Here is a 72,089-nt window from a genome sequence, read left to right on the forward strand (position 1 = left end):
AAATTACTTTCCCAGTTTTGTCAACAATGTCACATACATTTGCATTGAAGACAACTCGATGACCTTTGTCACAAATTTGAATAATAGAAAGAAGATTAGCAGTCATACCTTTTAGGTACACTACATCATGGATTTCTGGAACACCGGGTAGTTTGATCGTTCCCTTCTTATTGATGTAGCAGCAACTCCCATCTCCAAATTTTACAGGACCTCCTTCATAGTCAATAGACGAAACGAACCATGTGAGATCACCTGTCATGTGTCTACTACATCCACTATCAAGAAACCATTGAAAAGGAGACGTAGATCTTAAAGCAAAGGAACCCATACTATTAGTACTTCTCTGTTTAGAGTTTCCTGATAGTTTTGTATGTCCTTTCAGAGTATCAAAACGTTGTTTAGTTTTCTTATAAAGATTACATGCAACATTCAGACTCTTTTAATATGACATACAAACTTGTTGAAAACGATTGGAAGAATCACAACAATAAACGGGCCACTGCTTTGAAGTTTGTCTGAGTGGTTCCTAGTCACCTCAGTTTTTTCATCAAACGGTCGTTGATTACTATCTGATTTACGACTATTCTTTAAAGGGGAAACACTGGAGTTACTCAGATTCACCAAGGGACAATTACCAGATATCAAATCCTTAAGAATTGCAATTTTTGCAACAAGACCAGAGTTGATCCGGATTTATTCATCCAACCCCTTTTGAAGAGTAACCAGTTTATCAGACCTTTTTCTACGGTTGTTTTTAAAACTTGGTGAAGCGTGAATTGAGACTTTATGGTCCACATAGTCAGATCGCTACAAACACAGACTTTTGAGGTCTTACACGTATTTTCCTGCTCTGATACCAATTGAAAAAGCTGGGGTCTAACAACACCACCCAATATTTCGATTAGCAATCTGTATGCTCGAAAACACTTACTAGAGAATCAACTAGACAGTCATACTCAATCTAGATAAAAGTATCTCAAGGAGTTAATATCTCTCTCTTGTTTTGATTCACTCATGCTAATAGAAATCAGCGAGTCTATAATCAAACACAAGGAATAACTTGGACGGTACCAAAGACCAATGTCCAAGGATCAATCAATATTAATCAAAAACCAAAGATCAGATTTCCAATTGATTGATTCAAACGCACAACCTGTATTATTTAAATTATATAAACAAATATAATGCGGAAATAGAAATAACACAGACACCAGAATTTTGTTAATGAGGAAACCGCAAATGCAGAAAACCCCAGGACCTAGTCCAGATTGAATACACACTGTATTAAGAATCTAACTTCATATTGGACTATAGTTGAACCCCAATCAGTCTCCCACTGATCCAAGGTACAATTGTACTCCCTACTCCTCTGATCCCAGCAGTATACTTTGCACTTGATTCCCTTAGCTGATCTCGCCCACAACTAAGAGTTGCTACGACCCAAAATCACAGGCTTTAACAATAAACAAATCTGTCTCACACAGACAAGTCTATCAAAGGATCAATCTGTCTCCCACAGAAAAACCATAAAAGTTTTTGTTCCGTATTTTGATAATAATCAAGGTGAACAGGAACCAATTGATAATCCGGTCTTATATTCCCGAAGAACAGCCTAGATTAATCAATCACCTCACAACAATCTTAATCGTATGGTAGTGATACAAGATGTCGTGGAATCACAAACCCGATTTTGAACCCGGTCTTACAAACCCGATTTTGAACTATTTCTCCATTTTCTCCTTGTAAACACCTTTTTGAGCAATGAAAAATTCCTTTGAGTGTGTTTTCACCATGCGGAGCTAGACCCCATCACTGGGACAACGGAGAAAGCAACTTTTCATGATTTTGGTAAATGAATTAATTCTTTTATTGACTTTTTTCATAGATTTAATTGTTTTATGATTTCTATTAATTATTTGTTATTTTGTTAGATGTCGCATGCTTAGTTCTAAATACTTTAGATGCGTCATGCTTTTAACTTACAAATAATATTTTACGAAATTTATTTTTGGCAAAGAACTAGAGTCACAACTTCTTTTGTTTGAGCTATATTGTCTAGAGTTAATGACTGAACCATAACAATATGAAAAGTAGCGGAATCCCGCGTCTCAGTGTCTCTTCATCTTGTGACAAATTGTGTATATATATTTTTCCTTATTTTCTTTATTAAGTCTTAAAACAAATTCTCAACAAATCTGAGTGAACGAATCATCTTACTACAACTCAATTGAAAATCACATCTATTCAACTTACTTTGACTCGGATCGATTTCAGAGGGGTTTGCTTAAATTGTAACGAAGTCCCTTTCGAAAGAATAGAAGCTGGTCTAGAAACAATCTAAGTGGAGCCATCATGCTTTTTGTTTGCTAGATAAAATAGGCTTGTTGTGGTCGAGTCAGCCTTCTTTGTGTTTGTTTAGAATTCCCTTGCGGTTAGGATGTCGAACTGGTATTATAATAGCCAATACAATGAGTATCCGACTGAGCAGCTTGGACATTATCCTTTTTATGACCATAGTGTGAATAGTGATTGGGAACGCGAAACTTTTGAAGGTTATGGTCCATACCATTATGAGCCCAATTACTATCCATATACCCACAGGTCATACGAGCAAAATAATCCTTCTATTTCTCTAGAAGAGTCTCTCAAGAGTTTCAATGAGTCAACACAGAAGTTATTTATGAAAGAGACTTATAATATTCTTCTCCCAGAAGAGTCCGTAGAGCGGTCAACTAAGATATCTCTAGAAGAGACCCTCAAGCAATTTACTGAGAGTACAAATATGATTGTGGAAAAACTTGCTCAGGATAGTCTTAATTTCCAGTGTAGTTTTCCCAATACCACCCTCGAAAATAAGAATAGTTTTTATTCACATAATCAAGATGGCGAGGTTAGAATTGGCAACACTACTTGTTTTGATAAGGTTCGATCATTTTCATGTTATTATAGTGATGATTATGACGAGGATAGTATTGATGAAGAACATGAAATATGTAGGCATAGTGATCAGGAATTTGTTACTCCGATTGAGCTTTGTAATGATAGTGTTGTTTCTAGTACAAATCCAAATAATTTTAATAATTATTCACCTATTCAAAAGGATGAGGATTTGACTAGAGATACCACCATTTTAGACGATGTAGTTCATGATCCTTTAGCCTGCAGTATGTTGGATAATTCATTATTTGATGTGCCTATCAGTGAATCAAAGGAAGTAACCATGATTAACACCTTAGTTAATGAGCCTTTATATGAAACTTTCTCTGATAATCCTTTATATGATTGTGATGATGGTTTAGAGTAAAGTGTTTACGCTGAGAATATTGTTTTAGAGTATAGCGATTTAGAAACACTAATCTTAGAAGACCATAAACTCGTAGAGATGAGCGAGGATGAACCAGACTTAGAAGAATCAATTGACCATTTTCAGGAATCTGATGACCTAGAAATTAGGGAAGTTATGACTAGTCTTTCTAGAGACACAGAAAACTCTAAGTTTGGGGGTAATTCTCCGTGTGCTTTAACTATTAGAAAGTTCCCTCGTGTAGGACTTGACATTTGTGCCTCAACCATCTTACAAGATTATCTTCATACACATTTTACCGAACCTAATGATGTCCAGAAAGAAGCTCAGTTGTTAGAAACCCATCCTCTGGTTGATGTGGTTTACCCAGGCGATAATACCCAAATTGACTTTGTTTTCCCGCCAAAAAATTTTCTTCCAATTGTGGGAACTTATGATTTTCAGATGTGTCGGTTATTAAGTTTTGAGACTGAACCTAATTACTTTAGGAGAATAGGGTCGACACATTTTCTTAAGGAAGACCACCTCTTTCATTGTGGTTAGCTGTGTGAGTCGAATCCGATTGACTTAGAGGATCCCCAGTTATTCAGGCTTTTGTTATGCGCTTCTAAGTTCTTACTTGAGTATTTCCAGACTCTTCAGCCTGATATTCAGAATGCCTTTGAGGAAATCCAACCAATGAAAGCTTTTTATCTAGACCCTGTTATAGAACCTGAACCTGAACCACATCTAGATGTAGTTGTCTTAAACAGGAAACTAGACAAGGGTGTGCTTTATTTACTAATTTTGTTGGGATGTTGCGGATTCCTTTTACTTGTGATGGCCCTATTTGGTTTTGGTGATACACAGTTATTCCGGCTATTACTTTATGATTCTAAGAGGTGACTAATTCCTTTTGATGTCTGGCTGAAGACTTTAAACTTAGCACTTCTTGGGAGGTAACCCATGCTCATGCAACACGGTAATATCTTTCCTTAACTCTTTTGCTTCAAGTGGTAACAATTTCTCCTTGTTCATGCTTTTAATTTTATCTTTAGAACATTGAGGACAATGTTAGACTTAAGTTTGGGGGTATGGGAGAAACTTTTTAGTTGCAGTATAAATAAAATCCAGAGCCTAGAAATTTATTCCTATTAAGGATAGCACTAACCTATATAAGTGGATGGAAACATCTTGGTTGTAGGAGTTGAGGAACCAATCTGATTAGATGGAAACATCTAAAGAGTCTATTCATAAAAGCACAGAGCTCAGATGTTAGAATTAAAAAAAAATGGTAGTTTCGCCATATCTCGTTGAATCCTAATCCTTCTGTTTTTATTTTTTTTAAGTGATTTGGTGGGGCACACGATTCAAGTTGTTACCGTTGCTAGGGTGAAATAGGGTGATTGAAAAAAAAAAATTAAGACCAGGCCATCAGACCAACCGGAATAAATTCAATAAAGTCGACCACTGGTTCCCTTGTATATGCCAGTTGTGTTGACCTAGAGTTAGGTTTATCGACCACTGGTCCCCTTGTATATGCCAGTTGTGTTGATATTAGTCAGACCAGTATCTCAGTCCATTAGGATAGGTCCATCTTGAAGAGGCCTTCAGACAGATATGGGAAACACCGTTCACTTTAAACCATCTTTTTATTTATCCATCTTCTTAATCTTTCCATGTGATTGGTTGACTCCGGTTATGATGTCCAGAAACTATCTGAGTAGAGCTCTGTCACTTTATATGAATTTTAGTATGCTTGAGTGCAAACTCGTGTACAACAATTGGAATTTCGCATCAGGGTACTTCCTCCTGTTCAGTGATTGCATGCCAACCAAGGAGATTCTTTAGTGCCTTCCAAGGTTTTGCGTAGATAGCTAGGGTATGGAGTAATGGTTTTGTGGGTACACAGACTGGGTTCACGGACTTGGGTCACACAAGTAGTTTGTCAACTCCAGCAGAAATTCGCGGGTTTGAGAACTTCGGCAGTTCGCGGACTTGACACTTGTCATACTTCCGGTTCTAAGAAGTTGAATCGAAGCTATCCTTAAAGGGTGAAGATTGAAGATTGAAGACTACAAGAAGACATCAACAATAAAGGTATGTGATTGATTTCATTTGGATTCTTGTTCAATTCTACCTTTCTAATCTATCAAGATAAATGCTCACTCCATGGAACAATTCCAATGACGGTAAATGTACATTTATGTATATATACTTGAGGTTATTTGATTCATGACCTTGGAGACAAGAACCTTTATCCTTATAAAGAATCTCATGTTATAGTGAATGAGCTTATGAATCCAACGAGCCAAGAATCACTCAATTCCGAGTTATAACGATGAAGTTATGAGTGATTTATTAAAGTAACAATTATAAGTGTTGTTGTGATTGTTACAGTTCGTTAGTAGGAAACAATCCATGGGATGTTTGCAACAGTTCACGGACTTGGGCCCAATTACGTGACTAAAAGGCATTTTTGGTCAAATTGGTGATGCTTCCTTATGTAGGCAAGATGGCTATTGGTACAAACATTTTTGATTGCCATATTAAAGTGTTTGTGATTCCTTCCTAATTTAATTTGTGATTTATTCACAAAAATACAATTTGCTAAATTAATTATTTATTTAATTATTTTGGCAAGAGTTGTAAGTTAGGAAAGACTCCCTTATTTAGGAGAGTCTTGAAAAAGGAAAATAGCTTTGCTTAGCTTCCAAGCTATTGTTCATTATAAATAAGGAGTTCGTGAGTTTACACGTTTTTTATCCCTTTGGAAAATTGGCATAAGCTCTGCAGGTTGTTTTCCACGTCTTACGTTCTTCGTGAACGAGAGTGAGATAAAAGTCTTTGTATTAGGGATCACAAAGCCAAGTTGGATTTAATCTTCGTGATTGATCATACAACTTGTAATCTAGGTTTTTCACCTCTTGTCTATTCTAAGGTTTTCTCTTCTGATATAAAACCATTCAAGAGTTGTTGATCATAAACCCTAGGTTTTGATAGATTTCAGTTTCCGATCGTATACCAACACTTGTTAGTCGAAATCGGAGACTAGAAAGAAAAACTTCTATTGAGACATCTCGTAAAAATCCTTGAGAAGTTTGAAACAATATATCTCTAGATTTATTCTAGTTGTTCTTGTTGTAGAATTATTAGGGTTTTCTTAACTTGGAAATTGATCTTTGGAATCACCCAAGTTTACTTACGGAAATCAGGTTCACGGATTCCTTGTGTGTACGCATACTGATTGTAAGTTAAAACCCTAATCTACAAGTTTGTTTTGATATTACTTTTACCTAGTAATTGTTTGTATCAAAATAAACACAAAGTTTCCAAAACCTTGATTTACATCTAAAGGGAAATCAAACCGGTGTTTTGTGCAAACAAAATATCGAATCGTATCAATCGTGGTGGTGTATCTTCTAAAGAGAACCTTGGGTTATGCTAGAAGATTTGTGTGAAGAATTTCTAAAGAGAATCGGTATTCTGCTAGGAGTTCTACAAGTGCTGAAGAAGGTATTACATCTAGTCCGAATAGGTAGTAGAAAATTGGTGTAACAACTTATTATCAGTGTGTGTTTATTCTGGACTAGGTCTCGGGGTTTTTCTGCATTTGCGGTTTCCTCGTTAATAAAATTCTGGTGTCTGTGTTATTTCTTTTCCGCATTATATTTTATTTATATAATAGAAATATCACAGGTTGTACGTTAAGATCAATCAGTTCTTGTATCCGGCCTTAGGGTTGTTGAGTGAATAAATTGACACTTGAACATTGGTCTTTGGTACCGTTCAAGTTAATCCTCTTATATTCAATCGGGCTCGCAAATCCCTATTTGCTGATTGCGGATTGAATCAAGAGATAGAGATATAAAACTCTTTGATATACTTTTTATAGATTGAGTCTAACTGTCTAGTTGATTCTCTTGAAAGTATATTGAAGTTTGTCTTTTCAGATTGCCAAACGAAATATTGGGTGGTGTTGTTAGACCCCCGCTTTTTCACTTTCGTCACTAGGTAAAGATAAACTTGGTTGAAGCGAAAAGCTTACCAACACATATTTCGAGATATAGATAGGCGACGTATACTCGGCTCGAAATACCAAATGTGTATGATCTAGTCTATATATATATATATAGCATACGACTTTTGTCTTAAGGAGTAGGAGATAGCATAGATAGACTATTGAGTGACAGATAAGTTCAAGTCTCTACATACCTTTTTGTCGAGAAGTTCCACCGGTTCCTTGAGTAGATCTTCTACTTGTATGATGAATCGCCATGAAGTCTTTGAGATCAACTACACTTACTATCCTAGTCTGAGACTTAGCTATAAGAGACTAGAAATCAAGAATTATAGTTTTGATCACTAACATTGAAAAACATGCTTGAGATAGCAACGCATGCGAGTTTGACCGAGCAGTGCTCTAACATAAAGGAAAAGGAAGGGAAAGACGACCAAAATAAATTGTCAAGCAGCCATTACACGGTTTTGGGCAAGCGCCCTGAAGTGCAGCCTGCTTTAACAAAGAAACGACCTCTCAATCATAGAGTAATTAGATCCAGGAAAGAAGTTTCGCCATCTGTAATTCTTCGGATTTTGAAGAATCCCTTCAAGGAATCAGGAAGCAGCAAGCTAGCGCAAGTGGTAGTCCTGGATTGCAACCACTTCTACAGACGTATCCAATCATGTTACACGAGCTATTAATTGGAGAAAGAGCCTCCACACCTAACAAATACGACTCTTTGAATTCTCGTTTCGGGAGCACAACATATGTGATTTACAAGAGTAATACCAAAAGGAAGTTACAGGTTCGTGTCCGTATCCTTAATTTTCATCATTACATCCTCTACTTCAAGTTGTTGTTATTAGGGTTACACATAATAGATATCATCATGGAAGCGGTATCCAGTCACATGAAAAGAAAACACATCACTGCTTATGTGTGTCGCGTTCCCATCGGCTGCACGCCTCGATAGAAGGAGGATTCTATTATAACCCTACCGGAGAGTGCTACATCTGGAGTCTCAAGATAACACAAGTAAAGAACTATTATTCGATAAAGTTCAAGCTCCAGTCACGTAAACATAAACCACTGAGTACGCAAAAAAAAAAAATAATTTTACAAGCCACGAAGAGATGCTCATCTACGAAAGAAAGTAACAAGTGGGAAATCTAATTATCAGCGAGATCAACAGCGCCTTCACCGGAGCCGTTGTTGGAGGATGCTTCAACATCTTCTTCACAAGCCGCTACCACATCCTCTCCAGGAGCTGCCTCGACTTCCCTTTCAGAAGTTGTGCCAACATACCCTTCGGGAATTGTTTCGAAATCCTCTCCAGAGGTCACTTCAGCATCTTCTATGGAAGATGAACCAACATTCCCTTCGAGAACCGCTCCAACATCCTTTTCAGAAACTGTTTCAGCGGCCTTTTGAAGATATTCTTTGGGATCGAGCTCATCCACATCAAAATCAAGGATTATCACGCCATTGTGAACATGATATTCATGTTTTTCCAAGAATTCATGTTCTCCCAGGAGCTGCTCATGGTCTACCTTTCGTCGTTTTAACCGAGATGCAAATCTTTCAGCTCTAGCACTCATTGGCTGGGATGCTTCGTCACGCCTCCACTTCTCCTCCATAGTAACTGAAGCCAGAAAATCTTGCACACGCTCTCGGACGATGCGTAAATGCACGGGGGACATACCCTGTGTGGCACGACCGGCTTCACGAAACAGGAATCTATTTTGGCCAACACCTCCTCGAATGCGGTAAGTCTGGGTTTGTCGACTTCAAAACTCTTCTCTGGAGAATTAAAAGAATAATCATCACTAGTGTTTCCCATCATATACTGCAAAGAGACGTTATGGTTCTATCAACAATCAATGTGACAAAAAAAAATCAATCAGAATCAAATCAAATCATATGAGAATATGGACCAATACCTGTAATTAAGAAGAATATAGTGTTTGTACCTAGAAATATTTCCAGGAACTAAACACGATAATTTTGATGATTGATGTATAATTGGGTTAAGTTACTAATGAAGAAAAATAAAGAAGACAGATTTAACGTGGTTCGGCGATTGATGCCTACATCCACGGATGAAATCCCCTTAGGGAGAGATATTTTATTGATAAGAATTACAATGGATTTCTTTTTCGTATTCGCTTCCCCTTTTCCTTCTACCAGGGTGTCCCTATTTATACAACTGAATAATTAATTTCAAGATAAACTTAAATGGCATTAATCTCCCCGCATGCCTCCTGGAATTAAATGTGCATGAAGCTGCCTGCATGCCTCCTTGAATTAACTCTGCATGAAACTTCCTACATGCCTATTGAGTTGCCCTGCATGCCTCCTGACATTAATCTTCCCTGCATGCATCCTTGTATTTATTTGCGGGTCTCCCGTGTATTTTGTACATGGTACAAACATCGCCCCCTCTTAACCTCCAACTTGTTGGGGGTTAAGAAATTTTTTTTTCCTTCGCGTCGATCGTCGATGACGTAACTCGCCAGTCGCCCCCAAGCGTGAGTAGAGACATTACAAAGCCCCCCCCCCCCCCCAACTGTGATAACCTGCAATAAAATTTGCTCACATGCTAGGCGAGACTTTTTGCCACGTGGTGGACTTGTGATGCTCGATAGCTAGTCGAGTCTTGAGTATAATGTACTGTGGGCTTGCGGCTGGGTCAAGGATTTTTGCTCGCAACGTAACAAGGATAGCGCTTGCTGCTCGGTCAGGCTGGTTGTTGCTTGTGTTAAGTATGAATCTTTGGACCAATAACGGGCATTGGGATCATGGTTTAGACGAGACTTTATGCTTGCCAAGCTGTAAGTCTTTCATACTCGCGTGCAAGACGAGATTTTATGGTTGCGATAAAAGCAAGAATTATGTGCTCACGTGCAAGGTGAGGCTATAGGTGCTTGCGAAGTGATTCAAGGCTAAATATTGAAGGGTCTATGCAATCCTCATCTCGAACTCGATCATGTCGCTATCCACGAACTCGATCATGTCGTTATCCACGAACCTCGAACTCGATCATGTTGCTACCCCAAGTGCATATAAAAGTTTCTCGAACACATAAATTTTTTCTTCCATGATGTAGGGAATTGAAAAAAGGTTCTAACGAGGCAAACATCACTCAATTCGGACTTCAAACGAAGAAGTTATTGACGAAACAAGATTTGGATGAAGCGGGTGCATTTCTGTAACATTTATAACTGTTATTGTTCTATGGATTTCGCAATACTTGCTGCTACTGTTTTGGCCACGCTTTCTTCAACTGTTTCGCAACAGTTTCTTTAACCTTCATAACGGTTTCTTCAACGTCGCAACGGTTTCTTCAACCTTTGTAACAGTTTCTTCAACCTCGCAACGGTTTCTTCAACCTTTGTAACGGTTTCTTCAACCTCGCAACGTTTTCTTCAACCCTAATTTTTTTTTCTTTTTCTGCTGATTTTTACATGGAAATTCGTGGCATGATTTCTGATCTTTTGACGCACCTATCTCAATGATAAAACACGATTGTTTTACACGAATCCCCTAAGTCGGCGCCAATGTTTGTACCCAGAAATATTTCCAGGCACTAAACACGATGATTTTGATGATTGATGTGTAATTGGGTTAAGTTACTAATGAAGAAAAATAAAGAAGACAAATTTAACGTGGTTCGGCGATTGATGCCTACATCCACGGATGAAATCCCCTTAGGGAGAGATATTTTATTGATAAGAATGACAATGGATTTCTTTTCTGTATTCGCTTCCCCCTTTTCCTTCTACCAAGGTGTCCCTATTTATACAACTGAATAATTAATTTCAAGATAAACTTAAATGGTATTAATCTCCCCGCATGCCTCCTGGAATTAAATGTGCATGAAACTTCCTGCATGCCTCCTTGAATTAACTCTAGATGAAACTTCCTACATGCCTATTGACTTGTCCTGCATGCCTCCTGGAATTAATCTGCCATGCATGCCTCTTTGTACTGATTTGCGGTTCTCCCGTGTATTTTATACACGGTACAAACATATAGCTCTGTGATGATATGAAAAGAAAGGCTCAAGTGTTTCCTTTTATCTCACAAGTCAGCTAGATCCCGGGAAGAAGAGGAGTCTTTACCTGTTGTGAATAAAGGCTTCAGATGCAGAATGATGATCGCATGGATACTTATCTATCTGGAAACAATTGACGTATGCTAGAAGAAAACATGTCTTGCTCAAGGGTCGAGTCGACTTCTATCCTGGTAATGTACGCCAAACTCCTCATGAATTTTCTTGACTGTCACCATCTAGTGCTTACCCCGCAATATCGTCACTATTACGTGCTAAGCAGGGGACTTAATGTTGATGGTGGTTTTTAGTTCAAGGGTAAAATTGTAAAATCCTGAATAAGCTGTCATCCTGCAAAGGAACAAAAGCCATTTGAAGTAATGAGTGCATAAACGTCTTCGCTCACAAATGTATATATATATATATATATATATATATATAATTCTTTCAGAATGGTGCATATAACAACGATCCCAAATATTATATGAATTTTATTTTCCACCATCATTATTCACTAATGCATTTCCTTCCTAGTATTTTACTATGCTATGTTCCCAACCGAACTCTCAAAATTGGCATGACATAACGATTTATGTTCACTTGTAGCGGAGTAGCACGAATCTCCCGAAGTGTCAGTATTGAGGTCTGCATGAAAGCACTCACACAGGCTGCACCACTCTCTGATAAAGAGATTTTCATGTCAACGCGCTTTTGAATTAAAAGTTAGCACGATCGACGTGCTCAAATTCCCTAAGGAAAACCTAGACTATCCATGTTAGTCTTAAAGAGCAATCACGGCCACACGATTTGGACAGATAATTCAACAAGCTTAGCCTCTTCCCAATGGAACCAGGCGATCTCCATGATGTCCACCGGCGGGACCACTAGCATCTCTGCTGATCGGAATCCCTTTAATTCACCCGCAACACCCCTGATCGTCAACCAGAACTAGGGTGACCGCGCTATTGAAAGAGGAGCTCAAACGAGCTAAGACCGACCATAACGGTCTCAAATTCATCACATCCGCCCAACTTAGCTAGCCTAGTTGGACGGTTTAGATCTTCCTTCGAACGATCAAAGAAGTGTTGGTGTATTCACCGGCGTCCCAACTCCATTCCTAGTTAATCGACCTGCCCATGGCAGACCAAGAGCGCGTCAAACCGATTGCTCAAAGTAGGGTGAACGCGTTGTTTCGGAAACCCTAAAGTTGCATTGCGGTAGCGCGCTTCTGTTGCAAATCGATCACGTCCGTCCATCTTTTCCATCCAAATTGAATGGCTTAGATCCACTTTTAGGTGGACCAATAGATGTCATCATGTTTACCGGAAGCTCTCCTTTGCATATGACCAATCGACCTGCTCAAACCAATGTCAAGTGCCTTGAATCGATTAGCCTAAATAGGGTTAGGCACACGACTTTTAAACCCTAAATTGAATCAACGACAGTATGCAACTGCCGCAAATCATCTCGTCCATCCAACTTCGCTAGCCTAGTGGATGGTCTAGATTTATTTTCAAGAGGCCAACAGGGTAATGATGTAATCACCGGCCACCCCTCCTCCACAGGGAACGATCGTCCAAGTCGTGGCTTGCTCATAGGATTCTTAAACGATCTCCCAAAGGTGTCCGGTCACGCTCTTTTTAAGACATTCAACTCGCGACTAATTTGGACGATCTCTAAAACAACGATGCTTCCTGCACATCGATTATTTTAGCAGCTTATTTAAAAGCGATGCTTCATGTGCATCAATTATAAACGATTCTTTATAAATATTGTTTCACAAATAATTTTATTATTTGACCAAAAAGCGTTATATGCTATTTTGAGTAGCGAGTCTCATGACTTGACACATTCAACAACCCTTTGTATATATTTTTCCTACAAAATACTCGAGACATGTCACAAAATGGGGGATGCTTACTAGGATATTGGTCTGGCGGTTTATAGCATGCGGCGTGCAACGCGCCCATTACGAGAAAGTGTCAGGAAAAGGCGGACGATTAAGTACAATAAGAGAGTAGTGGGTGAAAGGGTGATCGGTCTTCCCTCATAATGGAAACGTGATGATCACCACCTTTCGCACAACCCCACTTATCCACTAATTAACTTTCTCTACTTCCTACGAGATCAGGGTGCGCTCAATGACTTGTATAAATAGGTTTTCAACCTATTTCAACAAAAAACACAAGTGTTATCAACACAATTATCCAGAAAACACCAAGAACTGATAGTTTACATTCTGCAAGCCAGTTCCACATTCTGATACAAGTCATAAAACAAGTCATAAAACAACCACAACTTCATAATTCAACATCCTGATCTCAAACACCTTCTTCGCGTCCCTCCCTAAGATCAACCCTTCTCCTTCACTTTGTGACCGAATTGAATCTGGAACGGACATTTCTTGGTTTAGGCCAGAGTCTTACAAATTGATCTCCCGAATCTAAAAGTACTCCTGTGCAGTACATTTTTTTAGGGTTTAAATTCGTTTCTCATCAATACACACAAATTTACCAAAAACAGCAGAATCGGTTTTTACCCCAAAACAACAACGCCCCAGAAATTTTGTTAACGAGGAAACCACAATAGCAGAAAAACCGGGACCTCGTCCATATTGAGCACCAGACTATATTAAGCCGCTACAGACACTAGCCTACTATCAGACTTTGGACTAGAATGTAGTTGAGATCGAACCCACCCTCAAAGCGATTCAGTTACTGTCGCGCTCCTTACATCTCTTGAACCTCGCAAGGTTCTCCGCACTTGATTCCCTTAGTTGACGTCATTTACATCCTAAGAGTTATTTCAGCCGAAGTGAAGACTTGTAATACCAATATTCCCCTAACAGATATTCCTATTTGATTTCTGTTTAGAACAAAGATCAAGGCGCAGAAATTTATTTGCAATAGTCTAAGCTAGCAAACCTCACAAATCCAGAACTTACAACTCCATAAAAGCAGAGTAGATTCTTAACCACATCTCAAGAACAATACTCGAAAGATCAACTAGGATCAGTCTTTATAAATCTATCTTGAGGAATCACAAATTCTGAGACGAAGAGAACTTATGATTACTATTTATCTTGCCTGGAAGAGATTACAAGAACCTCGATAACAGAAAAGCAAGATTAGGAATCACGAACTATCAAGGTAAAGATAGTCGAACCTGGTTTCACGAATCCCCAAAGCGAAGTCTTTTAGTCGTAGACATAATAACGTTCCACATAGGAAGCCTAGGTCAATAGAGGACGACTATAGAATCAACTAGGGAACAAAGTGTCAAGGATTTATTTTCCCAATTGACATAGATGCTCTATTTATAGAATAAAAGACTATATACATATATATTCGGTTACGGAACCGTGTATAATGACTGCTCAGTTTGGCAAGTTATCCAAAGAACTGAAAGTTATTTGATGTTCATTTAAACACCTAAGAAATTATTCATGGTACAGACATATAAGTGTTTAAGTAATCAATGAAGTCTTAGAAGTGTTTAAGAGAGTTCTAACAATGCTAAATATATTAAAATAATAAGTCTTTAATTATCTGCTAAACATTGTCAGGATAGTTGGTAACGATTTTCCAACCGTAGGGCTTGTTCATGAGTCATGGTGCTACGTTTTGTGAACCGAGTTCGCCAACCCTACTAGACTATTGAACTCAGTTGACCACGGTTTGTGAACCGGGTTCACCAACTGCTAGCCTATTTATCCAACTTATAAAATTCAGTTCACCACGGTTTGCCAACCAGGTTCATGAACTGTTCCCAACTGAACTTGCGGTTTGCGAACTGGTTCGCCAATCTTCCTGTATTTTTGTATCTCAGATATCTATGGTTTGCGAACTGGTTCCCCAACCTATGCCGGGTAGAAATTTAATTAATTTCTCTCTTGTGATGTTTGAAACATTCCCAAGTGATATAATTATTTGCATGAACAGTTTTCAATTGATCCACAAATTAATTCATAGAACTAATATTGTTAATGACCTTTGAACATTTAATCGCTAAATCATATTTCGAGATTTTTCACAAGACAAGCTTGACTCGAAACTTCTTCTTTGTAATTCTACTATAAGTCATACGACATAGTCTCAATAGATAGAATGATGATATAGTGAGTAAAATAGAATGGTTCAGTCTTCACATACCTGATACAAAAGTTTTCCAAATGTCTTCGTCGTTCTTCAGTCTTCAAGGGTGATCTCTGATATTCAACTACAATTCTAACATATTCGAAACTTAACTTAATAGACTAGAAATCAAAATATAGTTTTGATCACCTAATTAATATTGATAACAAGCTTGATATAGCAAAACTTGTGGGTTCAATCGAGCAATGCTCTAACACTAAGTATGTTAAGTTACCATTTTACATATACATATTGCTCTATGGTTTCTTAATCAGGTTTTTCTAAGTCTAACGATAAAATCATAACTGAACCTACTCGTGTAGTTATCTTTTGTTTCTGCCTTTTAGTCATATTTGTGTATAGTTTCCTCAAAGTGAATTTAATCATATCCTTGCTCTAGTCCTATATACCCTGTTTGATTTGATCTTAATTTGACTCAATTACCTTCCTTACCTGCATACATATTCTCATTGTCTGGTTGTCCCTCCTGCATGTTTTTATCTTTCCCGACTCCAATGACAATTTTTACAATTTTCGTCCCTTCATTAGTTGTAATCTTCATAGTTTCCTTAGGTGTAATCTTCATAGTTTCCTTATAGGCATTTCTAGCCATTCATTGTTGGGCCCTGTATTGGCTTGTAGTTTTTTTTTTTTTTTCCCTTGGGCATTCTAACTTTGAAAATCTTACCCTGAAATGTCCAGGGCATTGGACCCCTCATTACTCGAGATCATTTAAATTACCTTTGCCAACACTATAAACCAAATATAGTATTTTTGTATGAGCCAAAGGCTCCTCTTTAGGACGGAGCTCTTGCTCAAAAAGCCTTACTTTCATGACGGCTTAAAATCTCGCCAGTGGGAATAACCCAGTGGTAGCAAATGTGATTGTAAAAATATGTTAACTAAATAAATATTTGATCCATCTACCTGCCAAAAAATCTGGCGAGATTGGGGTATACCGAGATTAATTGGGATATACTTGATGAGACAAAATCTGGATCATTTTGAAGAAGAATAAGACACCCCTTAACCATGTATTTTCTAAATGGCTAATATACCATTATTTAATTAACACTAAAAATCTGATTAGGTTAATTAATTGAGTTTAGATTAATTGATTGAGTAGATTAAAACTTCTCAAATTATAAATTTAAGTTATGAAATTTTATTTTTGATTGAACTTATGTGGGAAGATTTTCGATGAAAAAAATTTGTTTTGAGAATATTTTTTGCAACGGAAATGAAAGCACACTACCCAAACATTTCTAAAAAGGGGATTGCAAAGTTGTTGTATAAAATCATACTCAAAATTAAAAAAAAAAAAAAACAACGCTTTCAGTTATGAAAGTATGAAAAGTAGGCAAGGTCGACGAATGAAGAAGATGTCGACTAACTTTGGCCGACATGGTTCATTCTAAATAACAATGCCGACTATGTTATTTTTAACACACAGAAGACTGTTGTAAATGCTTCACTAGTCGGCATCTTATTTATTTCTTACCTTGCCGAATAACCTATAGTAATTATCTAATTAATTTTTCACCTTGCCGGATAACGTATACTCGGCACTGTTGTAATCTTACAACCTTGCCGACTTTTGGTTAAACAGAATCTAGAAAGCTGCAATTCACTTTATTCATGCAATTTTTGTTACTACATCGATTGAAACATAAAATCTAACTCCTTGTCGTAGGAATAACGGATGCACTTAGCACGTGCATCAAGCCTTTGAACCCCTTGGCGACCCTAGTGGACGAGTTATAGTCTCGTGAGGGTTTACATAGAGATCTACCCACAAAACCTACACAAAAACTTATAAAACCATCAATCTTCGTCGGAGGAATCCGAGTCTGATTCACCCTCCATCATCTCCGGGGCATACTCCGAAATTTTGGATGTGAAGTGATAGCTTGCATCAAATGCGAATGCTTCCACCTTTTCCTCCAAGTAGCGCGCTTTCATGACCTCAAGCTACAAAAACAAAACACAAACTTACTCTGTTAGCGGTGTTTAATAGGAAGATCAAACAACATGGATTACGTAAAATAAAACACAAAAATACTTATAAATAGTTCAATGGACAAGTTAAAGTGGCTAGCGTTAAAAACCCGATGTTGGATAGCTAAATAAGCAAGTATCGCATTTTTTATGACTAGGTGCTTATCATAGATTTGTTGAAAACTTCTTCCATTTGGATTCCCGAATTCTTGCCTATATTTGTTGTATACCTATGCCCAAAAGGTTTCGGCATCAACCCTTATGGAGGACTGATTTTTAATTCGAGTTTCGGCGTACCATGCTTTGGTAATGGATAGATCTTCATTTGAACCAGATGATGCCATTGTTGTATGTAGAGGTATTGGGAGATTTAGAACGAGTATATGATGATATGAGCTTTGGAGAGTATATGCAAATAGGTGTGTGTTGTTTTGTAAAGAGAACTAGTGTATTTATAGGATGGCACCCAAATCTGACCGTAGGGTAGTCAATCAACGCAGTTGTACTTGCAAAAATTTGAATTTTGAACTCGCCGGCTTAGTTTTTGTTTCCACAATATGGCAACTAACACAACGTCGGCAAGGTGGTAATTTTCTTACCCTGAAGGATAAAGCAATTTTCAGAGACAGGAAAGGTCATATTCTGCTGCACATGGTCGGCATGGTATTTGTTTAATATAATGCTGACTAGCACATAGTCAGCAGGGTCATAATTTTCTTACCCTGCCGACTTTATGATTTTTGTAACACAGGAGAAGGTCATTTTCTGCTGCATATAGTCGACACGATATTTGTTCATTAGAATGCCGACTGTTATACTGTCGGCAAGGTAGTAATTTTATTACCTTGCCGACCCTGGGGACTGCACCATTTCTGCTCTCATGGTCGGCAGTCTACCATTCACAACCTTGCCGCGCAGGTGACTCACAAGCTTAGTGTTCACTTTGATGTGGGGATTGGCTTTCACCAAAGAAGGGAGATGCTCATATATCCAAACCTATGCAAACACAAAGTTTAGTAAGAATCTTATCTTATAAGCATTTTGTAAATATAAATGATTTAGACAATTGAATTACCTGGAAGAGACATAGATTTCCATTAACTTTCTTAGTAAGTGCACTTCAAGCCTTTGTCAAATCTGCATTCAAGAAGTCGACCACCGCGGTACCCCAAGAATACTTATGCATCTCATGAAAGGTATGCAATATTTGAAGATACTTGGTGTCGACCAAGCTTCCGGAACTGTCGGGGAAGATACAGTTTCCCAAGATGTATAGAAAATATGTTGTTGCAGTAGCATTGATTTGCACCATGGACACACTTCCTTCGTCATCATAGATTTTCTGGGTCCTAGAATATGTGTCCCTCAACATCTTCAGACTTAACTTCCTTCTTATATAAAAATCCTTCTTCACAAACAAAGACTCCGACTACTTCTCATCCAAACCGAACAAGATCTTGGTCAATTTGAAGATATTCTCCCAAGAAATACCATTATCCTAGCCATCATTGATTGCTTTCCCCTCAACCTCGAGGCCTAGAATTTGATGAGCATCATCGGGAGTTACCTCCATCTCACCGAATGGGAATAACATTGTATCAGTCTCTCCGTAGAACCTCTCACAGAATGCAGATACAGTAACTTTGTCACACTCAACAATCGAACTCTCCACCACAGGACACAACCCGTATTTCTTGACAATCGCTTTCACCTCATCACATTCCTTATCAAGTGTCCATAACGTCATCATAGTGTTTGAAGCTTGGCGCCTTATAAGACGGATGGCATGCTTGTGATCCTAAGTACCAAAAACACAAAATTAAAACAAATACAAACACTTGAAGCAAATTTAAGATAGATATACTTAAATAAAAACAAAGTTTTATCGAGATTACTTACGATAGCACCATGGATTTCACGTGCCCATGAGTCTTTGTATCCAAAAAGAACATGTCCACCATCTTCTGGGATCCCTAGTAAAGGTTGACCTGGTTTCAGTTCCACCTTCAAGTAAGGGGGAAGCATGTGGGAATCAGTTAGTTTAGTGCAAATTACCTATGTCTTCTACACCTTCTTCTTATTCCCCTTCTTTATCCTCTTCCTCTTCAACAATTTCATCTTTTCTATCATTATCTTTATCTCCATCATTGTTATCACCATCACCATTACCTCCTCCAACAGGTGGCATGTCTTTATCATAATCATCATGCTCATCATCTCCTCCAGCAACCAGAGTTCTTTCAACACCATCATGATCATTACCTCTTCTACCAGATGGATTTGATTGGTCTTCATCTGGAGTTTCATCTGAATCACTTGGTTTCATTGGTGGTTGAGAATCATTCCGTTCACGGATCTTGAGCGCTCCCGGCTCAACGATTCCCTTCGATGTGTTGCAATCAAGAGTTTGTCACCGTTACGAGGAGGTATTGAAGGAAGAGTAACACTTTTCTTCTTTCCATTTTGCAACCTAAACAAGAAAAATTAAAAAAAAATCAACTAGTCTTCAGGGTCGACGACAATAACCAATGCCGACTAAACAATAGTCGGCAAGGATGACTACAACAATCTATGTCGACTAATAAATAATCGGCAGGGTCTTATAACTACCATACCGGCTTATAACAAGTCTGAACACAGGAAATACAAATGATTTTTTACACAATTAGTCGGCAAGGTTTATAATCCATACATCGCCGACTAATAAGCAGCCAACAGGGTGGTATTCAAATCTATGCCAACCTTATAACTTTATGGACTCAGGAAACACAAACATTTTCAAAACATTAGTTGGCAGGGTAAAAATTTAAAATCCAAAGACTGTTAAAAAAACATTTAGTCGGCATGGTGTTAAGGTTGAATACTGTGCCGACCCTGTAAATAGCAGTTCCAGATATTAACAGTCGGCATGATCTTCAACCTAGAAAGGTAACGACTGACCCTAAATATGAAAAGTCGGCAGGGTCGTGGAACAAACACCTTGCAGGCTAAATAACTGCAGATTAACAAATTCGATTTTTCTGCCCTAATTTGACATGCAAACATAAAATTTAAGTACTAGAGTGAGTTTAAGTAGGCCCTTACTTTTCAATCGCGCCATTTCTTCGGTTTCAGCGACGTTGATTTCTTCTTTTTCAATGGTTTTTTTATTCCGTTTGTGTTGAACTAAATTTGCAATTCCAAGGTTATCTCGATTAGGTTTTCTATGTGTTTGTTTCGTACGAGTAGCCTTCGGCGGTTCCATGTTTGAAGATGAATCGACAATAAAAAAAAATCGGTTCGAACATTACAACGAATTAATCGACGAGTTTTCGATGGTAGTGTGATGGAGAAGCTTGTATGCTATGGTAGAGGAGAAGAAGAAGATGATAAGATGAAATGAAAAAATGATAACTTATTAGGGTAATAAGACTTATAATGGAAAAGGACAGTTTTGTAACTTCATCCATTAGGACACCCTCTTATCCCTTAAAAAGAGTCCATTTAAATTTGGGTATACCCAATCTCGCCAGAAAAAAATGAAGAAGGAAACCAATAAAACTGATTGTAAAAATTAAAGTATAATGAGAAATTTCACATAAATCTAAAATTGAATTAAATTTTGGAAAAGTCGAAAATACTTTTGTATTTGATCTTTTAACTATTTTTATGTGTAAACCCTAATTTGCAAAATGTATAATGGGTAAACGTCTAATATTCAAATTTCCGTTGGTGCAAATATTTCGTTTCCCTTATCACTCGGGAGTCAAGAACCAATCTGGCCCATAAACTAAAACCTTGACAAAGAAAGCACACGCAATAAACTTCCTAGAACCCCCACTTACTCCATTAGCTAATATTCTTTGCTCCCACTACTCCATTAGGTAATTTTCGTTCCTCTTAATACTCATTACTTGATTAGCAGCAATAAATTTGCTCCGAATGAGGAGGCCGGCTTGACTCCTAGAAAGCCATGTCATAGAATGATTGCTTCGTGGTGCTAATTCCTCGCACATACTTTGATGACTATTCCAATTCGTCAATTTGATTTCAAAGAAGAAAAACAATTGTTCATCGATTAGTTCCACTTGGTTTTACTTTCTATAGATGAAATAAACAAATCTGTAATGAATCACTACATAGAAGCTTCTAAGTAAATAGGCTATACAATTCTCAAAGAGAAAAAGAGACGAATATTGTCCTAGGTACTTGAGATTTGGAACCAATGGATTAGTGGGTGGGTGGGTGGGGAGAATAACTTGGGCTTGTATACCATCCGTGAGAACAAGAACGATTTTTTGGGACCATGGTTTTTTTGGGACCATGGTTTTATTTTGGGTAAAGACATTAGAAGTAAATCTAGATCACCCCTTATCTAGATATTTATATTAATACCTAAATTATCCTTCTAATTAATTTTGGATGATGATTAGTTAGTGTTAATAATAGTTAGTGTAATGATTAGTGAGATGATTAAGTTAAAGAGATATTTTTTTTTAAAGAAGTAGAATTATTGAGAGATTAAAGTTAGAGAAGATGAAGAAGGAAAACATGAAAAACGATGGATTTTACCAACCACAACCGGAGGAAGGGTATTTGGGTACCCAGGTATGCTTCAAACTTAAATAATGTTGGTTGAATTGCTCCAAATTTTCAAAAAAAATGAAATTTTTTATGTAGATTTGGGTCAGTTCGGTTACCATATGTCAAGAACATGTAACCGAACACACCTGAAAGTGTAGTTCGGTTACGTTTTCCAAACACGCAGGTTACCGAACTCGCTCGTTAATGGAGGTTTTGGTCGTAGTGTAATGGTCGGTTACCTAGGATAAAATGGTAGGTAACCGAACTTTGAACTTAACAATTTATTTGGGTACATCTTGTGTGTTCGGTTAGTTCGCAAACTTCAACGCAACCAAGTTCCCAGCCGGACTGCAGGTTAAAAGTAACCTAGTGTTAGAAGTTCGGTTGGTTCGCAAACTTCAACATATTTTGCGAATCAACCGAACTAGGCTTATATATGCATATATGCAATTAGGAAAACATTCGGTTACTACGAAATTTATTTCTTGGCGAATTAGGTAGAGTTCGGTTACGAAGTTTCAAAGGTAGAGTTCGGTTACAAAGAAAACTTAACATTTTTGCGAACGAACCGAACTTGTGGACTTCTCATTTTTTTCAAAAACTAAAGTTCGGTGATATCCTTATTTTGCGAAGGAACCGAACTTATGGACTTGCGTTGTTCTAACACAAGGAGTTCGGTTAAACGTATTTTTTTGCGAATCAACCGAACTCTGAGTTCGGTTAAGAAAAATTTAATTCGTGATAACCGAACTTTTCTCTGAAAAAAACCTCCATTAAACCTCTCTGCAACTTCCATTTTCAACTCATTTTAATGATTACTTCTCATTTATTCAACCAAAAACGAATGACAAGTAATGGGTTTGTGAGAATATCTTTGTTAATGTTTTAAATTAAGCTATATATATATATATATATATATATATATTGTGGTGGTGGTGGTAATCGGAGGTGGTGGTGGTAATCGGTGGTTGGTGGTGGTGATAATCGGAGGTGGTGGTGGTGGTAATCGGTGGTTGGTGGTGGTGATAATCGGAGGAGGTGGTGGTGGTAATCAGCGATGGTGGGAGGTGGTGGTGGGAGGAGGTGGTGGTTATATATCTAGGTGGTTATTGGGTTGGTTTTAAATTAAATTAGGTTAAGGATAGGTTAGTCATTTCAATGTTTTAGAACACCCCTTATAACTATAGAGAAGGTGGCCTAATAAAACCATGGTCCCCTCAGAAAAACTATGGTCCCTAAAAAATCGTTCAAAAACAAGGTTAACAAGTGGAAATTCCAAAATCCAAATACTGTTTGAATTCCAGGGACAATGTTCTAAAACGATTAGTAATTGGTTCTTTTTTCAAAGTGACTGGAAAAAACATTCACACTTGTACCTTGTTTGTTTTTTCCTGAGTCGTATGAATCTGATTCGGCTTTCTGATTCACATGAATCTGACTCAGCATGTTTGTTTTTTGAGTCAGATTTGATTCATCTGAATTTAAAATATACGAGCCAGTGGGTTGATCGCATGAATCAGGCATTTTATTTCCCGACTTAAATGAGTCCGAGTCAGGAATTAGGTCTAAGTCAGATCGTGAGTCATTTCTGACTCAAAATAAAAAAACAAACAACCTAACATCTGAGTCGAACCGAGTTAAGGCTAAATCAAATTCTGACGCCAAGTCAGTAAAAAACAAACATACTCTAACCGAGTATTTAAAAATCGTTGACAATGTTAAATTGACAATGCCAGATTCGGGATCCATTAACTGCAAGCTATATTTTCGTTAGATAATTTTTAGCTCATTGTACATTATAAGAGCTTCTCCAATGGTCATGTGGTCAGCTTCACATGTGGCAGCGTGGGAAGACATCATTCATCCTATCTAACAACCAATTTTCCTAAATAAAGGAATTTAAAATTTTTGTCTCCAACCCACCATCATTTTACCAATGTTTTGCCTTGTTGTCTCCTATTTTCTGTCGTGGGTAAATCTTTTTCTTATGATTATCTTAATCATAGTTAACGATTTAGTTTAATTAACGACGAGATGATATATCATCCATTTGAAGTATAGGATGAGATCAGACCACCCTATATTTAAATTTTAAAGAGAACATGGGACAAAGAGAAGAGAATCAAAGGAGTTGCAGCTCGAGTATATTGGAGAGGAGCTAAAGCTCATCCCTGTAATGCAACACGTACGAGAAAAATTGGGATAACAAAAAACTCAGATTAATAATACATATAAATATATAATCATGTACATATTGATCAAATGTGATTTTTCTTATGTACATATTGATCAAATGTGATTTTTCTTATGAGTATGTAGTGATCAAATATGATTGATCAAAAGTAGTTTATTGTATGACTTTGAACTCGTCTTCTCGGTGGCTGATGTAAAGAAGGAGAAAAAACGAGTTTTCAATTTTAATTTGTAATTAAAATAGTTTTTTATTTTAAAAAGATGATTAGGATGGGTAGATATCCTCTATGTGAACCTCTAGAACAAGAGGTTGAGCAAGAGAATGTTTACCCAAAACTATGCCAAGTCATCTACACATTAGTCATAAAGGTTAGGATTTGAGAAAGATTTTAAAAATTTCGGATGTGTATTCTACATGTACGAAGACTTTTATTCTGATACACATTCCATTGGAAAAGTTCTAAGCATTAGATAGTCCACCAACAACAACAAAAAAGAAAAAAGATACAATTCTTCCTCTTTAACATAGTCCACCAACAAATTTAATCCAAATAATTTTTGGCAGGCCCGTTGTTTATCCCTTTGTCTGCACGGAAGATACATTGGATCAAGATAGTTAAGTAATCTTAAGATAAACTTACAGACGAAAGGATAAGCCCCTTTCCATGAGAAGAAAATAAGAGAGGAAGAAGCCTCCTTGAAATTTCATGGAAATTCCCATCGAGACATCATATCCAATCACTCAGTGATGTATAGGGGGGTCGTCGTACTAAAACAAATTAAGCATAGGAATCTAGACAGGGATCTCATGACTTTTCAAGATATCTTTCTCTTTATATCACAAGAAAGACATTGTCACATTCTCTTACTCTTCACAATGTCACCGAAAACCAAAGGAAATCAAAAGTGTCATAATAGGACTCTAGGGTCACGGTCATCCACCGGACCACCGGACCACAATTAGAAAGTCTTTCCTCCTAGTGGGGTCATCTTAGTTGACTTCAAGTCAACAAATAATAACCCTTGTTGTCTCTTTTGATTCTATACCACAGAAGATGTGGCAGTAGACCAATTCTCCAAGCAACGAAAGAGACGAGACGAAGGAACGCGGAATTAGCTTTTGAATTGATGACTCTCACGACCTAGTTAGTAAGTTCGCGAATGATTCGCGAATCATTCGCGAATTTTTCCGTATCACGAATTTTACCGTCTTATTCGCGTACGTTTGCAACTCCGAACCCAAGTCGCGTATTATGTGGCATTCCCGGATTATTCACGAATCGTTCACGAATTTTACGTATCCCGAATGATACGTCCGCTTAATTCGCCATAAATTCTTTAGCTTTTACTTTTCAAAGACTCCATTTTTTGGGCTTTACTGCCTCCCGAGCATACACGACCGAATATTAGACGTGTTGTAATTTTTATGAAACAAAAACGACTGAACAAATTTGAAGGTGAAGGTGAGAGAGATCTCAAACTCACTAACCAAGCATCTAAACCACCATACGACGTCCTCTTGGATAACCAATGTTGTATATATTATTAATATCATCATATTGAGTTTATTTTTTCCTTAAATAACTCACACATGCATAAAAATTGGTCTATGACCTTATAAATACAAATTATTTGTTATATATAGATACCGAATTTTCAGAGCCGATCTCACATTTACAAATCGAATTATACACGTACATATGCCGTTCCGAATTAATGACGAATCACGTCCCGTTGACCGAATTTTGGACCGAATTTGGATTTTACAAAACCGTATAATACTCGTACGTTTGCGGTTCCGTATGTTTGCCGAATCCCGAATTGCTAACTAGGCTCTCACCTACATATGGCGGGTTCCACACTGTACCATATTCGCCATCTTAATGTACATGATAGAAGTATCAGTACCACATAGGTAGATTTTGAATGATGTGACATCAAAAAAATTCAAATGATTTAATATCTAGAAGAATTTGATATTTTCCGTCTAGGACTCTAGTCACCGTTCAAAGCAAAAATATGCACTTATTTTCAAAGTTTAGGACATTGACTGTAAATTCTGGTCTATCACCACAATCCTTCACTTCAGTGCTTCTTTATTGGGCAGACAATAAAAATATCTATGTTTCGGTTAAAGCAAACACGAAGGCAATTTGGGGTAAGAGCATTGATGTTTAATCTCTAATACTACTCGGGGCTTCATGTGTTTTTGCGACACTGTACTCTGTTATGCCGTAAAATGGTGCGGCGAAACATATGAAATTTGTGAAAACTTATTTGCATGATATTGGTGGAGGGTGGAAGTTTTTTTTGTTGCATTTTCTTATGGTTTAGATTTAGTTGATATCGGTGGAGTGTGAATTTTTTTTTTTGAATTTTCTTTATCGTCAAATATGTTATTTAGCCAGTCGAGATGGAGTTTCTACCGAGCAACAAAGTCTTGAATCGCTAGGTAGAGACTAGGCCACGCAGTCAATTTGAATCCGCCAGCATCATAGACTTGATCGCTCGGTGTCTATGTCTCCCAGTGATATTTCATTCTATTGCTATAAACCCATCAACGGTCACCCTATAAATACTCAATTTCAACCTTATTTCAACCACACCTTCTGTACAGTTCTCAACTTCTCGCTCACATCTGTTATATTCAAAAACAAAATTTACCTTTTCACTCTCATTTATTTAATAGTTCACCATTGTCTAATAATGTATGATATGATTTTTCAATCTCAGCCTCAATTTGGTTGAAGTATCAGAGTACGGGGTGCAAGATTTACCATAGTCGAAGATGGATGCATTTGCAAGAATTATGTTTTACACAAGATGCCATCACTGGTGCACAACGACAAGGTGCCTTTTGAGAAAAATATTTTAGGAATTTTCAGACGAAACAATGAATCCCATAAATCGTGATGCACAAGGGTTGTCAGCTTGTTATTGTGTCATTAACAGACATGTGTTGTAATTTGTGGCTTTAACCATGCAATTCCATCGAGAAAGAATGATTGCTAAAACCAATATGAGTGTGTTAACAGGATCGCTCAGAGAATGATAAAGAGTGAATGAAAAATGTTTTTGTTTCTTAAGTTGTTTTTATGTCATTATAGTGTTGCACAAGTATAATTATTTTTAATACAAAATTTAATAAAATGTAAAAACCGTTTTGGATTTGAACATTAATTTAAAGATAATTTTTATTGATAAAAATAATAATTATATCAAATATTTTAAAAGGAATTACATCTATCATACTACTGGTTTCCTTGATTATCCTAATTTTTGTTACCTCTAACAATCTATAACCCTAGGTTTTCTGGATTCAACATAGTAGAGAGCTCGTTGGTTTTGAGTGTAAGATGGTGGTTGAGTAGTGTCACCGAAACCTTGAAATGGTACAAGTGGTTGAAATGCGGATGCAGGTGGGAAATCGGGGTATAATGATTAGTTTTCCTAAATACTTCAATATTCAAGCCACCATGGGTTTGTAATTGAGCTGTTGGCACATTCAAGAAACAACAAGGAATATGTACCTCACTTATTTCCATGTGAATGCCTCCATCACATGGTGCCATTCGTGTCTTTTGCACTATATATCAAGTAGAATGATTTTTTTTTAACTTCTTTGGATGCCACCACCAGAACTGGAACCTCCGCTACCTGACTTGAACCTACACTACCATGAACTTGAACCTACACAACAACGACTTGAACCGATGCCATCATGACTTGAACCTGCTATAGTAACCGAAATTTCAAACATCAACATTCAGCCATATGGCTCTGGATCCGCTCCAAGTCAAATATCTGAAATCCTTATGAAAGATTGTTATAATTGTTCAACTCGGTCTGATCCCACTCTGGTGAAGCTATCACCCGACAATATGGATAAGTCTGATGCAGACCTTCAAAACTAATTGGGACAATAATAATCTCTTCTTCGAGAAATTATTTACATCCCAGGAACATTGTGCCATACCTAAAGATGCAACCATTTGACTACTAGGATACGTATATGCGGCGCATGTCGGTGATGGAGGTTGGGAAGGAAGATAACTAAAATCAAGTGGCATCTTACCTAGTGCTGGAAAATCCACATTATCAAAATTTTGTGGTTGCACAACATACATGACTTGTTAATCTTGTTAAACCAATTAACGTAATCAATTTCATAGTCAGGAATATGGATTAAATCATCATCTTTATTCCAAAGCTGGTCGTTCGTTGTCAAATCTAACCAATCATCCTGAGAAACTTTTCCGCTTGAAAATGAATTGATGGTTTTTACATTTATGCTTTGTAGCTGAACAAAGTGTCTTTATCCGTAGTACCAAACACCATATTCAGAATCAGGACTGTAAACCCAATCTGCTTACACCTAAATTGTAGCATATTCTGGGCAACCATACTTTCGTACTCGTCAATTGATTGATACAGCATGGCGGGCATGCTTTCACTTGTTCTACACAGTTGTTGCATCCTCAAAACCAGAAACATATTTTCATCGTCGTCAACCTGACCAGGCTTCCAATTGTCAACATGGTACTTACACATGACTGGAAAAATAACTCTTTTGTTGTGAAGATCGGGTTCACAGACACGAAGGTAAATATACCATTGTTGTTTTAGTACATTTATCATTTCAAGAATAAATTGATAATAAAAAAAAAACACAATGGAAATGAATTGTGGTTCATACCTATAATTGGATTTATTTGGAACATGAGTGTTCACCGAGGGCTATGTAAAGTTCATCTGAAATTGCATACCCCCAATCATATGTCAGTGATTTTGATAAATCTTCTAACAGTTCAAGAAAACCAATTAAGTGTCAGTGAACTAGTATTTGGGATTAAAATTTGGCCAAGTACGTATAACACAAATATACATTGAAGCTCATTATAATGCTCAGAGAACAAGTAATCTATTTCTGCTTCCATGTTCTCTTTGATTTTCTTAGCAAAACGCTTTAAAATTTTTTTAACCTAGACACTTTCATTCCTCTGGATTTTAATTTTGTATGATCTAACTGCGCTTCTACATCACATGAGTACCAACGAAGTGATGTAGAAGCGGGAAAAAAAAGTTGTCCCCTTTTTACTTCCGACTACCACAATTATTTTTATTTTAACATATCATTGACCTCAGACCACATACCTATTAGTTTGACTAAATTAACTCGCTATATATGGCTAGATACATGTACAAGGAATACACCAGGACCATTTAATTGTCTACCATTTGCGAGTTCATATTCTTTATGCTGATTCTTATCTCCACCTCATATTAGGGTGTTGCTCACTCCTTTGTCTTGACAGTTTCTTTCTCTTGTTTTTGTTCTACTCATTCTGAAAATGAAATTTCTATGACAAGAAATTTAAAATAGGTCCAGAAATTTTCTCTCAGGAAAAGATGAATAAAGAAATTTGAAATAGGTGTGAAGAAAATCAGGTGACTGGTGCTTATTTATAGGTGGTAGAGAACTGACCATTGCCAATAGAAACTAGACCGGACGACACAGACTATATCACAAACGATCAAGTTTCTATTGTTGGCGGCGTAGTCCCATCACTCGCTAGAAACTCGATCGACACACGCTTTTTCCATAGTTACACGACGAGTTTACCATGCTGCCTGGTATGACAAATCAAAAAATATACCAGTGTGCATAGGAACCGGCGTCAGTATTTTCATAAGGCGCGAGAGCAAGGGGTGGATCAAATGGCTAAGAAGAACAAAACTTTATATCCATTGGTTTAGGTTTCTGTATTAGCTTGCAATGACAATATTCCTAAGGCCGGTTCCCATGGGGATGTAAACTGGCAAGTTTGCCAGTTTTGCACTCATTATGGAGCTGGAAAAGTGGCAAACAGGCGAGGTCGAGTTTCTACCGGGCGGTGGAGTCTCCATCGCTCGGTTTAATCTACACCAAAAGGTCAATAGTCGACCGCCAGCGATGTAGACCGCCCACTGAATCTCATCTAACGGTCCTCAATTCATCACCCTATAAATACAATATCCAATTTCATTTCAACTCACACCATTTATTCAATCTTTATTCATTCACTTCACAAATTCAATATTTCACTCCCAAAATCCAATATTTTAGTTCGGGGTCGCAACTTTAGCTTAGTTGAAGATGAATGCATTTGCAGGAATTATGTTCTTGTTACACAAGATATGATCAATATGGTGCACAACAACAACTTACTGTATGGAAAATTTTTTTTTAGAGATTTCAAGATGAAACATTGAACCTTAATAATTGAGATGTGAATTCTTTGTGTCGTCACTTCCAGGTAATCAACAAGGATGTGAGCTTGTTTGTTGCTGCGCTTATTGAAGGCAATCAAAACCGAGTAAATGGAAAAAAAATGAATTTGATGTGGAGCAAATGTGTGGGGCTGAATGGCACAACAGAGTGGGAGAAGATTTTCAATTCGATAGTTGTTATCAAATCTTGAGAATGTTGCCAAATATAATGCATTTAGATTAACAGTTGTAGGATGCATTTAATCAAGATCTAAAGTTATTGTCAAAGAATCAAGATTAAGCTAGATTAACAGTTGTAGGATGCATTTAATCAAGATCTCACGAACGAAATCTCCTTTGTTTATCTTCTTCTTTTCCCTTCTTCTTTTTCATACCTTGAACTTTTCTTTGCCTTTTAGTTGGAGGTTTGATTCGGTTAATATCCAAAACTTGTAGACTTCTTTGGTGTTTACTTATTTCTTTATAACCGTCACATATCTTACTAACAACGGCTTCAAGCACCACCCCGAAAAACCAAGTTGAGTAGCCAAATCTTGTTAGGATTCAAACTTTGCCATGTGAATTATTTTGGAAGAAAAGATAGAAAATTTTGGATAAATTTGGTGTTAATTTTGTGTTTGAAATTCATATTTTTATAACGATAGAGAATGAGCCGCTGGAGGTTCAAAATCTACCAAAAGGTAGAGAAGACCGTTAGCCATCGAGACTCAACCAACAACGGTTTAATCTCTACCGCCAAATTGAGACTCGATCGCTTATTTGTTTTCCATAATGGCGCGGCCAGTTTACCAGACCAGCTGGCATGGCATATGAGTGGGTTAGCCACATGCCATAGGAACCGGCCTAAGGCTCGTGTTTTAGCTCACTCTACATGTCAAGTTTGGTTTATTTATTGTTTTTAAAAAATAACGCGCGTGTTAGAACCCCAGGCCTGTCACTGTCGGTGTAAAATAGGCCCAACAAAACAAATTAGTTAAATAAACCCCAAAATACTAGAACTGTCCAAAATAACCTTTCCTTTTTCAGTTAAAAAACTGACAAAGCCTCGATCTCATCGTTTCTCCTTTTCTTTTTTCTCTTTACTCTGCTACTCAGAAACCAAATCAAAAGATCAGTGAAATCAAATCAAAAGATCTGTGAAATCAAGTGATAAACAAGTGAAACCAAATCAAAATTGACACAAATAATGACCTAAAATCAAAAGAGTGGAAACAAAATCAGAAAAACTAGTAAAAATGGTGAAGAAAAATGAAGAACAAGAGAAGAAGAAAGATGAATTGCTCCGTAAAACGATCAAAAATACTCCAAAAGGTAAATTAAATCTTTTGTTTCATGTTTTTCTTAATTTATTAAACGTTTGAATTGAAATGGATCGAAGTTTTATCTGTTTCGTTTCATCCTTTTTGTATTTGTTCTTCGTAAACTAGATTAGAATGGGTTTGTATTTTCTTGAACTCATGTGTATCGGAAGATTGTAATAACTCTATTAGAATTTGGTTGCAGTATGCTCAGATTTTATTTTGACAAATTTGGTTACACCAAAATTCTGTTGATGTGTAGTTTGTTTTTGCTTATTTTAATGAAACCATTGTTGGTTCCATTGTTTTCAATTTTGACAAATTTGGTTCCAAAATTTTGTTGATGTGTAGATTAAATTGTTAGGTTTCATAAGTTAGTTTGAATTATGTTGTTGCTAATTTCTGATCATTTTGATGAAACCAAAAATGGTTTCTCAATTCTTCACTATGTCATATATGGTTGCATCAGTATTGTGTTGGTGAAATTTGGTCATTTTGATGAAACCATTTTGGGTGTCATCATTCTTCCCTTTGTCGAATTCTACCAGATAGGTTTGGTGGTGTTGATTTATTATGTGGTGTTGATTAATTTTGGTTCTCCTGATGAAACCAAAAATAGTTTCATCATTTCTCACTTTGTCAAATTTGGTTCCACCAATACTGGTTTGGCGGTGTTTATTGTATTTTTGGTTAATTTCAGTTTCATTTTGCAGGAAAAAAACGTGACGATACATTTAGGTGTTCATTGACACATTTGTGTGTGGAGACTCCTAAGATAAAGGCTTTGATAGAGAATAAAAGAGAGCAATGAAGGCCCTTAGAGCATGCCATTTTAGAATTTCTAAGACCATTCTTTGAAGGTGCGATGAAGGAAGAGGAATTGAAGAAGAAAATGGAAGCCCTGAAGATTGTCTTAAGAACATTTGATAAGCAAACTTCACGTTTAGTACCAGATTGTTTCAAGCTGAAAAGAACGAAGAAGCTGACATTGCAGACCATTCCCGAGCACTTTTCTGTAACTTTTATAGTTACCTGTAAACAATGTTTATCATGGTGTATGAATGGTTTCAATTAGACTTACTCTCAACTACCTGTAAACAATGTTTTAATGGTTTCAATTATGTTTAAGCGAAACCATATTGGCGCAGAATGTTATGCAAGTCTCTTTTATATTGGCGCAGAATGTTATGCAAAGTCTGTTTTTTAATGAAACCAAAAAGGGTTCCAGCATATTTTGGTTCCACTGTAGCAGTAAAATGATGAAACCAAAAAGGGTTCCACCATATTAAAGGTGAAACCAAAAAGAAAAAGGGTCGTATAACGGCTTGGTTTATAAGCCAATTTTTAATATTTTGTGGCCTGCTAACATGTTCATACCAAAGAAAGAAGTCTAATTACATCGAAGTATTGAACTATAACAGAGAACACCCCAAGGATAGCTTAGCGTCCGACAATCGACACAATGGTAACAAGTCAAGGCAATAATTCATAACACATCAAAGTTAAAAGGAAAAAAGCCAAGCCAATTCCAACATACTTGGAAAACTCAACAATGCACATTTACAAATCAACAATACTCAGTTCCAAAAGCAGTGATCTATTTTGGTTACAAACTAAGAGAAGAAATGATGAAACAAAAAAGGGTTTCAACATATTGCAGGTGAAACCTAAAAGGAAAAATAGTAGAAATGATGAAACCAAAAAGGGTTTCAACATATTTTAGGTGAAACATAAAACGAAGAATTAATCTAAATGAAACACCAGCAGGAAATAAACATGTTTAACTGTAACTAAATGTAGACAAGAAGTTAAATGAACAATAATAGTAAAAAAAAAAATACAAAGAAGTGAATTCTATGTTTTAAAAATGTAGACTAAAGCATATTGTAGTCTAAACTAAAGTTAATACTCAAAGTTGACGAAAAGTAAATCAGTCTATTAGAATAGAAGAAGTCTGATTATGAACTAAATTTAAAGTGAATCAGTCTCAAAAGAGTTCACATCTTCTTCATAGGGCATGTCCTTCGATTATGAGTAGTCAATTCATTGCAGCCACCAGAAGTTCTCATCTTCTTTTTGGGAATTGAACCTGTATTGGGAATCCTTTTCCTCTTAGTTGGACGACCTGACTGTGGCAAAATCTTAGGTCCATGAACAACAGACTTGGGTGAAATTGTCGCAGGCTTTTCAACTGTGGGAACTTATGAAACAGAGAAAAAACAGCCGCTGATTGGAGATCATAATCACTCTGAAGAACCTTTTACTACTCACCAGATTTGTAAATGATATCGATAGAGAATGGTGATAATTGAACCCAGTTTAAACATATGTTATCCTTTAAATCCATAAGAGTTGATCGCAAACCAATACGAAAGGACAATGAAGCTTCATTGTAGCATACAACTGCAATAACAGAGTCCATATCTACAAGCAAAGTATGGAACCAAAAAAGGTGTCACTCAATTTAAACGTGGAAACAAAAAAATCACATTCATGTCGACTCAATTCAATATGAAGAACAACAGCAACAAAATAATCACTCTGGAGCAAATGATTTCAATACGAACAACAAAGAAAAAGTGTAACATTATTATAGCTTCTCTAATGAAATCAACTAGAAAATTCAAAAAGAAAAAAAATCAGCAAAAATACCTGAAATCGAATTTGCTTTTCTGATGAATATGGTTCTACTACTCAATCTGAAGATGATCGACTTAACATGACAATTCGAATTTGCGTTTCTGATGAATAAATGTTCTCATATTTTCTTCAAATTAAGCTGAAAAGATGACGAGAACGGAAAACAGAATCTCTTTAATTTCTTCAACAATACAAATCAATCTCGATCTAAGATTGAATTCCACGATATCCTATGTAATTCAACTAAACTGAAGCGAACAAGAACTATGAAAATTCGTTTCTGAGATGATCAAATATGAAATCGAATCGTAGAAAGAGATAAGAATGGTTTGTGAATCGAAAAAATCGATGAAATTATTGTGAATATGATATATAGGAACCCTAAAATCTAAATACAGGAAGATTCCGGTGGAGAATATCGCGAATCTTCTCTGTAAATCCGATCTCCGTAAGTTTCCGCCAAAATTTCCATTATAAGATCGTGTAGATACAGGTTCAGGGTAAATTGGGAAAAAAGAAAATCAGTTAAAAACTAAATTTAATTATTTTGAATTGAAATGGGATTTTTGTTCCATTTTCATTGGATACGGTTTTTATTTGGCCCAAATAATATGGTTGGTGTGTTTGTAACTCAAAGAGTATCACCCTGGTTTTTTTTAGAGGTTATTATGTTTAAAAAATTCATTCCGAAAAAAGAGAATAAAGATGTATAATAAAGAAAGAAAAGATATTTCATGATATTGGCGTCATAATTCATAAGCCCACCAATCCCCTCCTTCACAGACCAACAAGAGAACAGTTAAAAGGGAAGTCAAGAAAAATTAAAAGAAAGTCGCGAGAGTCAATGATGTGTCACAACCATCATCCCATATTTGTGGCCCTAAAAAATAAGCGCGTGGGGTCAACAAACATCCAATCCCATTACCAATTTTCCAAACAAATTTCCAAATTCAATTCTTCGGGGACCCTTAAAATTTTGGTGCATACCTCTTATTTTCTTTCCTTTTCCTTTCAAACTAGAAACATATCCACACTATTCTTATGTGTGTCACACTCCTTACTCCTCCGTCCTCCCTAGGCCCCTCCCTCCCACCTCTCTTTAATCCGTACACACTAATACACTCGTATAAATAAATGCAGATGTGGTGAGATCAACAAGCCAACCAACTTGCAAAACCAAAGTGCCAAACTACACCTTTTGTAGCCAACCATAAACTGTAAGCATTTAGACAGAAGCATTAATGGCAGACTTAGATCTTCCAGGTTTCAGGTTCCATCCCACAGAGGAAGAACTCCTCAATTTCTACCTGAAAAAAGTTGTCTTTGGTCATAAGCTTCATTTCGACATCATTGGTTTCCTCAACATTTATCGTCATGATCCTTGGGAATTACCTGGTATACATCTCCCTTTTTCACTTTGAATTTCCAATATCTATTTCTAATCACTATGTTTAGATTGCGGGATTAATTTTGTGATTTGTGCTTAATATTAACAGGGTTGGCTAAAATTGGAGAAAGAGAATGGTACTTCTATGTTCCTAGAGACAGAAAGCAAGGTCCTTCAGGTGCCGGTAGGCCAAATCGAACGACACTGAATGGATTTTGGAAGGCAACTGGTTCTGACCGTACCATACGGTGCTTAACGGATCCGAAAAAGATTTTGGGATTAAGGAAGACTCTTGTTTTCTACAACGGCAGAGCACCAAGGGGATCTAAAACTGATTGGGTCATGAATGAATATAGACTGACGCCCCAAAATTGTTCTTCTTCCAAGGTTAGCCACAACTAGACCAAATAATATTCATTTCATTAACTAAGCTTGAAATTTTATACAGTATGTTTAGCTAATTAATCTGTTCTTGTTATTTCAGGAAGATATAGTGTTATGTAAGATTTACAGAAAAGCTACGTCTTTGAAAGTACTGGAACAAAGGGCAGCCATGGAGGAAGAAGAGATGGAACAGAGGGCTGCCATGGAGGAAGAAGAGATGTTTAAATCATCCACATCGTCACCACAAGACTCATATATGTCTGCATCATTAATGGAGTCTGAAATCAATATATTTTGTAAGGGTGTTAGTAATGAAGAAGACCAAGACCAACAACACGATCATGAACAAGAGCAAGAACAGGAACAGGAACAAGAACAAGAACAAGAGTTGATCAAGGAGGAACATGTTGAGGGTGTTCAAGAAGTAATATTGGTCAACAAAGAAGCTGAAACATGTGCTGCTTCAATGTCTAAACCATCACTAACCCTCGTGAACGATAAATTCTTGCCCCAGCTTCAATTGCCTGGTAAAATTAGCAACAACTTGGATTGGATGCAAGATCCTTTCTTTACTCAGATACGTAGCCCTTGGTTAGACAATTGGATGACACCTACTTATGCCAACTTACTACTTTAACTGCGTACAATCCTACCATATTTTTACCATATCTATTGGTATATGTTTAGCGTCATAATTAGGGATTTTTGGTTGATGCATGAAAGTTAGAAACCTGTATTAAGGCGAGTTATATATATGAAGCTGAAACCGTTAACTGTGTCATTTTTTTCAAGTCTAACCATGTCAAGACTTGTTAATTAGAGGTACTGCTTACTACTACTAGTATTATTCCCATCTTTATGGCCTTTTTTATTGTCATTCACAGCGTGTCTACGAAACATGAGAAAGTCTTGTAAAGTAGCGTTCTGGTGCAATGTAATTGTAATGAATAATTAAGCTGTGATGCTTTTAATAAATTCAAGTATTAATTTCAGGTTACGTTTTGTGTCATTTGCTACTTGATTAGTAATGAATTAGGACAAATTTGTGTTGATCATTTTTCAAATGGGATGGAAAAGACTAATTAAACTATGGAAGAGATAGTCAATGACAGATTTGGACTCAAATTGTTGGAAAATACATATCCTTATGAATTTGGAGTTAGATTTCTTTCTTCTTTTTCTACTTATGTATTTTGTACCATTTTAAACGTTGGTCAGCAAAATCTCGGTCCCCCCATAAAGTCTTCCTTATTGTTGTTTTTCTTTTTGGGAAAGGCAAGCAGAGTAGTCTTTCTCCTGTAGGCCATATTTGGGCTTGGATTACCTTTCGTTCAGTTGCTTGGTTTCGTCCAACAAAGTGGTAACCCGGATGTTGCAGTGGTGCAAAAAGTTCACTGATGTTGATGAGGTGATTCCTTTAAGTGCTAGATTTGGTCATGGGTTTATCAAGAATTAAGATGAACCTGTCTTTCTTTTTTCCCCGCAAAGATAGATGGGTTAAGCCTCAAGGAGACAATAACCAAAACAAAAACAGTTTTACATGATCCTTGCGTCCTGTTTTCCTTTTTTTTCATCAAAAATGTTCTTCAAGTCCTCTTCAAACGAGCTAAACAAATGTCTCCTGGAGTATTGCGGTTATGGAGGTCAAAATTGACCACTCTGAAATGCCCCAGCTGGTAGTACACCCTCACATTAATTCTATAACACTCAATACTGAACAGTTAAAAGACGAGGTGAAAAAATGTTATTTTCCAGTCTCGCGATGAATAATTATCTCTCTTTTTACAGGAAAACTTGAAAATAATAATGGAAAAAGCCAATACGCTACTGTGAACGCAAAATATTAGAATGTTAGAGGGTTTCAGATCTCTAAATATTATATCATCTGAATGCAAAAACTCTAAGGCCTTAGCAATCCCCTCTAATATCTTTAACCTTTTACTCCAATTGAGAGGCTGTTCTTGAACATCTACAAGAAAAACAAATCAAAGCGATATAATCTGAATCAGAGGATTATGACAACTTCTTATGCACAAGTGGGTGATAAGACTTTTGAAGTATGTATGTTCTGGAAAGAGTTTCAACCCAAAGTAACCATTATAGAAAGATCAAATGGGTATACAAATTCTTGTATCATTTCTTTTGAGGGAGCGGTTTGGCTGGTCAATACAATCATGGCAGCAAAATCTAGAGGTAATAGCACTATCATGCCGTATCAATGGAGATTGCCTTTAGGACATGGATCTGCTCTACTATTGATTGAGAGAAGTAATAGCAGAGGGAAGTACATTGCTGTTGATTGGTTTACAGGTAATAGCGGTGAAAAGATACATCATCTGGTGATTCCAGAAGGTCATAAACAGGAAGGATGGAGAAATTTCATAAGTCTAATGCAAATTGGTATTAACAAACATGAGGATTTTCATCGTCGAGGAGCGGCAAATAACAAAATTGAATCACTGAAACTTAATACTGGATGGCCAGAGATGCAGAGACAGAATCTTCATGAAGGGAATATCAAAATCAAAGGAGTAGGTGGAAATATTTCATATTTAACAGTTGCAACAAAACAAGGTCCAAAAATCTCGTTCGAAGGGAGAGAGAGATCTTTTGATCATTGGGATGAAGTTATTATTTGTACTGTGGATACAAAACCAGTGGATTGGAGGATGGTTGAAGATCGTATTCAGGCGACTTTCCTTATTCAAGAACACATAAAAATCAGTACATTCTCAGAGAATATGGGGGTATTGTTCATTAAATCAGTTAAAGATCATGACATGTTGATAAATCAAAAATTCATTGCTTTCTTAAGTGGTGAAATCAGGTTCTCTCGTTGGTGGCCATCAGTTAATGCTATCAATTCCTCCATTAATGGCAAAAAGGTGTGGATATCTCTGCTTGGAGTACCCTTTCATTTATGGTCCAAAAATACAGTGGGAGTAATTCTCAGTAAATATGTGTCAATCATTGAGATTGACTTTAATGAACTTGGAGGAATTAAGGTTCTTATTAATTGCAAGAACAGTATCAATGATTTGCCACATACAGTGCCATTGAATGAGGAGGGTTTGATTTTCACGGTGGGTATTACAGTGCTTGACTTGAAGCCGGTATACCGCTCTGGTATTGGGGAAGATAAGCTCAGAGTAATAATTGAAAATGAAGATGTTTTGAATAAACAAGGGGCCTATAGTACGTTACGCATGGGTAAGGATGAGATTGACAGACGAAAGAGCATTCAGCCTAGTCAAACAGTTGGAAAAGGACAAGGTGATGTGATTACTCAAGGAAATATAGAAAAAAGCAAGAAGGATCAGATAAAGAAAAGGACTCGGTCAGATGTGTATTATGAGAAGAAAAAGGACAGGAAAAAGAGATATAAATGGAGAAAGAGAAACAAGAACAGGGAAAGTATTAAAATAATGGAAGATGGAGATGTGGGCAGCAATACAACCACACAAAACGTGAATGCTACAGCAGTTAACGTGGTGGCAAATATTTCAAAGGGGTTAAAGCAGCATTGGGTTATTGTTACTGATCGCAGAGAAATTTTGACAGGAAAAATGCAAGTTCAGACAACACAAAAGGAAGACAAGGGCCCGGTGTTAGAAGAAGAACAAACCCAACTTGGCATGGTGCAACATACTTCTGAGCCGGGACCTAGTTACTCGTACAAGGTGATTAGCCCTTTGATGGATCAGTTTAGGCAGGGGGAACTTCTGGGTCCAACTACTGGAACATGTAATACCAACCCGATGCCATCTCAGTGTTCTAAGTTTTCGGTTCCCACCTATTCTCTACCTAAATTGTCGGTCAATCAGCCATTGAGGGATGGAGAATTTAAGGATTGTTCTGATAAAGAGGGACAATCAAATCTCATCCACAACATACAAGATTCCATCGATGCACAATCAATCCAGCAATCGCGGTTGGAATATTATACAGATGCTGTCGAGGTTTTGAGTAATGGAGAAAAAAAGAAGAGTCATAGTGAGAAGGATGAAGAGTGTGAGAAAGATCATAATGAAGTTGTGGGTAGCGATAACCCACAGTTCAATCAAATAGCTCTTCTCACCAAACCTTTTGAAGTTTGTGAAGCAATTCCCATCAACACTAAGAATCCAATTGTAACGGAATTTGAAGATCAACCTTTTGAAGAACAGTACTGGTCGTCAGGAGAAGTCGAGGAAAATCATGGCATCATAGAAGTTGGAATATTGACAGACACAAATGACGAAGAAGAACAGAACTCAGACCAACAAGCAGTGCAGAAGGGGAAGGAAGACCAATTGAAGACTGAGAAAGAAAAGTTACGACAGGCAGTCACAAATGTGGGGGTTCTTATGGGTTTACCCCTCAGGGGGATGGAGAGCATGGTAGAGGAGAGTATCATGGGATCGTTAGTAGTCGCTATGGAGAGGGGAAAATCTAGAATACTAAAAGCTAAAAAGACTGTTTCATGTGGAATAACAGATGACGCTCTTATTGGAGTTCAACAAATGTTGGAAGCACCTAATGTAGAGTCACAGGACCTAGAAGACAGCAGTGAAGGGGAGAAGACGGAAGTAAGTGAAGATGAGAGTGAAGATATAGAGTTTGCAGTCGAGAGCCCAAGTATAATTAGTGAAGGACTGAGTCGTCTCAACCGAGAAAAATGTAGAATTCACAGCTTTCTACGCGCGCACAATTCCTACAGGCTCGAAGGAGGACAGGAGAAAAAGGGCAAAGGCAGATTGGTTCCGATGATAGAGAAAACAATTTCGTGGAATATACGGGGACTAGGAGACAAAGATAAAAGAATAGCCATCAACTCAGTACTTTTGAAATGGAATCCTGATGTAGTATTACTTCAAGAAACAAAACTCCAAGTTTTTTCTGTTCAACACAGAAGAGAGGTTTGGTGCCACCCCAATGTAGATTATTGTTACATACCTTCTAGGGGAACCAAGGGGGGGATTAGTATATTATGGAGGAAGGATAAAATTGAACTCATCGACAAACTGGATGGAATTCATTCTTTATCTTGTATGTTCAAGTCGAAGACGACACAATTAGAGTTCTACATATCAAATATATATGCACCAAATGACAGGAAGGATAGGAGAACATTATGGAGGGAACTAGGAGAGGTCATGGGGATATGGGGTATTCCTGGATTCTTAGGAGGGGACTGGAACGTTACAAAATCGATAGCAGATAGAAATAGAGTTCGAGGAGTCAGCAGGGCTATGAGAGATTTCATAAGTTTCATCTCCAACATGATCTGGTGGATTTGCCCCTTAGTGGTGCTAAGTACACTTGGTCTAACTTTCAAGAAAACCCATATTGTAGTAGAATTGATAGATTCTTGCTAAATCCATTGTGGGAAGCCATGTTTTCGGATACTATTCAGAGTGCAAAGCCGAGGCCTGTGTCAGATCATACTCCATTAATGTTGTCGACAACTATGATGTATTCAGGTGCAAGGCCTTTTAAACTGGAGATTATTTGGTTAGAAAGTGACGACCTGAAAGATAAGATGCAAGGATGGTGGGGGGATTTAACTTTCAGTGGGAATCCTGGTTATGTCTTTTGCAAGAAACTGATGGCAGTCAAGGAATATCTTAAAGTCTGGAATAAAGATAGTTTTGGTAAAGTAGGCAAGAAGATGGATGAAATTCTAGACCAAATCCAGGAGGTAGACTTTGTTGACGAGGAAGGGACAGCCACCATCCAAGACCGTATACAAAGGATTAATCTCAAAAAAGACTACATCAAATGGGCTAATTTGGAGCACAAAAGGATCCAAAACAAGAGAAAAGGACAGTGGATTGCAGATGGGGATAAGAACACTGGCTTCTTTCACAGAATTGTAAATGGGAGGATACGGGCCAACAACATCTCTTGTCTGAGGATTGATGGAGACTTAACTGAAGATCGGAGTTTTATTGGGGAGAAACTACAAGAGTTTTATTCTGATTTGTACACAGAAGAGGAGGTGAGTAGACCTTTCATGGAAGATATACAATTTGAAAGAATTAGTGAAGTGCAAAGGGAGGAAATGGAAACTCAAATTACAGAAACAGAAGTTGTATTGTCTATTAAACAGATGGAATCTAACAGAGCACCGGGACCTGACGGCTTTCCTATTGAGTTCTACACGCATTTCTGGGATATTATAAAAGAGGACTTCATGAGCATGGTTCACTACTTCGACATTAATGGTTTCTTAGATTGGAGAACAAATAATACTTTTATCACTCTCATTCCGAAAAGAGATAATGTGGAGCTGGTGACCGACTATAGGCCGATAAGCTTGATCAATACTTGCTACAAGATTATCTCGCACGTTCTCTCTACAAGGCTTAAAAAGGTACTTCCCCATGTTATATCGAATACACAAAATGCATTTGTGCAAAACAGACAAATTATAGATAGTATATTATTGGCAAATGAATGCATTGATTCTAAGCTGAGGGAGGGCTCGAATGGGTGGATGTTCAAATTGGATATAGAGAAGGCATATGACAAAGTAAACTGGGAATATTTAGACATTATCATGAGCAAAATGGGAATGGGTCAGAAATGGAGAAGGTGGATCAAGACTCTAGTATCGACTGCACACTTCTCTATTCTCCTCAATGGGACGCCTGGGAATCAATTCAAGAGTACTAGAGGGTTGCGACAGGGTGACCCTCTATCCCCTTTCCTTTTCACTATGGTTATGGAGGGACTATGCAAGATGGTACAAAAAATGGAAGTTACTGGGGTATACAAAGGTTTCAAAGTCAAGCCAAATGGAACACAACTGTCACACCTTTTGTTTGCAGACGATACAATCTTCTTCTCTAGTGATGATGCTGAACAGATTCTTAACATTCGAGCTCTTCTTATTTGCTTTGAAATCAGTTCGGGACTTAGTATCAATCCAATGAAGAGTTCGGCAATCAAGTTTGGAAATACAAACTCGGACGACATTGTTGAGACTGGTCTTGGTTGCATTTTCCAGGAGTTACCTGTTATGTATCTTGGAATGCCAACAGGTGCCCAGTATAGACACAAGAATATTTGGGACTCGGTTATAGAGCATATGGAGAAGAAACTACAGTCTTGGCAAGGGAGTCTTTTATCTTATGGTGGAAGATTGGTTTTAATCAAAAGTGTCTTAAGCACACTTGTCATATACCTCATGTCAGTTTATTCGATGCCGGCGTCAGTCGAGAAAAAACTTAACAAGATCATGCGGAACTTTCTATGGGGTAGTGACACAAACAACAAGAAGAAATATGCTTTAGTTTCTTTTGAAAAGGTGTGTATGGAAAAAGAATATGGTGGGCTTGGCATTAGACAGTTGCGGGTTATGAATGATGCGTTATTGTGCAAATGGTGCTGGAGGTTTACGAATGAAGAAGAATCATTGTGGAGAGTCCTTACTAAAGAGAAGTATGGGCTTACGAAGAATAAATGGGATATAAGGAATATTAGATCATCATATGGTAGTTCGGTTTGGAAAGGTGTCAACATGCGATTGCAAAAATTCATGGAGGGGATCAGATATTGCATTGGCAAGGGAAATAGGACTCTATTCTGGACAGATCAGTGGATCGGCGATCTCAAGCTTCAGATAGAATTTCCCAACCTGTTCAGAGTATCAAGGAAAAAAGACCACAACATTGATAAGTTCTATTCTATAACTGACGGCAACATCAGTTGGAATTTAGACTTAAGAAGAAGACTTACTGATGAGGAGATTCAGGAAGCAGTGAGACTCACAACTCTTTTGGAAACAATAGTTATCAGTGAAAATGAGGATACAAGGGTTTGGAAACACACGAAAGATGGGACTTTCACTGTTCGATCTTGCTACAAAGTATTGGCTCATAAAGAAAATACAGTGTTTCCTCATAGGGCTGTTTGGAATAGTAAGGTACCATCTAAAGTTACTTTTTTCACTTGGTTGGTACACCACAATTCCATTCTTACCCAGGATGTACTTAAAAAGAGAGGTCGATGCTTGGTAAATAGATGCAACATGTGTAAAATGGAGGAAGAATCTATTAATCATTTATTCTTGCATTGTACTGAGGCAACCGAAGTGTGGAGATATTTCTACAAAGCATTCGGAGTGGATTGGGTTCAGGGAAGAGATATTAGCATGGTATTTCTTGAAACAAAAACTAGAGTCTTCACAAGAAAAGGAAATTTTATATGGAACGTGCTTCCATTTGCTATTTGTTGGGGAATTTGGAAGGAGAGGAACCAAAGAACTTTTAATGATAAGGAAATCCTTGTATATAATCTCATTCTGGAAATCAAAGCCGATATTCTATACTGGGCTCAGCCAACGGGAGTGTTAGATGGAGTACACTTTGAAGACCTTGCTCTTAGATGGGAGGAACTAGTAAGAGAGTGAAGAGTTGAGTGCTTGTAATGGATTTCACTGAGGATTGTTCATTTGTTTGTGGTGTTTGTGTTCTCAATTGTATTATTCTTTATTACTTATCAATATAATTATCTATTTTTGCTGATCAAAAAAAAAAAAACTTGAAAATAATGACTGAAGTACTGAACCACAGTATCTCGTTGTTGTGTGAAGGGCTCGCTACCTTCAAATTGACTTGAACCGGATGAGCCAAGAAACCAACCATTTAAATCATCTACGCAAAAAATATCAAGAAACCAAGATAAAAAAAGAAAAAGCATTTCATAAAGTTTACCCTCCCAGAGTGGTGGAAAGCCAGACTAGGGGTGCTGTCTAAAACACCAAGTGAATGTGCATTAATATTACAAAGCCTTGTCAGAAATAGAAAATTACAAATTAAACTAGTTAAGTACTTGATATCCTTCAATCTAGCATCTGTCTTGCAAGAGCTTTCAGAATCCTTCTGCAAAACGTGTAACCAGGTCCAGGGCATCCCTTCGTAGTTAGAACTGTGTATGACTAGCCATTTCTTTCCCATTAAGTAAACCTATAGCTATTAACATCTACCTATTGATTGATTGATTCCATTCTCAAGATTTGAACGAAACCGAAAACTAGATATATACAGTATGTAACATCAAAAACCTTGAACTTCTGATCAAGATAAGCGTTCAAGAAAAATCCGTCGAGCTCACTGAATTCACAGTGAAAGCGTAACAGTAATAGTAATCTCGCAGACCGCAGAATCTGTCGAGCTCAAACCTCAAGTGGAAGCTTCAGTAGCACAAGTAACCTTGACAAGGGAAGACTCAGTCGAGCTTATTGAATCTACAGTGGAAGTTTTTAGTGGCACCAATAACCTTAACAAGCTTTAAAAACATGGCGTCCTAAAAAAAACAAGCAGCAACAAAGAGCTTAACTGAGAGGAGGAATGAAAGACATCGGCAGCACCAAATAATACATGGTGATTGTCCCACAAAAACTTCATGGCACCAACATAAGCATCAGGAAATAACATAGGCTATCTGGTAGAGCACATTTGGTTAGTAAAAGATGTTATGGACATGAAAAATATTTGAAACAAACCAACCATTCCAAAGCCTTATTTTCTGGGAGACAGCCTTTCACAGTATTGAAAGCAGAATCTCTCAGACTAACAAAGAAGTAGGATGTCATCGGTTTCTGAATCTCGATCATGTTTAAATATTAGAACATTGAAACTAGTACTAGAAAAGAGATTATCATAAAGTTCTCTACATGCCACAGAAGAACATAAACTACAATCAGAAGACATGTTTACACATCACCCTCTTATAATGTAATATTGCATGTACCTTGAGTTTTTTGGAAGTTTGGTAAATAACCCCAACCAATAATGTCTACTGCCAATATCAAATTATGAGAAAGATAGGTAATTTTTTTATAATGGTCAGTAGTCAAGCTAGTTTTATATGGCATTATTTCATTCACGAACCCCCTAGCCACCACCCAAAAACGCAACGCATGACAACCAACTGCTCAATAAAATGTCTGCCGCAAAATAGTAGTTAGGAATCTAAAAGTAACCATTACTAAGCCAATTTATCAGTGCAAACACAAAACTCTTAAAATGAAAAACACTAACCTTAAATCCAATATGCCAGGGGAATAACGATATAAAAACCATTCATATTAATACACACTAAATAAATCATATTCATCGAAAATGATAGAAAAACATATCCTCTTCCAATTATCATTAGAACAAGAATAATCTTCAGGTTTAGCAGTGATACGGCAGAACACAGATGTTTTCAAGAAAACAAATAAATCATGTAATTGAATCATCTATTAAAAAAAAGATCGATTCTAAAATACTCACCAGTATTGTTTTTAGAGTGAGATAGACCTTTCGTAAAATATTTCCCAGCTCCAACCCTTTGTCCTCTTCTTTGATAGGATTCCAAAAGACATATATACTATCAATCTCAAAATCTTTGTCGTATTTCCAAGAAACAGCCCGCCTCAAAATGTCGAGTGAACCAAATTTTCCATTTGAGATGTCAAATAGGTTCCCATTATCCATTCTAATTGTAGTACTAAACCATCCTATTAACTCAACAAAGCCCCCAACTTCTTCATCATCAACAGCAGTTGTAATGTGATCACCAACTCTAAATTTTGATCGCACTACCGTTTCAAAAATACATTTCTCTAACAGTTTTATAGCTACTCTAAAAAGAACATAGACTGTCATAATTTTCATCACTAAAGATGAAAACCGTTTAACCAATTCTGTAATCAAAGTACTAGAATTCTTCTTAACAAAGTTAGGGATCAAAGAAATGTAATTCTGTTTAACAAAATTAGGATTTAAAGAACTTGACATCTTCAGTTTCTGCATAGGCAATCTGTTGAAATTTCTTAAGTTAATCACATTTGAAAAAGGTTTTAAGGTCACTCTGTGGTTAGGAAATGGAGATACAACTCCATTAACAGCTATTCTGCTTAACGAATACATTTCAAAGTTAGAATGTGATCTCACCTGTTGAAGAATGACAAACATGAACCAAGTAATCATCAAGAACTAAGGAAACACAAAATTTTATCGGTGATAACATCAGAATCGAACCCTAATTCTGCATAGTTCAAATGGAGGGAAATGAAGGGAATTTCTAGAACATGATGTTTGAGATTTGTGAATGTTCGAGAGGGTTTAGAGTCTTTACTCTTTAGACTGTCAGTTTAGTGGAGGGAGCGACTCAGTGGAAACGAGGCTAAAGTGCTGCTATAGATATTGGCCTTGGGAATTTGGGCCCAGAGGGGGTGGCAAAATGGGTTGAGTTGTCCATTTCCACCCTACAGTGGGATTAGCAAACAAGCAAACAGAATGGATAAAGGCTTTGTCCATCGATCGACTCAACTTGAGACAATTAAATCAACTTGAAGGGAAGGTTGAGCCTCGGCTCTGCTTGAGACTCCCATCATCTCATATTGAGCCGATAACGGCAGGTCCATCCAACGATTATGATCTCATCTTTTTCATTTCCGACATCATAACTTCTCCACCTATTACACCAATAATTTTCGAACAACGACTCAACTATTAATTTTGCGGAGTTTACCGTACATTAAGATATATCTTTACATTTTGTAGTATATTATCTGGATAAGGATGTAGAAAGACGGCAAAATTGTTTAGTGAGTGTGAGTTATTGGGGGAGGATTTATGAAAACTTCTGCACTGACACCGTGACCAGAATAACCGTAATGTAGATAGATTCTCTGTCAATTTGGAACTATAAGAAAACAAATTACAGAATTTATAGTTTTAGTTCGTGTTGTCAATCGACATCGACTTAGGGTAAAACCAATACTGAAGTTGTATTGCGAACTCGAGAGGAATTGCGAAGATGGAAAAAAAATGTTGCTTAAAAAGCTCGTTACGTAATCCTTAAGAAGTTTTTGATAAACTATATGAGATGTTAAGTACACATGCTGCTCAAGCAAGACATTGTTATAAATGTTAATTGCATTTAAAATTAAATTTAATATTAGTTTGCTTTCTAAATAAATTAGTTCTAGTTAATATAATGGTTCATACAAATAGACTTACTCTCGATTTCAATTACAAACTTTATTAAGTAGTTAACATAAGCATAATTTATAACCACTTAGCCCCATTCTAGTTCATGGCATACGAGCCCCCTATATCATACTTCCAAATCCTTGATATGATCTTGAAGCTTGAGATCCTGTAGTTTCAGATTCTTCACCTTGATTTCAAAACCATTGATGTAATCCTTGAGCTTGGGAGCCTTCGAAGTCTAATGATGTGTGATAATCCTGATAACCTTGAGGAATATGTTGAGTGGCTTGACGACATGAAGATAATTACACTGGACGGTTGTGTTTTGTATAATGTTGGTTCGTGAGTCTAGCACTATATGCTGGGATTATGGACTTCCGGCATGGATTGAAAAATTAGATTTGAAGTTCATGGTCTCTCCCATCCTACGTGACTCTTGTTGGTAGATACACCTAATTTTCATATCTCTTAACTTTATTTGATTCAACTTTTTTAACAATTGTTCATGACTGGCCGATGTTCCTATATAAGAATTCGGGTGATCCAGACCTTGTGACACAATTGGGAGTATATGATGCTCTCTAGCGAGAGTAAAAGGGTCTAGCTTCCATCTCAATTCTGTAAAATCAAGCCCAAAAAAAGGTCTTCTTGAAGGCCTTGATGAAGAAAAATCTCATGTCGAAGAATAAGTGGTGAAAGATGGAAACGATGGTGGTGAATGTGATGGACAAGGAATTTTCGGTAATTCTCTACCCATTGTGAAAAAATCCATCCTATAGATATGTAAAACTTCTTGAACAATTATCGGCTCTACAGCCGATTTGAACCATTTATCATACTGGTCTTCATCATAACGTGTGAATAACGTCTCATACCTTTTCTAGTCTTTTGTTTTATGTATTATGTATTATGTATTATGATCCAAGGACCGTGGATATAGATCAAGCCTTGTTTGGCTTTCCAATTGCATCAACTAATTGTCAAGCACATCTTTCCCTAAACTAAAAAACATTAAGATCCCTGACAGGGTTGTATCACACAAGAACTGGAGTGAAAACTCTTTGATCCTCTGGGCAACCTCATGGTTTATCTCCTCAAAATCCTCATACATCGTCCAATTAATATTATATATGTTCCTAATAATGTGTTTGTGTTCTGAACATACATATTATTTACCTCTCCAGTGTTTTTCCTTTTTGTGCCAGTTCATACCTTCATACCTTATTACAATAAGGAAATATTTTTTGTGCTTCCTCTAAAAGGCTTAGAGTACCCCCACCAGAATATATACACCACTAAAGCTGAAAGTAAACATCATATTATTAGTTACTTTCTAAATATTTTTTTAACTAATATAAAGTCGAAGGATATGTATTGTCATATTTATCTCAAGGAAGCGCCATAGATTCTTGATGCTTGACGAACCCGATGATACGATATCAAGACAGATGTACAACTCAGCTAAGATATTGAACTCCCGATCAAAAATGGTAGCAACCTCAATATATTGCAACCCATCCTACTTGAGCACCAGTGTTTGAATTTGGGTAATGAATTTTGCTTGTCCCACTAGATTGGCGGAATTCTACATTTAAGATGAGTATTCTCACATTATCCTTATTTATGCAAGTGGCAGACCTCATTGGATATGACATCATGTATGGGAATCGATAAAGAGAATAAGAGCCCACTTCACTATGCATGGTTTTTCTATATCTGAGGCTCTTTTTTCCTTTTTTCCTTTGTTTTTAGGCTTTTTTTTTTTTTTTTTTTTTTTTTTTTTTTTTTTTGCTTTTCGCTTTCGTGTAGCTGCCTGGATCTTTTTAACCCACTCTCTTTTCCAAAATAGAATAAAATATATACTTGTTTGTAGTAGTGGATAATTGTGTTAGGAATATGATAAAGAATAAAACAAGAAAAAATAACAGTTAGCTAGCTTAGCTGGTCATTCCCGTTTAGCAAAAGGTTTGATGTGCTCTAGAAGATCCTAGGTTCGAGGCCCTGATGGCACAATATTGCAGAATTTGTATGGAAGGCATTGTTAGCTTCCCCCTTTGCGACATAATCACTCCCCCTATCCTCTTCGGATCCATTGGCTGGTTTCTCATGAGGCTCGTTGGTAATATAACACGGCAACCTATTTAATTAATGTGGTATGTTGTTGATGCTTAGTTTGTTAGGCTTCCAACTAGTTTCTTGTAATATTACTCTTTATCCAATAATAAAAATTTAAGAAAAAACATGTTAATAAATTTAAAATAATTTTCTTAATCTTCCAAAAAAAAAATAATATTTTTTTCTGAATCTTATGTGGATAAAATCTAGATCCAGTCTAAAGAAGTCCATCATTCCAAGACTCATGTTATCGAGTACCGTATTGATCTACTAGCACCATTAACAGTCCACTGCACAGGTAAGATTTACTATCAAAATGGTTCGTGCAATTTTTTTGAATTGGAAAACAATACTATACTGATAAGCTTCAGGTTAGAATTTGGAAAAGGCAAGCACGGTACTCCTGTAGGTTGTATGCTGCAATTGACCAGTTGTATGAAATAATAAGTTTTTGAAACTTGTTAGTGAGGAACACTTACTCTAACGGTTAGTTTTTGGGTTCATGGGTTGGTTTCATCTCTTATTAACCAAAATAAGTGGAACTTAAGGTAAAGATAACTAGCGGCAAGTGAAGGTCTCCAGAAACAATGCCCAATACTTCACCACAATGCGTAATCCTGCACATTCAGTACCGTGGCGTCAAATTTGAGATAGATTATGTCATTGTTTTAGCGAGGTAAAGAATGCCTTTCACAATATCTCTGGCGGGTGATTCTAGACCCACCGACAAAATTACCGAGAAAATATCCTGAGAAGGGATCGTGTGGTTTCCCGGAGCGCCACTCTGCATTGGGATTGGAAAGGGTTAAGGTGAGGGCCGCTATTTATCTCAGTGGGGAATTTTTATCGGGATAAAATCTCGGTAATCTTAGCATTTCCAGTCTCTTGCGATGAATAGTTTCTTGATAGAACTTATTTTTTTTTTCATAAGAAAATAAAACTTGAAAAGTCTAATGACGGACAACAGTTCTCGCTATTGTGTAAGGCTTCACTACCTTCGAATTAACTTACTATCAGCTGACTTGTCTAGCTTATATGTTCAACCTCAAGATGCAAAAATACCCCTTATTTTTGGAACTAAAAACATCAAGAAACCCAAAACTATAGAAAATACAAAAGTATTTCATGAAGTTTACCCCTCCCATAATGGCGGAAAAACCGACTTGGGGTGTTTTCCAAAACACCCATATTAAACGATTTATATCTCTAATTTCTACCTGGTATCTCAATAATGGTCCTGCAAACTTTAATTCCTGGATTCACAAAGTATCATCAATTCCTACAACACCTATTCACTTTTCTTATTACTCACCTTCTCTGTTACCAATATTTGTGAATACTTATCACCTAGCTATTATTCTCATCTTTACACCAACCTATTTTGATGATCCTTTAAATACTTTACCAGATCCTATTCTTCAATTACATGTTCATCTTCTGACCCTATGATTTTTTCTACAACCTAAAACATCCGATAATATCAACCATATCTCTCAACATATGTAGGGTATCAACTTAGCAGATCATCATAATAAAGCTAGAGTTGTTATTCACTCAATGACAGCTCTATCTCAAGGTATTAAGGATTGGAAGATTTGTCTTGCAGGTAAACTGTTTTCTCCTGGTATGATGTTATGGAAGAATGTTGAAAAGGCAGTAAAGTAAATATGGCCTCATCTTAAAAGCGATATTCAATGGCAACTTATGGTGATATCTCTTGAACCTAATATTTTTGCCATTCGATTTTGTTCAACTGAAGATAAAGATGCAAACTTGTTTGGAGGAGCTTGGAACTTTGATGGATATTTGATTGTCCTAAGAGAATGGCACCCATATTATCCTTATCAAAAACTAAACTTTGATTCATCTCCTTTTTGGCTTGAGTTTAAATATCTCCTCCCTGAATTTAATTATCCAGAAACTCTTCAGCTCTTTGGTAATATAATTGGAGAAATTATTTTTGTAGAACCTGATGATATCCATCCCTCTAAATCAAACAAATTCAGAGCTTTAGTTATGATGAAAGTTACAACACCAATGATAAAAGGAATTCATGTTGCTAATGCTGCAGGTGTTGCAAGATGGGTTGGGTTTCATTTTGAGAAGCAGCCATATAAGTTGTGTGACGAGTATAAAGTTCCAGATCATAACACTAGACTCTGTGGATATAGGAAGATTCGGAAACTTAACATGGAAAGCACTGTGAGAAATTTTGGTCCTGCTTTCGAACCAGTCATTTTACCAAAAAGAAATCCTCAAGAATTGGTTAGCTTGTTTATGCAGCATGGTCATCAGCGAAGATCTTTCTTACAAGAACCAACTTCTGCTCATCTTGGTAACTTAGATGGAATGAAAATTTCCTACTTTACGACTACTCATTCTCAATCAGACTCCTCAATTGCACTAGCTGACATGTCTATGTCTTATGCTCAGGTTTCTTTGGTTCCAGCAAGCTCTAATTATAGAAATGCTAGTCGCACTTTCAGTCGTCGTAAAAGAAGCAGTAACATAACCAATGTTGTTTTATCTGATGATGATACAGACCATGAAACCACTAGCAATCATGCTTCTACAAGTAATCATCAAAATGTCACTGCCAAAGATTCTACAAGTCATCAACCCGAAAATGGGGCACTTCAAGACAATGTTAACTTTGAGCCAACAGATTCAGATGTTGCTGCAAGGACTAGATTTTATAGTCGAAATCTCATTGATGCAGATCAACAGGTATTGCCTATCCTTTTTACTTTAGCTGTCAATTGTATTTTAATTTTATCCTGCTTTCTTGTATCAATAAGTACACCCTGATATTTATTTTTTATCAGAAACTAAAACTCCAGAGTCTAAGATGCATTTTTATTTACAAAAATTTAAAGATCCTAACTTTTGGAATGCATCTTCTTTTGGTTTGTCTGGTGGAATTTCTTTAGCATGGAAATTACGTATTGACTTTGAGATTATGATACTACTAGACATAAAATTCATGCCATTTTGCATACTCATTCTCATAATCCTGATATTTTGTTAAGTTGTATGTATGGAACTCACGATTCTTTTGAAAATCAAGATCAATAGCGTTATTTATTATATATGCAACCTCATGTAGATCTGCCATGGGTTCTTATTGGAGATCTTAATTTCACAATGAATAATTAAAAAACACAAAGTTCACATACTTCTTCTCATCATCACTCTATATTAGTTATACCTATTATCCAACAGTTAGGTTTAATTGATTTAGGGTTTTCAGGTTCGCCTACAACTTGGTCTAATCATGGAACTGGTAATGCTCATATTGCTATTAGGCTAGACAGGGTCTTAGTTAATGTTTTCTGGATGAATTCTTATACTTCAGCATATTCCACCTGTTGCATCAGATCGTTCACCAATTTTACTATCTACTTGTCGAGGTTTTGGGCAAAGAAATAGCCCTTTTCGTCTCCACATATGCTGGTTTTCTCAAGATTCTTGTTCTGACACTATTAATGATGGTTGGACCCAAAACTTTTTAGGTTCCCCTTCTTATCAATTTACTTCTAAACTGAAGTATACTAAACAAAGACTTCAACTTTGAAAAAACAATCTTTTGGTAATATGGAATCCAGAATTTAGGAAATTCATCAAGAGATACAACATTTTACTAGCTTAAATATGCCCATTTGTCATGCCATCATCACTAATCTCACTAGATATCTTGAGAATTGGTTGTCGATTCAGAAATATTTCTACATGCAAAAAATCTAGAGCACATGTTCATGATGTTGACAAGATACATCTTTTTTCTCATGCTACTGCAAATTACAACAAGAAAAGAAATCAGATTGATGCAATTATGGATTCCTTTGGTATTTGGCATGATTCTAGAGATGAGATTGAAAATACTCTATTATAACACTTCTCAGCTATTTCAACAACTTCTAATCCAGCCGCTGATACTTCTATTTTATCTCAGTTTCATAATTGTATTATAGATGCAGTTAACAAAGCACTTCTCCAAATGCCTTCTGAACAAGAAATAAAAAAAGTTGTTTTTCAAATCAAGCCATGGGATTCACCGGGGCCAGATGGATTCCAATCATCTTTTATCAACAATGCTGGTCTACTGTAGGTAAAGAGGTAATATCAATGGTTTAGCATTTCTTTACTCACAAGTTTATACTCTTCAAGTTCTTATACCTAAAACATTACATCCACAAACATCCAATGAGTATCGACCTATTAGTTTATGTAATGTTGGTTATAAGATTATTTCAAAAATCCTATCTAATAGACTAAAATCATTACTCAATAACCTCATTTCACTTACACAATGTGCATATGTACCTGGCATACATATTGAAAACAATGTTATTGCACATGAGATCATTCATACTATGAAGAAAAAACTAAAAGGAGAAGTTTCTTTTATAGGCCTCAAATTAGACATGTCTAAAGCCTTCGATAGACTCGAATGGCCTTTCTTGTTTGATATTTTTCTGCAGCTTGGATTTCATCAAGGCTGGATTCAACTAGTTTGACAATGTATTACCACAATAAGTATTTCACTTCTTGTCAATGGGAGACCATCTGCTTCTTTCAATCCTTCACGTGGAATTCGTCAAGGTGATCCACTATCACCCTACTTATTTCTTATCATTATGGAAGCCTTTTCAAGAATTATTCAATCTCAAATTTTACAAGGAAATTTAAAAGGAATCAAAGTGGCGAAAAACAACCTAGAGTTGAGGCATCTTTTCTTTGTAGGATTGTTTGTTATTTCTTGAAGATTCTCCGCCTTATCTTAGAAATTTGCAACATATTTTGGATCAATTTACTAAGGCTTCTGGTCAGGTAGTGAATCTCCAAAAATCCAATATCTTCTTTAGTAAAAATGTTTCCCCTTCTCTTCGGCAACATTTTACTAATATTTTGCATATGAAGATTATGGGTCTTGGCGAAAAATACCTAGGTATACCTTTACTTCTGCATTGATCAAGAGCTAAAAATTGTCATCCTATTTTGGAGCACATGTCTGCAAGACTTCAAGGTTGGAGCAGTAAGATTATCAATCAGGCTGGTAAGACAACTCAACTAAATTATGTTCTTAGTACAATGGGCATGTACCATATGCAAGTTCTGAAGTTACCTGACACTATCACACATAGTATGGATCAAATCAAGAGAAATTATTGGTGGGACAGTTCATCTACTCATAAGAATAGACACTTTATTTCTTGGTCCAAGATAAATATGCCGAAAATATTAGGAGGTTTAGGCTTAAAACAACTTCATCATTATAACTCTCCTATGTTAGCCAAACTAGCATGACACATTATTCATAATCCAGATGATTCGTATGTGAAATTCTTAAAGTATAAATACTTTCCTTATCATGATCTTAAATATGAACCTCCTCCTGATATTAACAACTCCAGCTGTATTTGGCAAAGTGTTGTACATGGTATTCATATTGTTCAAAAATTCAGTAAATGGCAAGTTGGTGATGGCATGACAATAAAAATATGGAAGCATAATTGGATTCTAGGTGAAACCTCAACTTTGTGTTCTTGGGATGCTCTCAATACATTTGATACTCAATGGATCTCTCAACTAATTGATTCACATATATCCCACTGGAATGTTGATCTTCCTTATCAGCTGCTCTCCCCAAATCAGGTGCACTCTATCTTAACTATCCCTTTGAATCTGCAATATCAGGATAAACTAATTTGGCCTCTTACTTCATCTGTCCAATGCTCTACTGCTTCAACTTACCATAATTTATGTTCTATTAACTCTCCATCAACGCCAACTTCTTTAAACACTACTTTTTAGTTGAAATTCTAGAAACCGAGAGTTCCTTACAAATTACAGATCTTTATGTGGAAGGTTATACATAATGCACTTCCTGTTAAAGCAAATTTGCACATAACAACCGCAAATGCTAATATTTGTGTCCTCTGCAATACTCAGCAAATAGAAGATATCAATCACCTATTTTTTCCTTCCCCTTTGCTAATGCAATATGAAAAGCTTGTCTACCTCAACACTTTAATTATATTCAACCTTTTTCTACTCTTTAGGTGTGGATTGCTTTGTGGCCAACATATTCGATGATCAATTTTGCTTCAGACATTCCTTATTTACATGGCATATATGGAGAAACAGGTGTAAGGTTAAATTTCAGCAGGAAACTGTTAACCCTAACTCCGCTTTACTGCCTCTTTTTAAGTATCTCACTGATATTGTCAATAATACTCATGCATCACATACTAGACATTCTGTAGAGCATGTATATCATTGGAATCCTTCTCCACCAGACACTTTAAAAATCAATGTGGATGTTTCTTTTCATAAGCCTTTTCATTTGGCTGGTATTGCTATGTTAACAAGAAACTCTACATGCTCTTATATTGCAAGAAAAGGAGTTCTTAAAAGATTAAATCATGTTCACTAGGCTGAAAGTTGGGCCTTACTAGAAGCTATGCAATGGGAAATATAAAACAACTGGAATAAAGTAATCTTTGAGTCTGACTGTAGGAACGTGGTTTTATCTGTAAATGAAGGTTTGCTTCCCTAATGGCAATCTTCTCCTCTGTTAAATAAGTGTGTTAAGATGTGTAATAATCATAACAACTGGTCTTGTATGTATGTCCCTAGAGTATTTAATAAGGCGGTAGATTGTTTGGCTAAATATGTCCTTAGAACTTATAACCCTGGAGAATGGTGGTTTGTTCCATCATCAACTCTCTCTATAATGATGCATCTTTTCCTTAATATATAATATCTTTTCTTTGTCAAAAAAGATAAAAACTCCATTTACCGGGGTTAGGATCAGAAGAGGCTTCCGTTTAATAACAAAATATTGGAGAAGCTTGTAACCCCTTTTATGTAGTAAATAATGTTTCCGATAACATATTGAAAGGCATGGCCATGTACCACTTTGTTATTATTATACTGTAATTGCAAAAGATGTATGTTTATGAGTTGTTAGCAGAACTTATTTCTACAATTGGAATCAGCGATTTGCTCATTTAATTTGTTAGATATGTCAGTTCAAAATTTTACGGAGAAATATAAAACCGGATCAATATAATTAAAACATCTTTTTGTTGGGCTTTGTAATTAGAAACTAATGCTAATCTTTTTCTTTTTTCTTTTTTGCTAGGCTAAAACCGGATCCAGGCCCCTACCGAAATCCATCCAGTTGGACTGGTCTCATTGTTAGACCCAACCCCGCCAAACTCCTCTATACAACAAATTTGAATACAAATTAAATCCAAAACTTTACGTTGGGGATTAAACCACTAACTTCCTATTTACTGGAGTTGATGGGATATACCACTGAGCCATTCCCTTAATCCCTTAATGCTAACCCTTCGTATAGTACTAACTCCGTCTTTAAAAAAACAGAACTCTTTAATTATTTAAATGTTATCTATGAAAAAATGAAAGACCCACTTTTTATAGGAGTAAAGAAATATGTCCAAACTTTTTTTAAAATACGAAGAAAATTAAGACATATTTTCTTTGTCTTTTTTTATTCGTCCTCTATTCTATTTTGGTTTGTCTGTTTTTATCTGCTCGCTTCCGTTTACAAGCATATTTCGTCATTAAATTATCAAATATTCTCAAATTTTAATAATTAATAAAATTATTTTTAATATAATCCCAATCCAAAATCTTAAACAAGATCCTCATATATAAATAAACAATTTAATATCTTTTCTATTAACTTTCGTTCATTTTTTAACAAAAATATTTATGGCTATAACCAAAAATAAAATTGATAATATAACCAAAATTAGAGAAGATATTTAATTTCCAAAAATAATTTATACATTACATATGTTAGTTTTTTTAATTATAAGTAATAATTACTCTCTCCGTTTCAAAAAGACCGTCCGCTTTAAATTTGTCAAAATATTAAAAAGACCATAGGATTTTACTTGAGTACCCTTAATTACATACCTATTTTATTTTAATAAAAATGCTAGCAATAAAAACTACCTAAAATTGTTAGGATGACTATAAATACAAAATATAAAAGGAAAATTAGAAGCTATCGAATTTATGGAGTATAAACTTTATAAGGAATTTAGTTTTTGGAGCCAAATATATATTCTCTTAAAAGGAATGAAGGATGTACTTATTTCCCTAATTATACAAAATTTCTTTAATATATTAGATCAGGTCCCATTTAAAATTAATTTACAAACATAAAATATGTAAGAGTATATTACAGAGTTCATTGGAAAAATATGACTACAAGCAGAAACTGGACACAATTTTGAAACAGACAAAAATGAAATGGAAGACAGTCTTTTTGAAATAGAGAGAATATTTAATAGAAATGGTCATGAAATTCCCTCCGATCTCCTTAATATTTTGAGTTAGTCAAAACCAACGGATAAGTATGCAGTCTGTTAAGCTTTGTCTACTCATTAAGCAAACTCTTATTCTTTGGTTTTTTGAGAAAGATGTATTTAGAGGGATGACTGTTAATCAAGAATGCAAAATTGGGGGATAAAAAAAGGAATTGGGGGATATTGATTACTTCCCCCAACCCATGGTGTGTGCTAAGGGGTGATTTTTGGGTATGAAAATACTAAAATACCCTTTGATTAATTAAAAAACATTATGAAAAGACCATTATATCCTTTCTACTAAAACTTAAAATCAAAAACCAAGCCATTTATCCCCCATTCTCAAATCGGTTCCGGCACTGAGGGTTAGGTTTTTGAAAAAAAAATTCTTCATCGTTCTTCATCCGTTCTTCGTCGATTAATCGTCGATTCAAAAATTTCTTCGTCGATTAACCTACCCGAATCATAAACAGTGCCTCCACGAAAGAAACCAAATGCCCAATCGAACTCAAAATCGATTTCTCAATAAAAACAGGAACAAAGAATTGCTAAGATTTCTCAAGACCAAGAAGAAGAAGATTCGGACAATCAACCTCTCGCAATCATGACTTCTGTGAGAAGGTAAGTGATTTTAAACTACTTTATGAGTGTTTAAATCGATTTATAGCAATGGGTTAGGTTAGAATCGCGAACCCTAACTGTTTCAGTTGAGTTTCAGTTAGTACCGGCACTGCAATATGTATGAATACAGTGCCGGTTTTTGTTATCCGTCATTCAATCCTGGATGAATGCAATTCCGTTTCCAACCCCAGATTCACCTGAAACTGAATTTTCTCTACCGGCATAAAATTTGGGTCGAAGTCTATGCCGTTTTTTCGGTACCGGCAGTCTTTAATAATAATTTGTGTATGCCGGTAGTAAACTAAAAACATACAAGAGAGTTTATGAAATTGTCACCAGTACCGGCATAGAATTTGGGTTGCATTACATGCCGGTTTTGGGTACCGGCATTCGTTTGTAATAATTCGAGCATGCCGGTAGTGGACTTAAAACATAAGGAGAGTTTATGAAATTGTCACCTATACCGTCATAGATTTTAGATTGATTTGTTTGCCGGTACATAGTTACGGCATGGAATTTATTTATTTCGAGAGTGCCGGTAGTAGTCTTTTGATATCCAGGAGAATTACATACGACTACCGGCATTTTCGATAGTCAATGTTCACTGCCGGAACACTTAACCGGCGTGGTTTGTTTAAGTATGTCAACGCCGGTACAAAAACTGAAAGTGAGTTGTCTCATATTCATTTCGTGTGCTTATGATATAGGTCAAAAGCCAAGGAAGCTAACAAAAGAAAAACTAAAGATGCGGTCACTAAGAGAAGAAGGAAGGACGGTCTTGATACTCCTCAATCTCTCCCTCCTCGAGGGAAAGATGAAGGTCACAAAAAGCGTTTGGGGTCTGAGACAAGAGGGATAATTTGGGAGAGTGGTGGTGACCGTAGTCGAGTTGTAATCCGTGAGAACGATGATCAAGATGAGCAAGATGAAGAGGAAAGTGAGGATGAAGATAATGTGGTTCCTCCAAGTCAATTAGCAAGCCAAAGCGAAGTTGGTGGGCCAAGTCAACAACCAACACAAGGCAATTGCAAGAAGGGCAAAGGAAAAGTGAAAGTTAAAGGTTCTCACCTTCCTCATATTAATGACATGATACCTGACCTTGAACGTGGTAGAATTTGGGGTGAAGCTCCGGAACCGAAAACACTATTTGGATACACGCACTCGTGGGCTCGTACTATCTATCAAACCTATGTAAGCATTTTTTTATCTTGTGCATATGTATTGTTATGTATTTATGTAAAATATCTTAATTGTATTGTCTCCTAATCGTAGGATCATAAGAAGGTTGTGCGTGTTTGTCGAAACCAAGCCGCGGAATGTTGGGAATTATCCGAGGAATGTGAAGAGGTCCAACAAATAGTAATGGATTCTGGTCTATATGCTTTGGTTGAAAATTATGTGAATCCTGATTCCGTGACTGTCAATTTCTTCGTCGAAAGGTATCATGGTGAAACCGATACCATGCACTTCCCTTTTGGGGAGATGACCTTCATCCCTGATGATGCTCAGAACATTCTAGGCTTGAATGTTACCGGCAAATCAATTGCAGAAGGAGTTGAGTCTCTGGACCTAGAATGGTCGAAGTTGCACGCTCTGACTAACGAGCTGTTTGGTTGGGACTACAAAACTTCTGTGGAGAGCTTTTATGAATCCGCGTCTGGTAAGACAAAGACAATCAAGTTGACGCTGCTTAAGAAGAAGTTTGAAAAACAAAGCAAAGAAGTTTGGAGGATGGATGAGACCCTAAACAAATTCGTTATACTGCTGCTGCATACATGTTATACATCTTGGGCACTAGGATATTCCCTGACACTAATGGCAACAGGGTTAGTGCGAACTACCTTCAGTACTTGGATCCGTTGTAAGATGTCTATGGGTATTCTTAGGGCACCGCGGTAATGGCACATTTGATGACGAAGATGAGAAGGACCTCTAAGGCTAAAACCAACCAATTTGTCGGGAATTTCACTCTACTGCAGGTAATTTTATTTTAAAATTTATGTTATTATGTATATTTCTCACATGTACCCTTATCGTGAACTTAGAAACTAAACTTATTTCTTCACCATGGAATAGGTGTGGGCTTATGAACACTTCCCATCTTGTTCAAGGACTGGACCTCCTTGAAGATCAAAGACCTTCCCGAACCCGATACGCCTGTAGCTAGGAGATACGAGTTCAACAATACTCCGAATCCCGGTAACATAGGTCGACTGATCGATATGAGATTGGCTTTGTGATGAGTACCAAAGATGTTGTGTTCGACCCTTATAAGTAGGTTAGAGGAAACCGCCAATTTTTGAGGTATGCTAACGTTGGATTCTACCATGGGTCGTTGTTCCACCCAAAATGATACGTTATGGCCAATCTTACACGTGTGATGCGCCAACTTGGATATAAGCAATTATCAGATATCAAGACGGACTCTTTTCAATGTTTTGTTATTGACCTTTCTCGGTGCTTTTCAACTCCTAATCGGTTGCTTGTAGAGTATGATCCTAAACTGGATCCAACAGATTGGAGGGATAGGGAACCACGTCGCTTGGTAGATATTAGTCAGTGTTAAGTGGGAGCTTGCGGAAAACGGTGATGAGGTTAATGCCCACTACATGGAAGATTACCTGCAATAGTCACATCCTTTTGTCGTCCGCCCGGATGACGTCCAAGTTCCACCCCAGAAACACCCTCCCGTTCTAACTCCCGCACTGGCACCACCTACGATCGCCCAACTTAATAAGACCGTTGGATTGCTAGTAAGTATTGTTATTTACTTAGTCGTTTAATGTACACATAATCTTATATTAGCATATATATACTAATTATGTGTTGTATGTATGTGATTAAATTTTTGATTGTGATTGTAGTAAATAGGATTCGTTTCAGACTTGTGAAGGAAATGGAATTTTTATATTTAAAAAAAATTATATATACAAAAATATTAACAATGGGCGAGAGGTACTGGGACTAAGGATTTGTCCGAATTCACTACACAGGGTTCATTCATCAATTCTTTGACAATTTAAAACTCAATAAAATTAACATAAACTCTGATTTTGCCAAGATTGATTCTCAAAACATCGATTGTAAGTCCTAAGCATGATGTATCAAAACACCATACATCATCAAATTAAATAACAACCAATTAATTCAAATCATATTTCAATTTTAGATTAATGCAAAAGTCATAAAAAAGAATAAAATAAATTTACCTGTGTATGAAATTCACCCTCCGCCGTCGTCCCAGTGTTGGGTTTAGCTCATCATGATAAAAACACACTCAAAATATTTATTTATTGCTCAAGTGGTGTTTACAATGAAGAGAAGAAGAGAAAATGGTGTAAAACTGTAATCTGCAACGCACAAAAAGCGTCACAGAATGAACGATAAAAAACAAGTGCTGCTGCTGTTTAGACAACACTGCGACCCACGGATGTGCGTCTTAGACACTGTTGATAAACCACTGTCCTTGCGAGTCTGTTCTTCGTGTTCTTGGTGTTCTTCATCATCAGCAGCAGCAGAAACAGAGTTTCATCAACTCTTGATTTCTGCTTCTCTGGACCTTCTCTCGACCCCAAACTCTAGACACCCATTCTCTGTGATACCAGAAATCTATTTATACTCCTCAGCCTCATTTAATCACGCCATAACTCAAGATAATTCTCTATTTACTCGGCTTAAAGAGAAAATATTTTTTGGATATTTTCTTCCTTTAATTAGCTCTCCACGCGCTGAAATGATGTATAAACACTCCAAACATGATCTTACACGCTGTAGAATTGATTCAACACTCTCCAAACACATAAGTACACGTCTAAATTTGATGTGATCGTGTGATATTCATTTCTTGAACATGCTTCCTGATTTCTTGATTGCGATGATTCCAGCCAATTATGATCGATCCCAACACCCAAAATGTCTTCCTCTATCCATATCACAAATACCCATTGAAAATCAGAGGTTTAATCGAACTCTAACCCCTCCAAAAATCGATCGACCCAACTGCCAGTGAGAAGAAATATTTTCCCTCCTTTTTCCAAAATTTGAATTATGAGAAGAAAAGTGTCCCCCCCTAATCCTGTACGGGTGTCCCTTTAGCAATTGGGGTGGAAATAGTAAATTTGGGGTGGAAATAGTAATTTTTCTGGGTTCCTCCGGTACAATTCTGGGACGCTTCCGGTGCATTTCTGAGGTGCCTCCGGTACATTATCCTGGGGTGTAAAACACTACTTTTCGAGCTCATTTCGCCGCAAAGGCTTATTTCTCTAAAAACATCTACAAAAACACAAAATAACACAAGTACTTAATCGAGTCTAACAATACAGAATATTGAGAAAAAAATAAACACATAAATGCGTCTATCAAATACCCCCAAACTTATTATTTGCTAGTCCTCGAGCAAAAATAAAATCCTAACTCACTAGGTGTCCCTAGTGACCGAGTTAATCTCGGGAGGGTTTACCAGAGGTGTACCCACAAAACCTTTACTCCAGACCCTAGCTATCTACGCAGAACCTTGGAAGGCACTAAAGAATCTCCTTGGTTGGCATACAATCATTGACTATAGGAGGAAGTACCCTGATGAAAAATTCCAATTGCTGTACACGAGTTTGCACTCAAGCATACTAAAATTCATATAAAGTGACAGAGCTCTACTCAGATAGTTGCACTATGGACATCATATTCGGAGTCAAACTAATCATATGGATAGAAAAAGGAGATGGAAATAGAAAAATGTAGATGGTTTTGATGTTAACCAAATGATCGATGTTTCACATATCTGTCTGAAGGCCACTGCCAGAATGAACCTATCCTAATGGACTGAGATACCGGTCTGACTAATATCAACACAACTGGCATATACAAGGGAACCAGTGGTCAATAACTTAAATCTAGATCAACAAACTGGCAAATACAAGGGAACCAACAGTTGACTACACAGAACAATAACCATTTTTTTTAACTTAACGTCATGAATAGATCTTTTTGATCCAAGCGCATGCTTCTTGTCAGCAGATTACACGATAGTTCCCACGGGTCCTGCATTCCACGCTTGCTTAGGCGACGGAAACAGGGAGAACACACGAATATTGCTATCCAAGTGTTAATACTTATTCCGATTGGTCTAATTGGTCCGGTCTTTTTTTTTTAGTAACTCAGTCACTCTAATTCATCCTAGCAGTGGTAACAACTTGAATCGTGTGCCCCACCTAATCACTTAGAGAAACATAGTTTAAAAATAAAAAATAAAATAAAATAAAAATAAATGAAAAGGACTCAACGAGATATGGTGCAACTATCATGTTATTTCTAACACCTGAGCTCTGTGATTTTATGAATAGACTCTTTAGATGTTTCCATCTAGTCAGATTGGTCCCTCAACTCCTAAAACCAAAATGCTTCCATCCACTTAGATTGGTTAGTGCCATCCTAAATAAGCATAAATTTCTAGGCTCTGTAGTTTATTTATTATGCAACTAAAAAGTTTCTCCCATACCCCCAAACTTAAACCTAACATTGTCCTCAATGTTCTAAAGATAAAATTAAAAACATGAACAAGGAGAAACTGTTACCAATGAAGCAAAAGAGATAAGGAAAGATATTACCGTGTCGCATGAATATTGGGTTACCTCCCAAGAAGTGCTAAGTTTAAAGTCTTCAGCCAGACTTAGGAAAGGTTTAGTCAACTTGAACCGTATAACAGTAATCGGAATAACTATGGGTCTTCAAAACCAAAAAGAGCTGACAAAAGGAGACTGCCACAAGCCAGAGAGTGATAGTCTTCCTTAAACAGATGTGTCAACCCTAATCTCCTAAAATAATTAGGTTTAGTCTCAAAACTTAAAAATTGACACATTTTAAACTCATATGTTCCCACAATTGGTAGAAAAGTTTTTGGTGGGAAAACAAAATCGATCTTGGAATCATAGCCCGGGTAAACCACATCAACCAGAGGATGGGTTTCTAACGACTGAGTTTCCTTATGGACACCATTAGACTCAGGAAAACGTGTATGAAGATAATCTTTTAGAATGGTCGAGGCATTGATGTCAAGTCCCAAGTGAGGGACCTTTTTAAGAGTTAAAGCACACGGAGAACGATAATAACCCCCAAACTTAGAGTTTTCGGCGTCTCTAGATAGACTGGTCACAATCTCCCTAATTTCTAGGTCATCAGATTCCTGAAAATGGGCAATTGATTCTTCTAAGTCAGGTTCATCCTCACTAATCTCTACGAGTTCATCTAAGACTACTGTTTCCAAATCGTTCGACTCGAAAACAGAATTCTCAAGATAAACTGGTTCCTCTAAACCATCATCATATAAAGGATTATAAGAGAAAGTTTCTAATAAAAGCTCATTAACTAAGGTGTTAATCAAAGTTACTTCCTCCGATCCATTAATAAGTTCATCAAATAATGGATTGTCCAATACTCTGTAGGCTGAAGGATCATGAACTACATCGTCTAAAACGGTGGTATCTCTAGTCAGATCCACATCCTTTTGAATATGTGAATAATCATTAGAATTATTGGGATCTGAACCAGAAATAATATTATCATTATGAAGCTCAAATGGAGTAACTAGTTCCGGATCACTATGCCTACAAATGTATGATTCTTAATCAATATTATCTTCATCATAATGATCATGAACCTCATCTAAAGTAGTGTCTTTTATTCTAACCTCGTCCTCTAGATTGGGAAAATATTCACTATTGATATCAAGGGTAGAATTGGAAACACTATTTTGGAAATTTAGATTATTTCGAGCAGCATTAGCTAACTGTTCATTTTCTGCCTCTAAACGTGCTTGAATTTCACTGAGCGTAACACTTATACGTTCACAAGTCTCATTGAATATCTTAGACCGTTGTGTACTCTCTTCTCTTGAACTAACTGCACGTTCATACTCCCTTCGAACTTGTTGGTAGGTTTCTTCTAGAGATTGAACAGGTTTACAAATGTCATAATCAGGACTAGTTTTTAAGTAATTTTCCAAAAACGCATGACTAGTACTATAATATTCCTGATTTTCTTGCTCGTAAGACCAATTCGTGTGTGGATAGTAATTGGGATCACTATGGTATGAACCATAACCTTGAAAAGTTGGCGTTCCCAACTACTATTCCCACCATGGTCATAAAACTGATGATGTCCATATTCAAATTCAGGTCGATACTCATTGTATTGGCTTCTATCATACCAGTTTGACATTCTTAATTGCAAGGGAATTCTACACAACCAGAAACAAGGCCGACTCGACTCCACCAAAACAAACCTAAATATTTCTAGCAAACAAAAAGCATGATGGCTTCACTTAGATTGTTTCTAGACTTGCTTCTATCTCTCGAAGGGAAATTCGTTACAGTTTGAGCAAACCCCTCTGGAATCAATCCGAGCTAATGTGAGGAAACTTGAGGCGAGGGAAGCTCAATGGAGCTTTGATACCCAAGGGCTCACCGGCGTTACAAGGCGGTTCATTTCAACTCACAATAACCTTCTTGAACTTTGAGGTGTGCTTAAGAAAGTAACCAATATCCTTCGAAATTTTTTCCTAATAAGCGCGTTACCCTATCGGTCTCGTTCTAGTCAAGTTTTAAGCTTGGGTTCGCGTTAGGTTTCGTTTTCCTAAGGCTGGAAAGAAGGGAGCGGTGATGAAATCCGAACCCATATCTTGTATTGGCCAGGCCTTGCCCTTTACTAGGAATTTAAAAACAGTCCAACTTCGTCCTCAATCAATGAATCACCTTAAGGAATACAGTAACTCGCTTACAGGAGATTCGCGAGTGTTTCGATGGACTTACCTCCCGTACCAGACGGGGGATGAACCGTTGAAGTCGACTCGGGCCACGACTCCTATGTCATGTACGAACCCAAGGGGCCGAGACGATATAGTAATCGTCGTCCTTCCCTGCACACAGTTTATATATAATTTTTTTTATATAACCCTTCCGTAGGGTTTACAATTAAAATAAATTGTCCAAAGTCCAGTCCAATGAAAAGAAATACAAAAAATAATAAAAATAATTACAAAAATAAAATAAAATGGAAAGTCTCTAAAATAAAATAAAATAATAATTCTCTCTTTTTTCTTTATTTTTTTGCTTTGTCTTTTTTCCTTCTCTTTTAGCTTTAAGCTTTGATTCCAAGGTCTTTAGTATCCAACTTCAAACCTGTAATACAAAGACACAACCAAAGAGACGTAAAAAGAACAAATGGAATAATAAAAAATAATAAAAACCTAAAAATTCTACCTAAGCAAAAATCCGCGTCGGCGGCGCCAAAATGATTAAATTTTTGATTGTGATTGTAGTAAATAGGATTCGTTTCAGACTTGTGAAGGAAATGGAATTTTTAGATTTAAAAAAAATTATATATACAAAAATATTAACAATGAGCGAGAGGTACTGGGACTAAGGATTTGGCCGAATTCACTACACAGGGTTCATTCATAAATTCTTTGACAATTAAAAACTCAATAAAATTAACATAGACTCTGATTTTGCCAAGATTGATTCTCAAAACATCGATTGTAAGTCCTAAGCATGATGTATCAAAACACCTAAGCTAAGCATACATCATTAAATTAAATAACAACCAATTAATTCAAATCATATTTCAATTTTAGATTAATGCAAAAGTCATAAAAAAGAATAAAATAAATTTACCCGTGTATGAAATTCACCCTCCTCCGTCGTCCCAGTGTTGGGTTTAGCTCATCATGATAAAAACACGCTCAAAATATTTATTTATTGCTCAAATGGTGTTTACAATGAAGAGAAGAAGAGAAAATGGTGTAAAACTGTAATCTGCGACGCACAAAAAGCATCACAGAATGAACGATAAAAAACAAGTGCTGCTGCTGTTTAGACTGCACTGCGACCCACGAATTGCGTCTTAGAGACTGTTGATAAACCACTGTCCTTGCGAGTCTTTTCTTCGTGTTCTTGGTGTTCTTCATCATCAGCAGCAGCAGAAACAGAGTTTCATCAACTCTTGATTTCTGCTTCTCTGGACCTTCTCTCGACCCCAAACTCTAGAAACCCATTCTCTGTGATACCAGAAATCTATTTATACTCCTCAGCCTCATTTAATCACGCCATAACTCAAGATAATTCTCTATTTACTCGGCTTAAAGAGAAAATATTTTTTGGATATTTTCTTCCTTTAATTAGCTCTCCACGCGCTGAAATGATGTATAAACACTCCAAACATGATCTTACACGCTGTAGAATTGATTCAACACTCTCCAAACACATGAGTACACGTCTAAATTTGATGTGATCGTGTGATATTCATTTCTTGAACGTGCTTCCTGATTTCTTGATTGCGATGATTCCAGCCAATTATGATCGATCCTAACACCCAAAATGTCTTCCTCTATCCATATCACAAATACCCATTGAAAATCAGAGGTTTAATCGAACTCTAACCCCTCCAAAAATCGATCGACCCAACTTCCAGTGAGAAGAAATATTTTCCCGCCTTTTTCCAAAATTTGAATTATGAGAAGAAAAGTGTCCTCCCCCTAATCCTGTACGGGTTTCCCTTTAGCAGTTGGGGTGGAAATAGTAATTTTGGGGTGGAAATAGTAATTTTTCTGGGTTCCTCCGGTACATTTCTGGGACGCTTCCGGTGCATTTCTGAGGTGCCTCCGGTACATTATCCTGGGGTGTAAAACACTACTTTTCGAGCTCATTTCGCCGCAAAGGCTTATTTCTCTAAAAACATCTACAAAAACACAAAATAACACAATAAGTACTTAATCGAGTCTAACAATACAGAATATTGAGAACAAAATAGACACATAAATGCGTCTATCAGTATGAAACTAGCGGCGTCGGCTTGGCAAGTTGAGGAAGCAGTTATGTTGCAAGTACGATGAAGGAGAGGGGCTATCCAATGAAGAAGTGAAGGAAGTCGTGGAGAAGCTTGATAAAATTGAAGAAACCGACCCTAGTGCAAGAGATTTGTTCGGAGAAATTAAGAAGAAACCGGCACAAAAGAAGCAAAATACCAATTGATTAACTATTTAGTTGTGTTTCTTTTTCTGGATGGTGGTTGTTACGTCTTGAACAATTCCGAACTTGTTTTCGTTTGTACCTCATGGTTAACTCTTTAGTTGTTTAGCTTGCTTTTAGTTTACGTTACATGGATTAAGAACATTTAAGCAGAATCTAGTTGTTTGGTTTATGTTGAACATGTTTAGATTTCTAGTGATTGCTTTATGTTGAACATCTTTATATTTCTAGTGAAATGTTATTTTTGCAAGATTTATTTACGACTGCTGCCGGCATGGAAAAGCTTAGGTTCAACAACGCCGGTACTCGTTCCGGCATGCACGGAAATTACAGTTCATTGTCGGTTCCTTGTACCGGCAATGAAATGTTTTATAAAACAATACCGGAACCAGAAGATTAAAAATTTCATCTTCCTGTATAGAAATTGCAAGGTACCAGCATAGTCGTTTTTCTAACATCTATGCCGGTTTTATGATTTTTTCCAAACTTTCATAGTTGACAGAAAACCGGCACTGTAAGCTTGGTTGCTTCTATGACGGCACTCTGCTAGTTTTGAGTATAAATCCATTTCAAACACTCTTTTATTTCATTTTTAAGTAGTCTATTACATTGGATTTGAAACTTTAAATTAAAACATGCTAAAAAACATAGAATGGATTACATCTTGTTAAAGATTATCTATTTCCATCCCTTTTCAACAATTGCTGAACCTTTGAGCGTTTCCCGAATCTGTTCAAAGACATCGTCCGGGATGGGGGTGTCAAGGATCATCTTCATTGGTTCTTCTTCTCTTTCAACATATTCCTTTCCCTTCATATAACACCCATCACACCCATCGATAGGCTTGCATTGGCCCTTGTGGTTTTCTCTTGACTCTGCTAGTTCAACAACTTTGTCAAACCATTGAAACTCATCGCACTTTGGGTGATTCAAACACCTTAGAAAAATTCTTCCATTTTCATCATCATCAGTTTTTGCAATCCAAAACCGGCGTGTCCCATCACAACTTCTACATTTTGAATAAATAAAAGGACAGTCCATGGCTAGATGAGAAGGTGACTTGCAAATTTGACACTTGCAATGATGACTCTGTAAGAGAATATTATATTAGTTATGCATCATAGTAGTGAAGATTATATTGTTAGTAATGTTTAATCTACTTACTTTGCAAATAGAGCTAGATGATGAATCTCACATCCTTTGTGAAGCTTTAACCGTGCTTGCTTTCTTGAGAGAAGGATTTTTTTTATTTGGTGGGTGGTTTGTGTAGATTTTTATTGATATTTTAGTGGTGTTTGCTTAGGTTTTTAGGGCATTTGGTTAGGTATTTCTTAAGGTTTTGTGGGTAGATCTCTATTAAATCCTCACGAGACTATAACTCGTCCACTAGGGTCGCCTAGGGGTTTAAAGGCTTGATGCACGTGCTAAGTGTATTCGCTGTTCCGTCGACAAGGATTACATTTGAAATAAATTAAATTTCCGGCATACTATGTTTACATAATTCCATGCCGGTATCCTGTACCGGTGTAGATCTTATATATTTATTACATGCCAGTATATAGTGTCAAAAATTATATGGTTTCTGTGTATAATAAACCATGTACCGGCATTGATGTTATAGATGACACAATGCCGGCTCCATTTTCTGGCGGTTCGTTTATCCTTACTACTATGCCGGCAAAATCAATATTCAAATTTTTGCAAGTACAACTTCATTGATTGAGTACAATAACGGCCATATTTGGGCACCATCCTATAAATACACTTGCTCTCCCTACAAAACAACACACACCTGGTTCCATATACTCTCCAAAGCTGATATCATTATATAATATTTCTAACTCTCCCAATACCTCAACATACAAAGCAATGGCATACTTTGATTCAAATGAATATTTGGTGATCACCAAAACTTGGTATGCGGAAACTCGAGCTAGGAGGCAGTCCTCCGTAAGGGTGGATTTCGTAATCTTTTGGGGTAAGGTATACAACAAATATATGCAAGAGTTTGGGAATCCGAATAGAAGAAGTGTTCGACAGATTCATGATAGGAACCAAGTCATTGAAAGTGCGATACTTGCTTATTTAGACATCCAAAAACCAATTTTCAACGATCCCCACTTTAACTTGTCCATTGACTAATTTGTAAGTACTGTTGTGGTTTATTTTACGGGATCCATGTTGTTTGATCTTCCTACTAAACACTACTAACCAAGTAAGTTTTTGTTATGTTTTTGTAGCATGAAGTCGTCAAAGCGCACTACTTGGAGGAAAATGGGGAAGCATTCACATTCGATGCAAGCTACCAATTTATGGAATCCAAAATCCCGGAGTATGCCCCTGAGATGATGGAGAGTGTATCGTCCTCGGACGAAGATTGATGGCTTTAAAAAATTTAGTGTAGGTTTTGTGAGTAGATCTCTATGTAAACCCTCACGAGACTATAACTCGTCCACTAGGGTCGCCTAGGGTTTAAAAGGATTGATGCACATGCTAAGTGCATTCGTTTTCCCGTCGACAAGGATTACATTTGAAATAAATTACATTTCCGGCATTCTATGTTTACATAATTCCATGCGGGTATCTGGTACCGGCGTAGATCTTATATGTATTCTATATTATTGTATGCCGGAATTCAGTGTCAAAATTCTGAGTGCAATAAACAATGTTCCGGCTTTTTAGTTATATACATTAGTGTGCCGGAAACTGGTTCCGGCATTGTCGAAAATCTATCGTATACTGCCGGAATAGATCATTCAATGCATAACGGCTATTTTTTTTGAACCATAAACCAGTAAAGACCATTTCCGGCGT

General features: G+C 36.7%; 1 protein-coding gene across 1 annotated transcript; it reads left to right on the forward strand.

Moving 5' to 3' along the window:
- Nucleotides 1-35,586: 35,586 nt before the first annotated feature.
- On the forward strand, nucleotides 35,587-37,200 carry LOC113292400 (NAC domain-containing protein 22-like). Its single transcript, XM_026541446.1, has 3 exons — nucleotides 35,587-35,827; nucleotides 35,929-36,206; nucleotides 36,304-37,200. The coding sequence occupies exons 1-3, from the start codon at nucleotides 35,674-35,676 to the stop codon at nucleotides 36,838-36,840; spliced, it is 969 nt and encodes a 322-aa protein (XP_026397231.1). The 5' UTR covers nucleotides 35,587-35,673; the 3' UTR covers nucleotides 36,841-37,200.
- The last annotated feature ends 34,889 nt before the right edge of the window (nucleotides 37,201-72,089 follow it).

The sequence above is a fragment of the Papaver somniferum genome, chromosome 1 (assembly GCF_003573695.1).
Source record: "Papaver somniferum cultivar HN1 chromosome 1, ASM357369v1, whole genome shotgun sequence".
In the NCBI taxonomy this organism is placed as follows: domain Eukaryota; kingdom Viridiplantae; phylum Streptophyta; class Magnoliopsida; order Ranunculales; family Papaveraceae; genus Papaver; species Papaver somniferum.

Excerpts from the sequence above, each read along its gene's own strand:
- LOC113292400 (XM_026541446.1), top strand. The coding sequence starts at position 35,674 with ATGGCAGACTTAGATCTTCCAGGTTTCAGGTTCCATCCCACAGAGGAA. Across the intron at positions 35,828-35,928 it reads TGATCCTTGGGAATTACCTG|GGTTGGCTAAAATTGGAGAA; the intron begins GTATACATCTCC and ends TAATATTAACAG. Across the intron at positions 36,207-36,303 it reads AAAATTGTTCTTCTTCCAAG|GAAGATATAGTGTTATGTAA; the intron begins GTTAGCCACAAC and ends TTGTTATTTCAG.